Raw genomic sequence first — 54,224 nt, 5'->3', positions numbered from 1 at the left:
CTGAATACCTTTCCCCTCAGATGAGAAACAAGGCAAGTATGCCAACTTTCACCACTCCTATTCAACATTGTACTGGAAAGTTCTAGCCAATGCAATAAGGCAAGGAAAATAAATAAAAGGCATACAGTTTGTAAAGAGGGAAATAAAACTGTTTCTATTTGCAGATGACATAGTTATGTACATAGAAAATCCCAAGGAATCACACACACACAAAAAACGTCATAGAACTAAAATAGGAAAGTATAAAGGTCACCGGATAAAGGATTTTTTTTTTTTGAGACAGAGTTTCGCTCTTGTTACCCAGGCTGGAGTGCAATGGTGCAATCTCAGCTCACTGCAACCTGTGTCTCTTGGGTTCAAGTGATTCTCCTGTCTCAGCCTCCTGAATAGCTGGGATGACAGGTGCCTGCCACTACACCTGGCTAATTTTTGGTATTTTTAGTAGAGACATTGTTTCACCATATTGGCCAGGCTGGTCTCGAACTCCTGATCTCAGGTGACCCACCCACCTTGGCCTCCCAAAGTGCTGGGATTACAGGCGTAAGCCATCGTGCCTGGCCTAGGATAAATGATTAAAATAAAAAAGTTATTTTTCTATATACTAGAAATTGTCAATTGAAAACTTCAATTTAAAACAATATCATGGCTGGGCATGGTGACCCATGCCTGTTATCCAGGACTTTGGGAGGCCAAAGTGGGTGGATCACTTGAGGTCAGGAGTTCAAGACCAGCCTGGCCAACATGGTGAAAGCCTGCCTCTACTAAAAATATAAAAATTAGCTGAGCATGATAGTGGGCACCTGTAATCCCAGCTACTTGGGAGGCTGAGGCAGGAGAATCACATGAATCCAGGAAGTGAAGGTTGCAGTGAGCCAAGATCACACCCCTGCACTCCAGCCTGGGCAATGGAGCGAGACTCCATTTCAAACAAACAAACAAACAAAAAAATCATTTATAGTGGCTCCCCCAAAATTAAATGTGAGGGCACTTGAAAAAGTGAAATTAAAAGATAAAAATAAAAATATATAAATTTTATTTATCAACACAAACTCCATCACCTTCAAGATAACTTTTGTAAATGATAATCATCAGTCACTAAGTACATTCCTAAAGAACTGAGGGTCCTGGGAACTTAACCATGTCAATGTAATATTTTTTTACAGCATTAACTGAAGAAAAATAGGTGTCCTTTAAATATTTTTTAAGATTGGGAAACAAAAAAGAAGTCAGAAGGAGCCAAATCAGGACTGGAAGGTAGATGCTTACTGATTTCCCATGGAAACTCTTGCAACATTGCCTTTGTTTGATTAGAGGAATGAGCAGGAGCATTGTTGTGGCAGAGAAGAACTCTCTGTTGAAGCTTTCCTGGGCGTTTTTCTGCTAAAGCTTTGACTTTCTCAAAACACTCTCATAATAAGCAGATGTTATCAAGGCAGGAGGACTGCTTGAGCCCAGGAGTTCAAGACCAGCCTGGGCAACATGGCAAGACTCTGTCTCTACAAAAAATTTTTTTAAAAAATTGGTCGGCTGTGATGGTACACATCTGTGGTCCCAGCTACTTGGGGACTGAGATGGGAGGATTGCTTGAGCCTGGGAGGCAGAGGTTGCAGTGAGCTGAGATTGTGCCACTGCACTTCAGCCCGGATGACAAAATGAGACCCTGTCTCAAAAAAGAAAAAAAAAAAAAAAACAGATGTTAAGAAGAAGAAAAAAAGCAGATGTTATCATTCTTTGGCCCTTCAGAAAGTCAACAAGCAAAATGTCCTGTCCATCCCAAAAAACTGTTGCCACGACCTTCGCTCTTGACCAGTTTATTTTGCTTTGATTGAACTCCTTCCACCTCTTGGTGGCCATCGCTTTGATTGTGCTTTGTCTTCAGGATCATAGTGGTAAAACCGTGTTTCATCCTCTGTTACAATTTGTTGAAAAAACGCTTCAAGATCTTGATTCTACTTTTTAAAAATTTCCATTGTAAGCTCTGCTCTTATCTGCAGATAACAACAGTTTTGGCACCCATTGACTGGAATGTTTGCTTGACTTTTATTTTTCAGTCAGAATTGTCTAAACTGAACCAGTTAAGACATTTATCGTGTTGGCTATTGCTTGTGCTCTTAGTCATTGGTCCTCTTCAATTAGGGCACAAACAAGATTAATTTTTCCTTGCAAACTGATGTGGATGGCCTGCTGCCATGGGCTTCATCTTCAACATCCTCTCATTTTGAAAACAAGTTATCCATTTGTAAACTACTGATTTTTTTAGGGCATTGTTCCCATAGGCTTTTCACAAAGCATCCATGATTTTACCATTCTCTCACCCCAGCTTCACCATTAATTTAAATTTTATTCTTGCTTCAATTTTAGCAGAATTCATGTTGCTTTGATAGGGACTCTTTACAAAATGATGTCTTATCCTTCTTAGTGTCTCAAAGTAGCTCCTGTTAAGATAGGTTATAAAAAGTTAGTATGAGTTTATTTTGGTGCAAAAAAGTTTTGAGGCCAGGCGCGTTGGCTTACACCTGTAATCCCAACACTTTGTGAAGCTGAGGCAGGAGGATCGCTTGAACCCAGAAGGTCCAGGCTGCAGTTAGCTGTGATTGCGCCATTGCACTCCAGCCTGGGTGACAGAGTGAGACTCTCTCTCATAAGTAATAATAATAAATTAATTAAAAAATGTTTGAAATCCATGCACAGTATTTTCATAATGCACATTGTCAGTGAACTTTTTTAAGACTTATGTATAAATTTATCAAAACATGTATATGATCAATATGCTTCAAACAGAAAGATACTGATGAAAGAAATTAAAGACCTAAATAAATGGAGAGGTATATTGTGTTCATGCTTTGGAAGGCTAAATGTAGTAATGATGTCAATTTTGCCTAAATTGATCTATAGATTTGTAACAAAATCCCAGCAGAATTTTTAAATTTTTAAACTTGATACATAATAGATGTTCATATTTTCAGGGCACATGTGATACTTTGATACAGTCATATAATGTGTAATGATCAAATCAGGATAATTGAGATATCCATCGCCTTAAACATTTATCTTTTCTTCATGCTGGGAACATTAAAATTATTCTCTAGATATTTTGAAATATGTAACAGATTACTGTTTATAAAGTCACCTTACTGCTTTATAGAACACTAGGTATTATTTCTTCTACCTAACTGTATTTTTTGCATCTATTACTCCACCTCTCTTCATCCCTTCTTGCCTTTCTGCTTCCTGGCCTCTGGTAACTACCAGTCTAGTCTCTCTCTCTCTTTCTGACATGGAGTCTTGTTGTGTTGTCCAGGCTGGAAAGGGGTGGCGTGATCTCAGCTCACTGCAACTTCTGCCTTCTGGGTTCAAGCAATTCTTGTGCCTCAGCTTCCCAAGTAGCTGGGATTACATGCATGTACCACCATGCCCGGCTAGTTTTTGTATTTTTAGCAGAGACAGGGTTTCACCATGTTACCTAAGCTGTCTCGAATTCCTAGCTTCAAGTGATCTGCCTGCCGTGGCCTCCCAAAGTGCTGGGACTACAGGCATGAGTCACTGCCTGGCCTACCGGACTACTCTTTATCTTCATGAGATCCATGAAGCTACTCCAAAAACTGTTTGGTAGTTTTTGTTTTTTTTGTTTTCTTTTTTTAGCTCCCATATATGAGTGAGAACAGCCAGCAGAATTTTTTCATGTACACAAGCTGATCCTAAAATTTATTTTGAAAGGCAAAGGAACTAGAATAGCTGAAACAATTTTGAAGAACAAAATGGAGAAATCTTATTATTCTACTTTAACATTCATGATAAAATTACAGTATTCAATACAGTGTGGTATTGGCAAAGGTACAAACAGCTAGGTTAATGGAAGAGAATAGAGTCCAGAAGTAGATTTATGCTAATATGGTCAGTTGATTTTTTTTTTTTCCCCCCACAAAAGTGCAAAAGCAATTCAATGGCAAGAGAACAGTCTTCAAAAAATGGTAGGGGACAATTGGGCATTCATATCTAAAATCTTTTTTATTTGTTATTATTTTTTGGAGACAGAATCTCTCTCCGTCACCCAGGTTGGAGTGCATTGGTGCAATCTTGGCTTACTGCAACCTCCGCTCCCCAGGTTCAAGTGATTCTCCTGCCTCAGTCTCCCGAGTAGCTGGGACTACAAGCATATGCCACCACGCCCGGCTAATTTTTGTATTTTTAGTAGAGAGGGTTCACCATGCTGGCCAGGCTGGTTTCGAACTCCTGACCTCAAGTGATCTGCCCACCTTGGCCTTGCAAAGTGCTGGGATTACAGGCATGAGCCACCAATCCTGGTCATAAAACCTTTTTTTAAAAACCCCGACCTAGGCCGGGTGCCGTGGCTAACGCCTGTAGTCCCAGCACTCTGGGAGGCTGAGGCGGTCAGATTACCTAAAACCAGGAGTTCAAGACCAGACTGGCCAACATGGTGAAACCCGTCTCTACTAAAAATACAAAAGTTAGCTGGGTGTGGTGGCGGGCACCTGTAATCCCAGCTACTCAGAGAGGCTGAGACAGAAGAATCGCCTGAGCCCGGGAAACAGAGTTTGCAATGAGTCAAAATTGCACCACTGCGTTCTAGCCTGGGTGACAGAACAAGACTCTGTCAAAAACAAAAACAAAAAAACACCCTGACGTAGTCCCAGCTACTCAGGAAGCTGAGGCAAAAGCAGCAATTGAGTCCAGGAGTTAAAGTCCATTGAGTCCAGGAGTTCAAGTCCAGCCTGGGTAACACAGAGAGACCTCCCATCTCTTAAAAAACAAAAATTGAGAAAAACTTTGACCTAAATCTCATGCCTTATACAAAAAAAAAAAAAAAAAAAACCCAAAAAACAAAAAACTCAAGCCATCTAAATACAAAACATAAAATTATAAACATATAAACATTTAGGAATCAATTTTTGTTGTTGTTGTTGTTGATACGGAGCCTCACTTTGTCGCCAGGCTGGAGTATAGTGGTGCTGTGTCCAAAATGTATTCCTTCCGGTGAGTTCTTGGTCTCCCTGACTTCAAGAATGAAGTCGCAGACCCTCACGGTGAGTGTTTACAGTTCTTGAAGATGGTGTGTCCTGAGTCTGTTCCTTCTGATGTTCAGATGTACCTTTAGTTTCTTCCTTCTGGTGGGTTCCTGGTCTCGCTGACTTCAGGAGTGAAGTTGCAGACCTTCGCAGTGACTGTCACAATTCTTAAAGGTGGCGCCTCCGGAGTTGTTTGCTCCTCCCCGTGGGTTCGTGGTCTCACTGACTTCACAGTCCCTGGCGGTGAGTGTTATACCTCATAAGGTAGTGTGGACCCAAACACCCAGCAGCAGCAAGATTTACTGTGAATACAAAAGAACAAAGCCTCCACAGCGTGGAAGCCTACTCGAACACGTTGCCACTGCTGGCTGTGGTGGGGAAGCCGGGGGGTGGGGGGGGGGTGGGGGGTGGGGGGGTGGGGGGGGTGGGGGGTGGGGGTGGGGGGTGCGGGGGGGCAGCTTTTATTCCCTTATTTGGCCCTGCCCACATCTTGCTGATTGGTTCATTTTACAGAGCGCTGATTGGTCCATTTTACTGAGTGCCGATTGGTGTGTTTTTACAGAGTGCTGATTGGTGCATTTACAATCCTTTAGCTGGACACGAAAGTTCTCCAAGTCCCCAACTGACCCAGAAGCCCAGCTGGCTTCACCTCTCAGTGTGATCAGGGCTCACTGCAACCTCCACCTCCCAGGTTCAGGTGATTCTCCTGCCTCAGCCTCCTGAGTAGCTAGGACTACAGGTGCTCACCACCTTGCCCAACTAATTTTTGTATTTTTAGTAGAGATGGGGTTTCATCATGTTGGCCAGGATGGTCTCGATCTCTTGACCTTGTGATCCGCCCACCTTGGCCTCCCAGGGGTAAAGAGTTTTTTAGACAGGATGCCAAAAGCATGATCTGTCAACATAAAAACTGGCAAATTAGAATTCACCAAATGACAGTGTTAGGAGAATTAATAGACACTATAGACCGGGAGGAAATATTTGTAAATCACATATCCAACAAAGGACTTGCATCCAGAATATAAAAAGAATTCTCAAAATTCAATAGTAAGAAACAACTCACATTAAAAATAGGCTAAATATTTGAACAAAGAAAATATATGAGTGAGAATTAGCTAGGTGTGGTGGCACATGCATGTAATCCCAGCTACTCAGGTGTCTGAGGCACGAGAATCACTAGAATCTGTGAGGTGGAGGTTGCCGTGAGCCAAGATTGCAGTACTGCACTCCAGCCTGGGCGACAGGGCGAGACTCTGTCTCCAAAAAATAACATAAAATAAAATAAACTCTGTGTGTGTGTGTGTGTGTGTGTGTGTGTGTGTGTGACAAATAAGCACAGTAAAGATGTTTAACGTTATCAGCCACTGGGGAAATGCATGTTAAAACCACAATGAGGTATCATGACATACCTTTTAGCATGGCCAAAAACAAAGTAAAACTAAACTGATAATACCAAGTTATGGAGAAGATACAAAACAATGGAGTACATTGTTGGTGAAAAACAGTGCAATGCAAAATGCTATAGCCACTCTGGAAAAAAGTTTGGTAGTTTCATATAAAGTTAAACATACATTTACACATAACCTAGAAATTCCATTTCTAGATGTTTACCCTAGAAATAAAAAACACATCCACACAAAAACCTATATAACAATGTTTATAGCAGTTCTACTCATTACAGCCAAAAAAAGAAAACAAACAAACAAAAAAAGAAACAACCTAAACGTACTTCTGTGGGTGAATGGATAAGCAAACTGTGATGGATCATATTTCCTGTGAGGGAGTACTACTCAGCAACAAAAAGGAGCAAACCACAAGCAACAGTACGGATGAATCTCAGAAACGTTATGCTGAGTAAGAGAAGCCAGACACAAACGACTACATACTATAAATTCCATTTATCTGAAATTCTAGAAAAAACACCTGATTTATAATGACTGAAAGCAGATCAAGTGGTTGCCTACAGATTGATTGCAAAAGGGCAGGAAGGGGCTCTTGTGAATGGTTGAAATGTTCTATATCTTGGTCGTGGTGGTGATTATATAGGTGTATATATTTGTCAAAGCTCAAAGTTGAAAATGTACACATCTTATGACTGAGGTGGCTCACTTTTAGGTATAGAGCAATGTTTATCAAGCTGCTGGTAGAGTCCTGCTATTAGTGAATCATCAAGTTAATTCCAGTGTGTCTACCTAGAGAGGTATTTATCCTGGAACTAATGAAGCTGAAGCTTCAGCCTCCCACCCTTACAAAACATCTTCCAAGCCCTGGTTACTAATTTTGTATTCAAAATTGTGTGTTTTTTCTTTTTCTTTTCTTTTTCTTTCTTTTTTTTTTTTAGATAGAGTCTCCCTCTGTCTCACAGGCTGTAGTGCAGTGCACCGTCTTGGCTCACTGCAACCTCTGCCTCCTGGGTTCAAGCAATTCTCCTGCCTTCAGAGTAGCTGGGATTACAGGTGTTCACCACCATGCCCCACTGATTTTTTAGACGGGGTTGCACGACGTTGGCCAGCCTGGTCTTGAACTCCTGGCCTCAAGCAATCCACCTGTCTCAGCCTCCCAAAGTGCTGGGATTACAGGCATGAGACACTGTGCCTGGGCAAAATTTTGTACTCTTTCTCAAGGGGGCCCTCTAATCGTATTAACTTTAGGCGCCACAAAACCTGGATCTGCCTCCGGGTGACCAGAATTTTTTTTAATGAAGTGGAATAGAAAATATGAGGGTGTTTTGCAAAACTTTATTCCAGTTTATATAATGGGTCAGGTTGTAAAATTTTATTTCTTACCAGGGTTTGTGGCTTAGTGCATGTGCGTGCACACACACCGCACACACACACAAAGTTGGAAATTCAGTGCTATGTAGAAATCTATGTACATGTGCACAAGGAGGTCTGTACAAATTTAGTGCAGCGCTGTTTGTAAGAGAGAATCTTTGGAAACAACCTAAATGCCCATCAATATGAGAATAAATAGACTGCAGTATGCCTATGTATGTAGTAGAATTCTATATAGTTAAAAGGAATTAACTAAAGCTACATGCATCAGGCTAGATGACTCTTATAAACACAATATTAAGTAAAAAAGTGAGTTGAAGAAGGTTACCTAAAGCATGATACCATTTAGATAAAGTTTAAAGCAATTTGAAAAACAATACTATGTCTGATGAGTTTCTAGGTATTGCTCCTAGATATAGTTATATACATAGAAAAAGTAGTAAATCATGCATGAGACTGACCAAAAAAACAAATTCAGGATTGGATAATGAATATTTCTGGGGAGGAAGGAGGGAGGGAATGACATGAGATGATACACAGGGCTTCAATTTTATGCATTTTTTTTCTTTTTCAAAGAATAGGTTTAAGGATAATAATGGATTTGAGGCAAAAAAGAGTTAAAGATTAACAAGGCTGGTTGATGCGCAAGTGGATTTTTGTTGTGTTATTCTGATTCTTTTCTTATTGTGTTGTATTCTGTGTGCATATTGTTGAAGACATTGGTAATATGTATGTTTTTGTGTTTTGTAGTATGGCATTCACACACATCACACTATTTAATTTTTATGACGGCCTCGTGAAGTGAGTGGAACATAAATTATTATCCCTATTCCATAGAACAGGAACCCAAGATGGTAGAACAATTTAAAAGGCGGAGGGACCGGGCTAAGCTGTTCCTTGCTTAGTCTAGATTTGCATGCAAATCCACTGGAGAAGTTTCCCTCAAGTCCGTGTGGCCTGATCCAGCCCGAGCTGACTTCCTCATCTCTTCTCTCTCTAAATCCCAAGGCTTTGGGAAGGCACTTACTCAACGGGGAAACAACTTGTATGCATAACAGCCAAATGTTTGTTCAAAAAGCATTCATTCTGACATGCGGGGTGGAGCAGTGGGGGGGACCCGCAAGAATGACTTGGATGAGATGGATACGTATTTACAAGCCAATGCAGAGGAATTTGTCCTTGGACAAATCACTTAACCTTTTACTACTTATATTTATGCTCTAGTAAACCGAGTGTAGAATATTCTCGACTGCTCACGCCTGACGAATGCTTTTCGAAAGTTAGAGACCGAGTTACAGTCATCAAAATGCAACAACGTCAACCCCTCCTCTCCCCTTCCCTTCCCTTCTCTTCCCTTCCTGTTCTTTTTCTTTCTAGCTCTTTCTTTCTTCTCTCTCTCTCTCCTTCTGTCTGTCTTTTTTCATTTTTCTTTTTTTCTTTTGTTTTTTGACACAGTTTTGCTCTGTTGCCCAGGCTGGAGTGCAATGGTGCAATCTCGGCTCACTGCAACCTCCGCCTCCCGGGTTCAAGTAATTCTCGTGCCTCACACTCCCGAATAGCTACAAGTACAGGCGCGTGCCACCACGGCCCCGGCTAATTTTTGTATTTTTAGTAGAGACAGGGTTTGACCATGTTGGCCAGGTTGGTCTCGAACTCCTGGCTTCTTTTGATCCACCCGCCTCCGCCTCCCAAAGTGCTGGGATTACAGGCTTGAGCCACCGCGCCCGGCCAGACGTCAACCTTTCAGTAGCTTTCAATATGTTCTTTGCACCCCATTCCTCAAAGGCCTTTTTTCACTCTCATTTAAATGGTAATGACCATTTTAAAGGAGATTAAGTTTATACTTGATAAGATTAATAACTTTTTTTTTTTTTTTGAGACAGAGTCTCAGACTGTTGCCAGGTCTGGAATGTAGTGGCGCGATCTCAGCTCACTGCAACCTCCACCTCCCGGATTCAAGCTATTCTCCTGCCTCAGCCTCCTGAGTAGCTGGGATCACAGGCGCACACCACCACACCCGGCTAATTTTTTGTATTTTTAGTAGAGACGAGGTTTCACTATGTTGGCCAGACTGGTCTGGAACTCCTGACCTCGTGATCTTCCGGCCTCGGCCTCCCAAAGGTCTGGGATTACAGGCGTGAGCCACCGCGCCCGGCCAATAATTTTTAAATCGCTAACATACAAATGTCTTTTGTTGATTAAAAAAAAAAAAAAAAAAGATACCTAGCTGGACAGGATTAAAAATCAGCAGCTTACATTCTATCGCCCTTTTGTCGGTACTGACGGTTTGTTAACCGTGAGACTTAGAACCTTGTTTCACAGCCCTGATCGTGCCTCATGAGAGTCTTTTACATTCTGGGTATTCTGGTATGGAAGAGGAGAAAATCCGGCGCAATCCAGGAAAATAGGGAAGGATAAACCTGGAGCCCGTGCGTTCAGGCGCGCCCGGCTAGGTTTTCCGACGGCCGCGGTGTCTCGGTGGGGACCGGTCCCGGAGGCTTCGGCAAGGACCCGGAGCCCCCCCGCGGCAGAACTAACCACGGAGGCCGCAGGTCCCTTTAAGGTGCCCGGCAAGCGGAGAAAGGGAGCAGAGGGGGCGGGAGGAGGGTTCGGGAGCGTACGCCACGTGACTCGGCGGCCAAGTTCGCTGCGAGTTTGACAGAAGTTTGAATCCGACTCGGGGGCTTTCTGCTGCCGGCGGGGCACCGCGGCGGCCGCAGCCTCGGAGAGCACGAACAGCAGCGCCCCTGCGACCCAGCCAAGACTCCGGCCCACCGACGGCCGCTCGCGCTCCGGCCCCGCTCGCCTGCTCTGCCCCCGACCCGCAGCTCCCCGCTCCCACGCAGTGTCCACAGCCTGCCGGCCAGGGAGCCAAGCCCCCACGCCGCGCCCCGCGCCCGCCGCGCCCCGCGCCCGCCGCGCCAGCATGTCCTCGACCGAGAGCGCCGGCCGCACGGCGGACAAGTCGCCGCGCCAGCAGGTAGTCCCTGCGCGCCTCGGACTCTCTCACCCGCCCCTCTCCACCTAGATGTCGGGCTGGACCCTTATCCCACCCCTGGACCGCGTGTGAGTGGGGCAAGGGGACCAGCGCCTTCCCAGGGCTCCCCACCGCCCTGATCCCCCGGCTGGCTGTGTCTCCGCAGGTGGACCGCCTGCTCGTGGGGCTGCGCTGGCGGCGACTGGAGGAGCCGTTGGGCTTCATCAAAGTTCTCCAGTGGGTGAGTCGCTGTCCCGGCCCCGGGCTATTTCGGGAGCCTGGGCTGTGACGCTGACCCGAAGCAATGGAGCCAGGGTGGGGGCTGGGGAGGTGCTGCGGCCCGGCCACGGCGGAAGGGTGGGGGGCGGCGACAGGTGGGCGGGGGAGGGGCGGGCTGGGGCTGCTTCTCCGGACTTGGTGGCAGGAGGGTGAAGAGCAAGGCATGCGGAGTCCCGGATTCGGTCCTTCTATGTGCAAGGAGCCTTTGCCCAGGGCGCTCACATTTCACCCGGGCGAGAGGACCCGAGTGTAACCTTTCCAGAACTCTGATCCTGCACATACCACTCCTTGGTGACGGGAGGAGGGAGAAGGACGAGGGGGACGAGGTCCGCTCTTCACCAAGAGGGAAGCCGTGGAGGGCAAAGGAGGGAAGGAAGCAGGCGATGGAAACCATCCTGCCCCCAAAACCACCAGGGTCTAGGTGATCCTGCAGGTACTGGGCTCAAGGGACAGGCTCTCGGCTCGCCGTTCCCTGTTGAATTCGCTGGAGTAATCTGAGTTCCTGTAAATAAGTGAGGGAGTGGATGAATGAATGAACGGAGCTTATGGCTCTATGATTAAACAAAAGAAAAAAATAAGACAGAATTAAAAATCACAGCATGGCTAAAATGTGGCATGTAGAATAAGATGGAACACTGATCTGAGAAGCTGGGGCCCTGGGATCCAGACCTAGACTGGCCTTTTCCAGCTATGTCACCTTGGGCAATTCATTTCTCTGGACTTCAATTTCCAACACTAGTCAGATGTTGATCAGAACCTTCCTAGGGTCTCCTTATGCTCTAAATAGGTTGGTGTGCTAGAATATGGCCCTAAGTTAGACTTACTCTGTGACCTTGAAAAAGTCACTTACTCAGGTCCTCAGTTTCCCCTGTTATAGTCTAGTGGAAATACTATCTTGCTTCACTAGGCCAGTGCCCAAGGCCTCCTGGGTATAAATTAGGAATGTGGACAGGTGCAGTCACTTTCTCAAATCATAAAGACTTGTAGGGGGCATTTAGTGCACTATTGCAGAAGAGATTTTAAGTTAGACAATCCACATACCAAATGGTGTGTGAATAACTTAATTAATGTGCTCTCAGTACAGAATTCAGCTAGGGAATAAGTTACCATTAATACTGAGGAGGATTGAGTTCTACAGGGCTTTGGAGACAAGAATTAGCACTGTGACACCAATTCTTAAATCATGGTTTGCATGAGAATAATCAAATCTGGAACCCAGGGGCAAGAGTGCACTTGGGATTATCGGGCCAGCCTGGGAACTCCCAAGTGCAAACTCTGGGACCTGGTGGGGACTTTCCACCTTTCTTGCTGCTGCAAGAGTGGTTGGACCAATTGCTGATTGAGCTCTTTTGCCTTTGGCCCCTTCCCTGTTCTGATCCACCACTCAAGTGCCAGAGGGAGCCATTTAAGAATGGTATTAAGGCGCTGAGAGATTGGCATCCAGAACTGGAAGAACCATTATAAGCAATCCAGAGGAGTGGAACCTGAAATGTAAGAGAACAATTTTACCATTCAATTAGGCAAATGGATCCAACAGAATTTGAGACAGACTGTCAAAGGATAAGGGAGACAATGAGGGAGACCATGGACTCCTTTCCCTTGGAGGGATTCTAAAAAGTTTCCTTCTTCAATCCTGCCATCCTTCCCTTCACCCAGCACCCCAAATACCCACAACATTTCTGTAAAGGCTGTACAAAGCAAAGCCTAGGGAAACGATCCAGTCTTGAGGTCAGCATTAACGCCCTAGGAATTAAGATCTGATAGACTTTTATGATCTTCAAGTACTTAGAAAGGGAGTTGTGCAAAACAGAGACCCTTTTCTCTCAGAATGCTAAAGCCTGGGCCCTGAGCTAGACTCTGAATTCCGACTTCATTCACAGGGTAGCATCACAAAGAAACGTGCTTTGCTTTTATTGCCATCCCAGGTAGCCTGAATTCAGGGCGCCAGTTTCACTTGCTTTGAAGCTCTGCAGATGAGGTAACATAAAAAGTACGCAGGCACCAGCACCAGAAATGACAATGGAAATGTCATTTGAGTTTTTCACTTATTTCCTGTTTGGAGGGATCAAATGCTCCTGAGTGGAGAAGGAAAAAAGAAAACACAAAGCTTGCAGTTATTGTAATGGTAATTGAGAATTTTGGTGTCATTATTACCAAAAAACAGAGATTTTACTGGAATCTTTGTGAAAAGAAATTAATGTTATTCCTTTATTTGTTAGGAGCTTATCTTAGAGTGTTTTTTTTCTTTTCTTTTTTTTTTTTTTTTTTGAGACGGAGTCTCGCTCTGTAGCCCAGGCTGGAGTGCAGTGGCCAGATTTCAGCTCACTGCAAGCTCCGCCTCCCGGGTTCACGCCATTCTCCGGCCTCAGCCTCCCGAGTAGCTGGGACTGCAGGCGCCCGCCACCTCGCCCGGCTAGTTTTTTGTATTTCTTAGTAGAGACGGGGTTTCACCATGTTAGCCAGGATGGTCTCGATCTCCTGACCTCGTGATCCACCCGTCTCGGCCTCCCAAAGTGCTGGGATTACAGGCTTGAGCCACCGCGCCCGGCCGCAGAGTGTTTTTTTTCAATTGAGAAATCGATTAATCTCACCTCAATTCCAATTCTGGAGTCTCACTAAGTCTATACTAAGCTAGCAAAAATAACCTGGACATAGACCAATTATTGGAGAACTTGTTTTTTTAAAAAAAGAAAAGGACATCAAATCATGGGAGTTCAAGATAAAAAAGAAAAGAAAATAAGTATCTTATTTTTTTTTTTCTTTTAAAGAAAAAGACATACTTAGGGAGGTTGAGGTGGGACGATTGCTTGAGCCCAGGAGTTTGACACAAGCCTGGGCAATAAGGCGAGATCTCATTTCTATAAAAAAATAAAATCAGCTGGGTGTGATGACACATGTTTGTGGTCCCAGCTCCTTGGGAAGCTGAGGCTGGAGGATCATTGAGCCCAGGAGGTAGAGGCTGCAGTGAGCTGTGCACTCACTCCAGCCTGGATGACAGAACTAGACCTTGTCTCAAAAAAAAAAAAAAAAGAAAAGAAAGAAAGAAAGAAAGAGAGAGAGAGAGAGAGAGAGAGAAAGAAAGAAAAGAAAGAAAAAGAAAGAAAGAAAGAAAAGGAAAGAAAGAAAAAGAAAAGAAAAGAAAAGAAAGAATGAGACAGATTTTTGAGGTCAGATAGGCATTGGCTTAAATTGAGTCTCCTCTGCTTTCTTGCTTTCTAGCTCTGGAACCTGGAGTAAGTAAATACCAAATCTTTTTTTTTTTTTTTTTTTTTTTTTTAAGACAGGCTCTAAGATGGAGACTAAGATAGAGACTGGCTCTGTCACCGAGGCTGGAGTGCAGTGGTAAGAACACATCTCACTGCAGCCTCAACTTTCCAAGCTCAGGCAATCCTCCCACCTCAGCCTCTCAAGTATCTGGGACCAAAGGCACATGCCACCATGCCCAGCTAAGTTGTAAAAAATTTTTGTAAAAATCGGGTCTCACTATGCTGCCCCACCTGGCTTTGAGTTCCTGGGCTCAGGCGATATTCCCACCTCGGCCTCCAAAAGTGCTGAGATTACAGACATGAGCCACCTCACCTAAACAAAACAAAACAAAAAACAATGAGATAAGTGTGGGAGTAGGACCTGAGGAGAGAATTTGTCTTCCTTGTGCTGTGAGCTAACTGGTGATGTTAGTGTCCTCAGGACTGTCACAGGATTATCACCAGCGAGCATGTCAGTACCAAAGGGGAGCCTCATCCTTAAACTGGAAAGGTTATTCTGACATCGTGGCAAAAGAGATGCAGAAGGAGGAGGAGGTAGAGGGCAGAAAATGACCAGCGCTGTCCCAGCAATGGAGGTACAAGAGGAGAAAGGCTGGTTGGCACCAGAATGCTAGACTTCCCCCTTGTCTCAGGGCCTCTACTTGTCCTTGGCTGCTCTTTATAACCAGTTTGCTCATCTCAGGGCCTTGTGCTTGGTGACAGGGGTGGTTTCAGTTCTTTCCCTCTCTTCTCTGTGTCTCAGTCACTTGGCACAGTTAGGGAAGAAAGCAAACCTGAAGTGGAAAGATGGAGGATTAGGAGACATGGAGGGGGTTGGGAGAAGGTGTCTTTCTGAGCTTCTGCACCCCAAGGCACAGAGCTACTCTTTCCCTCCTTGTAATCCTCAACACACATGGTAGAGATCTCTTCTTTAGCCTTAACAACTCTGGGATGCAGTGTTTGTTTTTATTATTTTTGTTTGTTTGTTTTAATATGACACTCCTTTCTTGATGTGAATTCTCAAGAGCAGGATCTAGGTCTTATTCGTCTTCGCATCTCCAGCGCCTGGCACAAGGTAGATGCTCAATCAGTGTTGAGTTAATGAGCAAATGAAATGGAAAGAGCACTGGGCAGGGAATCAGGAGATGTGAATTCTAAGCCTGGCTTTCACATCAACTAAATGTGACTTTGGGAAAGTGACTTAATCTTTTGGGGCTTCAGATTCCACCTCTGTGAAATAAGATGATTGGGCATGAGCATCTTTGAGGTCCCTTTTGTTCTGCTGCTCTGTGAACCTGTGATTCCCCTCAGATGTTCTCATTTTGCTCTGGTACCATCCGACTGTATAGTGTTCAGATTTAAACATACATTTTGGTAAATAAAAAATTATCATGTAAGATCCCTGACTTGAAAAGAATCAGAATACAATAAATACTGAAGTTATTGTGGGTGTATTTTGCCCTCTGAAGAATCTGAAAGCAGGATTCAGGATTGTCAGAACCTCGGGACAGTCATTTAGACACAGCAGAACTTTTGGTAATAATGGAAAACTTTAAGAATCTGTGTTCTCTGAGACAGTATCTGCTAGCCACATGAGGCTATTAGCACTTGAAATGTGCCTAGTGTGACTGAACTGAATTTTTTTTTTTTTGTATTTTAGTAGAGACGGCATTTTGCCATGTTGGCCAGGCTGGTCTCGAACTCCTGACCTCAAGTGATTCACCCGCCTTGGCCTCCTAAAGTGCTGAGATTACAGGCATGAGCCCCCACACCTGGCCGGAATTTTTTTGTTGTTGTTGGATCCAGTCTCACTCTGTCACCCAGGCTGTAGTGCAGTGGCATGATCATAGCTCATTGCAGCCTTGAACCCCTGGGCTCAAATGATCCACACACTTCAGCAGCTGGGACCACAGGCATGTGCCACCATGCCCAACTTTTTTTTTTTTTTTTTTTTTTTTGGTAGAGATGGGGTCTTGCTATGATACCCAGGCTGGTCTTGAACTCTTGGCCTCAAGTGATCCTCCCACCTTGCTCCCCAAAGTGTTGGGATTACAGGTATGAGACCCTGCACCCGGCTTGAATTTTCTATTTAATTTAATTTTGATTAACTTAAATAATCAAGCTTGGCTAGTGGCTACTGTTCTGGATAGTGCAGCTCTAGAGTATGAGTCCATGAGGGCAGAGATTTTGATTTTCTTTTTCTTTTTTTGAGATAGGGTCTCACTCTGTCACACAGTCTGGTGTCCAGTGGTGCGGTCATGTAGCTTTGACCTCCTGGACTCAAGAGATCTTCCCACATCAGCCTCCAGAGTAGCTGGGACCACAGATGTGCACCACCACACCTGGCTAATTTTTCTTGGCTAAATAAAAAGTTGGCTAATCTCAAACTCCTGGGCTCAAGTGATCCTCCCACCTCAGCCTCCCAGAGTACTGGGATTACAGGCATGAACCACCATGCTTGGCCTTTTTTCTTTTTTGTTCACTACTAGATAATAGTGCCTAGAACCGTGCATAGTAGATACTGTACATGCTAGGCATAGTACATGCTCTTAAATTTTATCTTTCTGTAGATGCTCAGGAGTGCCTTTCAGGAGAGTGCTGGTGAAGAGAAGTCTCCATAACTGACCATTCACTGCCCCCAAGTTTTGAGTACCTACTTTCTCTTTACGATTTTTTTTTTCTTTTTTTGAAATGGGATCTTGTTCTGTTGCCCAGCCTGGAGTGCAGTGGCATGATCATAGCTCACTGTAGCCTTGAACTCTTGGGCTCAAATGATTCCTCCGCATCAGTCTCCTGAGTAGCTGGGACTATTAGCAGGCACCACCATGCCTGGCTAATTTTTTGTTTGTAGTTTCTGTAGGCCAGGGTCTTGCTATGTTGCCTATACGTTGCTGGTCTCAAATTCCTGGGCTCAAGCCATTCTCCTGCTTGGCCTCCCAAACTGCTGGGACTACAGCTGTGAGCCACCATGCCCGGCCCCTGCTTTCTTAAGGAATTTATAAGGAGCCATTCACTGACTAACTGCCAATAGGTAAAAATATTTCCAACTGTGCTGCCCTTCCTATAATGTGACACCCTAATCATGTCCAGTACTGGGCACCAGAAGCTAAGAGGAATAAAGAAACTTCTAAGAGGAATCAGATGCCCACAGAACTGACAAAAGGTTAGATAATTCCTATGAGGAAGAGCTAGAGAAGTTCCACTATTACAATGGTGAGGCCACTTTGAGTAAGTAAAGGGTAACGATGCAGAGGCTTTGAGCGACTCTTCTCTACCTCTGTGAAGAAGGTGGGCAGACAGGGCCCTACTGCAGTCTCCATCATTTAATTCAGGAGAGGTTATTTAGGCATTGGAGGGAGGTTTTACTGTCTTCTTTCCCAGATATCTTTAACATGGAGACAATTCTCATTTGTCTGGAATAAACTTCCTGGAAACAGAGAGGTGCCCATTATGACCTTTGGAGAGAGGTCAATGGCTCCAGCATGGAGATCTGCAAGGCCAGGCGCTGCAAGCCGGGGGCAGTGGTACTGGACACCTCCCAGGGGCAGAGCACAGCTGTTGGCAAGCCCAGCCAAGAGTACACTGACAATGTTACTCTCAGAGAGAGAGAGTTCTGGGACTGGAAAGGGCCTCTAGATTATCTACTCCAAACCCCTCCATTTAAGATGAGGAAACAGGTCGGGCACGATGGCTCATGCCTGTAATCACAGCACTTTGGGAAGCCAAGGCAGGTGGATCATGAGGTCAGGAGATCGAGACCATCCTGGCTAACACAGTGAAACTCCATCCCTACTAAAAAAATGCAAAAAATTAGCTGGGCATGGTGGCAGGCGCCTGTAGTCCCAGCTACTTGGGAGGCTGAGGCAGGAGAATGGCGTGAACCCAGGAGGTAGAGCTTGCAGTGAGCCGAGATCGCGCCACTGCACTCCAGCCTGGGCAACGGAGCAAGACTGTCTAAAAAAAAAAAAAAAGATGAGGAAACAGACTCAGAGAGCAGAGTGACTTATCAGAGCTCACCTGGCTAATTAGTGACAGGACCAGGTCTGGAACCTAGGTTTCCATACTCCTAGTTCAGTTCTTCTTTCACTCTATAATGCTAACAAGCATTAGCAAAATAAAATGCATATAGCTTCTATTCTAGACTCTGGATGCTGGGCTGACATATCGATCAGCTGTCTTCCAAGTGTTTAATGTCCAAGACACTGAGTCTCAAAGAAACATACAGAAAGTGAACAATTAAGAGAATAAGCTCATTGCTTAACAAGAACGTGATATGGGGTACAAGTCAAAGGTAAGTGCACAGGAAACCTAGTCTGAGCAGATGATGTGGAGGACAAGACATTTCAATTTCTCGCCTCCTTTTCTTTTCTTTTCTTTTTTTTGGAGTGGGGGGCAGGGGGAAGAAGGTCTCACTCAGTCACCCAAGCTGGAGTGCAGTGGCACGATCTTGGCTTGCCCCAATCTCCACCTCCCGGGTTCAAGTGATTCTCCTGCCTCAGCCGCCCAAGTAGCTGGGATTACAGGCATGCGACACTCTACCGCCAGGCTGATTTTTGTATTTATAGTAGATATGGGATTTTACCATGTTGGCCAGGCTGGTCTCAAACTCCTGACCTCAAATGATTCACCCGCCTCAGCCTCCCATAGTGCTGGGATTACAGGTGTAAGCCACCGCACCTGGCTTCTCACCTCCTTTTCTAACCAAAGTGTGTTTCCCAGAAAGAAATTGGAAAATCATAGGATGAGGAAATTTTATTTCCCTCGAGAGAGAAGGTGTAGTAAAATGTGAGGAAAGGTAAAGAAAACAATTCGAGTGACCTGAGACACCTCTGGATCTTAACACTGAGAAATAGCAGCATCAACAGATGACAAAGGGAAACACCAGTGGGGAAACGGTGGAGACTGATAAGGCAAGTGGAGGGTACTTTTCTCTGGGCTTGAGCCAAGATTGTCACATTGGCCCAGCCAGCGCTATTGCTAGAAGGCCATGTGCCTTTTGGGGAAGAGGAATTAGGCTGTCAGTACTATGGGACAGCAGTATGGCCCATCTGGGGTGGCTTGGTAGAAGCCGGCCCCTCCAGCTATACCTCCACCAAGGCAGGAAGCCACTGGAAGTTAGCAACTAGGAAATAAGATTAGATGACTAGTTCAAAGGAGAAAAGAAAAGCATTCTAGGCATGTCTGATCTAGGTTGATGCAGGGGAGTCTTTCTGAGTGTGTCTCTCCCTTGGGAAGGAAATTCAAGTCTATCTGTAAGCTAGAAGTTTCCTAAAGCCTGAATTGCAGAGGTTTTGTGTTAGTCATATTAAGGAGGCTACCTATGGTCCCCAAGTCATGCCCAATGGAGAGATCTGGCAACTGTCCATTTCCTGCCTCTTCATCTCCCTCGCAGACACCATTCAGTCAACATTATTCATTTGGCTATTTGGTCCAGCAGCCTGAGGCTGGAAGACAAATGGAAGCCATGGGTTTCTGCCTAGGAAGTACTTGATTAAAGGGTATCCTCACTGTCCCCCACTCCCGCACTTAATGTCGGCATCTGTGGGGAGTCGCGGTTAGCTGTTGACTTTGGCCAGTTGAGGCCTTCTGACTCTCAAAGAGGCTTCACTCTCTCTCTCAGCTCTTTGCTATTTTTGCCTTCGGGTCCTGTGGCTCCTACAGTGGGGAGACAGGAGCAATGGTTCGCTGCAACAACGAAGCCAAGGACGTGAGCTCCATCATCGTTGCATTTGGCTATCCCTTCAGGTGAGCAAGAATTGGTTCCAACCCAGAACATTGTCTCTCACTTGATTGGCAGGACCTGCTTGGTCTCTTCCTCCTCCAGAAACCTATAAACCATTCGTTGTGTGCCACTCCAGATTCAAATAGAATGATAAGACTTAGATCATTTCTGCGCTTTAGCAATTTCAGACACACTGACCAGAGCAAAACGTAAGGGAAACACAGATTGATCACTGTTATAATAATGTTCCAGTCCATGGACAACCCATGGCAGGTCACACTAGCTCATACAGAAAGAGCCAATGCAGTTTGGGATGGAGGCTTACAGGAACCTTGTCAAGGTGGACAGGTCTCTCTGACCCTCAGCAGCCTCCTCTCTGCCTTGAAAGTAGGGAAGCTTATTAGTACTTATATCCTAAAGAGTTGATGTGGGATCCTCAGCCAGTACCACCAGGATACAAGTGGGCACACCTTGACAGGGAGGTAGAAGTGAACTCTTCTCTGGGTATTTGGGAGCTAAGGAAGTAGGGGGAGCTCAAATGTTCAGAGGAGAATGGGAATGGGGCTCACCTTTTCAGAAATTTCTAGTATCAGCACCCAAGTTATATTAACTGTCTCATATATAATTGGCTGTGTTTTTCTCTTTAATTTGTCCACTGCCTCATTGGAAAGCCCAATAAAGCCCGAAAATGGGTGATTCCAATCTTATCTTGGCCACTCTGGGCCTGTACTTTCCAGAGGCAGAGTGAAGCTGATCTGCCTAGTGGTTTGGCTACCAGAAATAGAAGAACTACATACATTGCAGTTGTGACCTAAAGGGCCCTGGAGACACTTGGGAATACATGGTCACCATGTCTGGGCAGGGTACATGAGTGGGATGGGGGGCAGCTGAGAGGAAGATAGAGTTTTACTGGAAATTTTGGGGAAGTTCTCATTTTGACTGCAAGGTTCCTTCCAGAAACTTTCCTCCCTACATGACCCCTTTGTTGGCTCTGTAAGAGTTCCCTGCTGAGAACTAGCACAGGACTACTTCTGGGCCAGGGAGAGAGAGGATTGCTTGAGCTCAGGATGGCCTCCCCTGCCACCTGCAGGTTGCACCGGATCCAATATGAGATGCCCCTCTGTGATGAAGAGTCCAGCTCCAAGACCATGCACCTCATGGGGGACTTCTCTGCACCCGCCGAGTTCTTCGTGACCCTTGGCATCTTTTCCTTCTTCTATACTATGGCTGCCCTAGTTATCTACCTGCGCTTCCACAACCTCTACACAGAGAACAAACGCTTCCCGCTGGTGGTGAGTCAGCATAGGCCAGAAGGAATGGGGTGGAGAAACTGAGATGTTTGTGAGGGGGCTGAGGTCAGAACTGGAGCAGAGGACAAACATAGCGGCTTCCACCCCCATGGTGGAACCTCTGCCTCCATCAACCTCCCGTTGCTTGCTCCTGTTCACAGGAGGCACAATAGCACCATACACAAGCAGGCTCTGGAGTTAAGACTGCCTGGGTTCAGATCCCAGCATGGTCCCTTACTTGCTGTGTGATCTTGGACAAGTTAAATAACCTCTCTAAATTGCAGTTTCCTTAACTATAAAATGGGGATAAAATAATAACTGCCTCATAGTTTTGTGTGTGTGTATGTGAAAAAATGAGAATGTATGTATTTAGTATATAGTTAGTCTCAATAAGCATTAGTGATTATTAATATTATTCCTCTTTACTCTCTTCCTATCCCAGGGCATGCAAGGTGGAAGGGGTGCCTTAAGGGACCCCATTTGCCTCCTGCGGTCTACCACTTGTAGCTGAGCAATGGTGATCAAAGGAAAAGCTGGGAGGGAAGAGTGGGGAGTTTAGGCTCCACTTGGGATGAGTGGGTTTTGAGGTGAGGCTGACCAACAGATGCCTTGGTACATTGTAGCCAGATCTTAGATGTGAGGGCATTAGCAGGGGCAGCCTGAGTGGCAGGACTCCTTTGGGGGCAGTGAACAGATACCTCAGGACCACCTGGGTTCTAGGTGTTGGGTAGGATGGGAAGAGGCAGCTGTCCTGGTACCCGGGGATTGCCAGCATCATGGCAAGAGGAAAAGAAGCAAGGGAATAATGGGGCCTTTCTGAGTGTATTTCCTATCCCTCTGCTCCTCCCAGGACTTCTGTGTGACTGTCTCCTTCACCTTCTTCTGGCTGGTAGCTGCAGCTGCCTGGGGCAAGGGCCTGACTGATGTCAAGGGGGCCACACGACCATCCAGCCTGACAGCAGCCATGTCCGTGTGCCATGGAGAGGAAGCAGTGTGCAGTGCCGGGGCCACGCCCTCCATGGGCCTGGCCAACATCTCCGTGGTGAGACCTGTGGCCACTGTGGGAAGCAGCACCAGCCCTGCTGCCCAGGCCTGTCCCAGCTAGCAGGTCCTGAAAGGAAAGAGAGGGTGTCCAAGAGCTGGTGTCCCCTGCATCTGGAGCTGGTGCCCTCACTGTGCTTCATGCTGGCTGCTCGCTCCTGGCTGACCCTGAGAGGACATTTTGGGATGAGGGGAACCCGAGAGCCACTTAGCCTTCTGTTCTTTCCTCCTTCCGCACTCTGCCTCCATCCAATTCCCTTCTCGTGTCCCCACCTCTAGGCATACTCTCTGTGATGTCTCCCCTCCTCCTGCCTGTTCTACACAATGTGTGTGAGCACATAAAGGGGAGCCTGGGGCTGTGGCTGAGTTTGAAGCTGGGAGCAGACCCAGCATGAGTGGGAAGGGGCTTACTGTCACTCAGCCCTCAGCCTGGAAAGGGGCTTTGGAGCAGTGGTGGATCAGCTGGATGCATATAGATTTGGCCATCCCAGTTGTTAGAATGTTGAAATATGTCCATATCCATTGGTAAAGAGCTGAGGTCTTGAGCTTCTCAAATGCTGCCCGTCATCCCAGCCACCTCAGCCTTGCTCTGAAAATGACTTGTTCCCACAGCTGAAATGTTTAACAGCTGGCAGACCAGGAACACACTTCTGGAACTTGCTGGAACCCTGCTGAAGTTTCCCCCCACCCAAATTTTGTTGTAAAAATTTTCACAGATACAACAAAGTTGAAAAAATTTTACAGTGAACACCCACACACTCACCACCTAGACTGTGCCATTAACTTTTTACTAGACTTGCTTTATCACATATTTATTCACTTCTTCATCCATCAATCCATCTTGTTTTTAGTGCATTTCAAAGATTTGAGACATCAGTACACTTCCCTCTAAGTGCTTCCTGCTGTGAGGTTTTAAAAATATTTTGAATAACTATTTGAATATAGCCCTGGCTGGGTGCCTGATCATAGGGAAGGAGCACCTTGGACAGCTCCTGCCACACCTACCTGGCAGAAGGTACTCCAAACAGGGCCTCACGTGTGCTGTGGGAGGCACCACAGGGCTGACTCTTGGCTCCTTGCTATGCTTTGCACAATGCTCCTCTAAAGGGCCAGATTCTGCTAGTGACCAAGCTACATCTTGGGTGCATGCTGTGGACAGAATTAGACACTTTCACCTGGGATTCCCTAAACAGGTGATGGGCCTGAGCCCTGCCTCTATACCAAGCTCTCTGTCTTAATTTAGTCTTTTTGGCCCTCTGTGCTTCTTCCCTGCACAACCCCCCACCCCCACTGCAATAGGAACTCCCCCTCCCTGTTCCCACAATGACCCCCTGACTATTCTCACAAATTCCCTTGATGTCTTTGCAGCTCTTCGGCTTTATCAACTTCTTCCTGTGGGCCGGGAACTGTTGGTTTGTGTTCAAGGAGACCCCGTGGCATGGACAGGGCCAGGGCCAGGGCCAGGACCAGGACCAGGGCCAGGGTCCCAGCCAGGAGAGCGCAGCTGAGCAGGGAGCAGTGGAGAAACAGTAAGCAGCCCCCGACCTGGCTACTCCCGAACTGGACAGCACCTCTTCAACCACCTCCGGCTTCCAGGACCTTTCTCTTCCTCCTCCTCCAATTCCCCTCCCCCATCATTCTGGTCTTTGAGCTTTGAGACAATGGGCAGGCATCAGCTGTTGGAAACCTGGGCAGCCCTCCCAGCGGCTTCCTATCCTCCTCCTTGCTGGAGCCATGAATGGTAGGAGCTCAGTGCTTCTTGTCCAGTGCCTGGACCCAGGCATCTTACTTCAGGTGTTACTTGTACCCTTACAGTCTCTGAGAACCAGCTTCTGCTGCAGGTGAGGGTTGGGGGCAGGAAACCAGTGCCCTGAGACTGGTTCCTAGCAGCCACCTTTCTGTCAACCTGTCCAGCTTCAACAATATTAGGGGGAAGGGAAATCAGCTAGTAGCCTTCCCTTCTGGTCCCTTGTGTGGAAGCCCCAACAGTGGTTTGATGACCCCTCCTCAGTGGCTGCCATCTAGTCCCTGTGTCTGATCTCCAGTCAGTCCACGACTCAGTGCGCCTTCCACTGTCTTCTCTGGCCTCTGCCTGCCCACAGAGTCCACCACGTGTGAACCAGAGAGGTCCACCAGCCTAGAAAACAGCCCTTCAGAGGGTCCTGATGAGGCCTGGACTCAGCTGGGAGCAGGATAAATTTCAATTGAGTTGCAGATTCAAGAAAGTAAAGCCAGTAAACTTGCCGGCAGAATCAGCTTCTTCTATCCCCTCAATCCTCCCACCCACCAGGCTGGGGCACTTTCCACCAACACTCTAAATTCTGCTTTAGAAATGCCCTGACTTCTTCCCTGTCCACCTTCTTGGTCTCACACTTGGGACTCAAAAATGTGGAGTCTAGGACCTGCCCCCTAATCCCCTTACTTCTCTGTCCATCTCCCTTCCCCAGCCTTGTGCATCTGAGGCATTTGAGATCCTTTTTGAAGTCTGTCCAGCCCTTCCTTTTATTCCTGTGGGGCCAGATAAGGGCTTAGGAAGGGCCAAAGGACCATCATGAGGCTAAGTTGCCCCAGAGCCCCAGGATGGATGGGCCCATTTTTTCCTTATTCCCTGCTCAGTTTTCCCCCTGCTCCTTCTCTAGTCCTTCTTTCATATTTCTCCTTCTCATCTTGAAAACAGGATGTTCCCACTCCCCTTGCTCTCCCATTTCTCCCCTGTGTCCTTATTTCTCCATCTCTATCCCCTCCCAAGTCCAGGGCAGGCCGATGCTATTGGTGCTTCTTCACTTTGGGACCCAGTTCCATATTTGTCTTTAGTGTATATCCTCTTCCGGATACCTCCTTCAGTCCCTCTCTGGGCCCCAAGGCTGAGAATCAGTGCTAACTGGGTAAGGATCACTTGCTTTCCACCCAGCTCAATCTGCCCTGGCCATAGGGCTTCCCAGGGAAGGAATAAGAGGGAAGAACCCAACCACTTTCCAGTCCAGTGCCAATTGGCCAACCAAGCATCCCAAAGGTGACTGTGCCCTGTGCCAATCTCTCCTCAGGACTGAGTCAACCCCCTTCAACCTCCTCACCTCTCTAAACACCATCCATAGTAACATGTGCATTATTGGGGTACCTAGGAGTCAGGACTTTTGACTTCAGGCCAGTCATTTTCTCCTGATGGGGAAAAGGTAAGATTTACATCCCCAAAGGCTCGAGTCCCTCAGTGAAAGAATTAGTTTTTGTTTGTTTGTTTAAGATTTTGGGGAAGAGATCTGAGGAGGAAAGAAAGGAGATGGGGTGAGAGGGTTTCTAAGTCGGAAACTCTCTCCGTCGTGAGCTGTCCCCAGGTTACTCAAGGACAAGGGGGGACAGTTTTGCCTACAGCTCCAGAGACACCGAGAACAAAGGGGCGACCTTCATTTTTCTTCAAGCTGGCCTCTGTGGGGGTCTGTGAGCAGCTTCTACTGGATCTTTGTTTGGATTCTGTGTCTGTATTTATAATTTATTTGAAATGTGCTGGGTAGTGTTCTCATTTGGGGGCTGAAGTTAGCAACTGGGCCTTCAGCTAGGGAAAGCAGTTTCGGGCGGGGGGTGGGGGAAGATTATATTCACTCCTGCCAAGGACTCCCAGCCCAGAACTCTCTTTAGAGCAAGGAAGGCTCGTTCTCTTTCTTCTCAGGGGGCTCTCTTGTTCTCCGTCAGGAGAGCCTTGATTTAGGCTATGGCCTCACTCTCCATGGCCACCCCAAGAGGAAAGGCTACTTCACCTCATTACCTCGGGAGGGCTGGGCAGGGCCAAGTGCCTCATCGGACTCATGTTCTCTCCAACCAGAGCTGGCATCGCTGCTTTGCAAAGTGGGGCCTGAGGTAGAAGAAGGTGTCTGGTTTCTCCACCTGCTGTAGGAGGCTAATGGGCAGGGCACTTGCCCTTTGTCCCACTAGATTCTAACCCAGCGCCAGGGTGCCCACCTAGGACCTTTCCTGGACATGAGTTTCCTTCACTCTCATGGCCATCAGTCTCCTACTTCTGGGATTGCAGATCAGGGGTGGGGGGAGAATGTTGCATGTTGTTTTCTGGTGCTTGTTATTATACATTTGAATAAACAGTGCTGCAAGTACTTGCCATGAAGGATCTGAGACTGGAGTCCTTCTGGGGATTTATTTTTTCTTCCTCTCCCTTGCTTTAAGTTCTTGGTCAAATATCAGGACTTTCACCAAGGTGCTTTCCACTCTGTACCCCAAGCAACAAAGTCATACTCTGTTGCTTGGGGTGCAGAGAGGAGAGCAGTTATTTCTAGCAGGCTCTCGTCTAGTGACATCTCCTCTTTTGGTGGCACCCAATTAGACCAAAGTAACTGGGACTCATTAGCAATTCTGGAGCAAACTCAAAAGGTGAGAGATAGTGGCTTCCACAAAGCTGTTTCCATTTGCTCTCCTACCATCTGTGACCCAAACACGCTTCCTGTCAGGAGTTAAGGGCCATATGCTTCGCTTTCTTAACTATCAGCTTCTTGTTGAACAAACTTGCACCTCTATCCCCCTTCAGAGAGTCACACACTACATTTACATCCCCTAGAAAAATACACTTGGGTACAACTGAACATTTAATTTTTAGCAGATTCCTGGATGCCCTAGGGATCATCTGTGGATCTCAGGTTGAGATTCCCTGCCCTCAGAGATTATTCTTGAAGTACTTATACCTTCCCTGGATGAAAAGAAGAAAATCTAAGGTCTTGCTCCCAAACTTGTTTTTCCCTTAGCTAAAGGGTCAAGAGTAGGGGGTGAGGTGTGAGACGTTGAGGAGGAAAAAGGATTAGTATTTCTTTTTTAATGTGATGGGGGGTTGGGTGGGAAATGGAGGAGGCAGACTTTTGTCTCTTGATTGTGTGAGGGTGGGAAGAAATGTTATCAGCTGAGAAGATGAAATAAATGGATGATTAAGGTACTTTCCAGACCTTAGCAAGGAAGATGACAGCTCTGATGAGAAATCTCTCTATGCCGAGGCTTCAGAAGCAGCCCTTCCAGCAGAGAAAGTATTCATTAGAAAAAGAAGGCAAAGTGATGGATGGAGTCAGGGTCCAGCCAGGGTTTGGGAAGAGGCGGTACAGGGTATCGATCGCAGTTCTCAGGAGAAGAGAGACGGATCAGCAGAGATGCTGCAAACACCAGCCGCCTCGGGGCCACCCCAGTTCCAGGGCTGGCTCTGGCTCGGAGACAGCCTTCTGTCATCGTGACAGGTGATTTTGGTCAGCTTGGCCAGGTCCTCTCAAATCCAGACAACGCCACTCCAACCCTCTGCTCTGTATCAGGGCAGTGTGGGTTTCCCACAGAGGAGGCACGACACGGGAGCCGAGGCCCTCCCCCACACCACCCCGGTGTCCTTCAGCACATCCTACAGACTCCCTCCCCTTGCCCTTCTGATTCACAGCGCCCACCTCCCTGCACCTACCCTATTCGATCTACAGGGGAGCGGAGTCGCTTCGTGGCCGCCAGCCCGGGAAGGGGCGCCAGCCAGCTGGCGGACGCACGGCTTAGGGGGTGTCTGGGCAGAGATAGGTTTGCGGCTGGGGAGAGGTGCAGTGAGCTTGGGAGAGTGGACTGGTAGCACAAATAATGTGTGCATAAGGATTAGAAGAGGAGATCCTGGAGCTTTGGTCTTCTTTTTTCCCCCTGTAATTGTGCATTTCGGAGGCACTCTTGCTGCAAGCTCGGTAGGCAATAGCATCCGCTCCAAGACTACACTTCCCAGAAAGCTGTGCGGGAGGGAGAAGGGCCGGGAACAGGCAACCTGTGCTGCGCTTGCGCAAAGACTAAGCTGGAAAGGCAGGTGGGGGGGAGAGGGGAGGCGTGCCCGCGACGGGGCGAGGGGGAGGGGGCCGCGCGGCGGCGGCGCCAGGGCGGGCGCGCGTCCGCGGCGGTGATGGCGGTGCGTGAACGCGCGGCGGCAGCAATGGCCGCTCTGGAGCGGCGGGTGCCGAGTCTCGATGACTTCGCGGGACAGAGCTGGAGCTCGTGGGTGGAGCGGGCCGACCTGCCCGCGACTGACGGTGAGTGAAGCCATCCTAAAGTCCGGGGACCCCATCACTATCTCCCCTCCCCCCTTCCGGGCCCCCGCCAGCTGAGGGGAGCCGCCGACTGGAGCCGCCGTCCGGCTCCCCGGCCCCCCAAACAAAGGACCCGCCGGGTCCTAGTGCCCGCCCGCTCCGTCACCTTCGCGCCTCCGGGTCCTAGCGCCGGCCCACCGCTCGCAGCCCACCCTGCCCGTCTCTGCCTCTGCCAGTCCCCAATACCTGCCCCCCACATAGGCTTGCCTTTATCTTTCTCCTTGCCTGCTGTCCCCCAGCTCGCGCCCCTCCTGCACCTGCCTCCGGCTTTCCCTGCCCGCAACAGTCTTCTCCACGTGTTTCCCACGCACCCCACTTCTGTGCCCCCTTCCTCACCCTCCTTGTTCCTTCGCCTTTTGCCCCACACCTCCTGCTCCTTTTCGGCATTTGCCTGCAGCTGCAGTGCTTTTAGACCCCCGCCCCCTCCGCGTTAGTTCGTCCGTCCATCCATCTATCCTCCCTCCCTCCCTCCATCCTTCGGTCCATCCATCCATGCCTCTAACCCACTGTCCTTTCCCAGGCCTCTTGCCCTGCCTCTTGGCTCTCTCCTCTGACTCTCACCTTCTCTAGGCCCCTGAGTGTCTTAGTGAGCGGGCCTACAGCCCCTTCTTCTGATCTTTGTCTTCTGGGCCCCAGGGAGCACCTGGCCTCGTGGCCTTTCGGGGTGACAGCAGGCATCACGCCCCTGAAGAAGTTTGCAAGTGAGAAGAGGTGGAGGAGGAGACTGCATGGAGGGGTCTCTAATGACACTTGTTCTCCTCTGAGACATACGACTCCCAGTTTCGTTCTGTCCATCATTCCCCGCACTTGCATTTCACAGACTTAAGAGTGGGAGCTGCCCCTTGTCTCTTGCGTGCCTAACCCACCACCCCTCATAATCTGGATATTATATAAGATTGTCAACAATCTTCTCATCCTAGAAAGGAGCATATCTGTTAATGGGCATCAGAGATCAGACCTGAGCGGGAGCCCAGGCCACCCTGGGACTGCCCCATGCTGGGTGGGCAAGGATGGGGCCATTGTCAGGGTCTGGGTGCATTGAGAACCGGAAATGGAGTCAGACGGGTTTGGTGACTCAGAATTGATTTTTTTTTTTTCCAAGGGACAGGGAGGGGGCGTAGAGGAGGGAGGGGGGAGGAGAGAGGTAGGGGGATGGGGAAAAAGCTGCTTTGCACAGCTAAGATGTTTTTGTCATTAACCCAGAAACTGAGGTACAAGGGCAACCCCTGCCCAAAGCCCCTCTAAGAAGGGGAGGGACTTGCATAGCTGACCAAGGAGACTTTGAAGATGCTCAAGGACCAAAGACAGCAGTTTTTCTGCTCTGTGACCATCCTATCAGTGCAGGACCTGAGAAGCTGGGTGTAACTTTGACAATGCTATGGTAACCCAGGTGGAGCAAAATTGAATTCATGGGGGTGGGGACCTGGGAGAGTATCTATTTGGGATGCCACATAGTAGCAGAAAGGACCCATCTGAGAAATCTCAAGAAGAGACTCAGGGATAGAAAACTTCGTTAAGGACTGTTTCCCCTTTAAATGGGGAAGCAGGCCCAGAAAAGAGATGATATTTACCCACAGTCACCCAACTAGTTAGCAGTGGAGCCCTGAACTGCACCTTGAGGTGAAGGGTCTTATAAGAAAGGCAGATGGATTCTTCTTAGTGGGACCGTCTTAGTCCAGATGCAGCAGGTGAAGGAAGATGGGCATCTGAGAATGACCCACTGAAAGGTTCCCCAAGTGGTCCTCACACCAGGCGCTTGTCATGGAGTGTGGGCTTCATACTGTTGAGCTGCAGGCCCTGCTTGGGGCTTCTGGAAAGGGGACAACATCTGGGTTGTCTTCTGGGAAGAACAGTCTCTGGTAAGGGGAGGCTGGAGACTCCCTAAAACTGGCCCTGAACCTTCTGAGCTGTGTTTCTCCTCTAGGGGCTGAGCTGGAGGAGAGTAGCAAAAACATGAAGAAGTTGGATGCCATGACCCTCATTAAAGAAGGTGGGAGTCGACACACATTAGGGCTGGGACCCAGGGCAGACAGGACCACACTCCACTTTTCCACCACACTACAGAAGGAGGTGGCTGCTTGAAGCAGCTGTCTGGGGACCCTCATTTTGATAGGTCTGAGTCGGCCGGTTGCTCTGGCTCCTGTGACCTGCTGTTGGAGATCCTAATCATAGGTGATTGCCCACTCACCTGAAAGCGCACACCCTTTGGGACTGCTTAGATTGAACTCTAGAAGCTGGGAGCATTCAGCATGGAGCTTGTTATGTCAGCGGGGAGGTGAAGTACCCTCTGAGTGGTGGGATGGGAGTGTTCTCCGATCTTCCAGGGAAACCCTGGGATCCTCAGCCCCAGTGACATGGGCTTCTGTCATTGCAGACATGTCCATCTTCGGGCACTGCCCTGCCCATGATGACTTCTATTTGGTTGTGTGTAACCACTGCAGCCAAGTGGTGAAGCCTCAAGCTTTCCAGAAGCACTGCGGTGAGGGGAGCCCTAGGGAGGAGATAAAGGGACAGGGGAAGGTGGAGCATGGAACTCTGAGGACGGGGTCAGTCAGGAGGTCTCGTGGGGTAATGGAGGGTGGTGTTGAGGATAGGAAGGTCCTGGGGGTGGCTTCAGAGCATTGTGGGGAGTTGGATTATTGTTTGAACAAAATTCTAGCATCCAGTGGAGTTAAGGGAGGAGTTAAGAAGTTCAGGAAGCTAGGTCTTGAATTTTGAGTCTTAAAGGCTCAGATTCAAATGGGAAGGAGGCATGTTTACAATCTAATTTATGGAAACTCAGATTCTCTCATGTGAGTCTATGGACAGGGTTAGGTTGGGGAAGGAAGTGGTGATACCACTCACCTCGATTATTCTTTCCACCTCCTGGTGACAGAAAGAAGACATGGGCCCCTCAGCAAGCTTTATGCCCGGGCCCCACCCCCACCTCCAGCCCCTGCCAGCTCTCAGAAATGCCATGTAGTGAATGGGCAGGGCCCAGCTTGTAGGGCACCAGGTTCCACGAAAACCTCCTCCAGGGAGAAGGGCCAGGGGTCCCGGAGCCGTGGCCATCAGCCTCCTGAGAAGACCCAGAAGGACAACCTCTGGTAAGGAGAGGCTGGAGACTTTCTAAGAGTGGCCCTGACCCTGACCCATGAATGGGTTGACATCAATACAGGCAGCTCTGGGTCGAGGCGTACTCCTCACAGCAGGAGGCAGCCACCCTGTCTGCGGCTTCCTTCCATATATTCCAGGGAAGACGGGGTCTCCTCTTCCCATGTTTCACACCCCTGCTGGAGCCCACCCAAATTCCAGGGCTGGGAAAGAGATGGCTCTGGGGCTACAGTCCAGGCCCCAGGCCTCCCCTCCCCTCCCCCAGCCAACCCCCTCTCTCTATATGTAGCCTTTTCGTGCCTGTGGTGAATCTGGAGAAGATGTCCAGTCTTCCGAAGCCCGATGGACATGGAATCAGGGTGGCCCCACCCTCTGCTTTTCTCAGCCAGCCAGGGGGTCTCACCAAGGACTCCCCTGGAAAACCTCCCATGGCTCCGCCTTCTAAAGAACCTCCTGGCAGAGAGAACATGGAGATCATCCCCAGTGAGGGGTCCAGTCACTGGGCTGAAGGCACCCCTCCTGAAAAGGAGCCCAGTGGGACCAGGCTGCCCCCTAAAACCCACCGAAAGATGGCTCGTGAGTAGTTGTGGTCTTGGGGGTCCGGAATGTAGAGTGGGGACTCCTTTGGGCTGCTTTGTCCTTGGGCCAGATGAGGAGGAGGTCAGGTTTATGGGCCTGGCCATCACAGGTTGTAGGGTACAGGAGCCCTGTCACCTCTTGACCTGCTTGCTTCCCGGGAAGCTTCTCTCCATCCTCTGTCTCCTGATCAAGGCTGAGGGAGCCCATGCCCAGGAGGTGAAGTTCTTTCTCTCTTTTCTCACCTAGATCCAGGGCACATCTCACAGCTGGCTTCTCTGGCATCCCAGATGCCCATGGCTGCTTTTGTTTCTTGATATGTGTTGCCCTGCTTTGGGCTTGAAGTCCCAAAAGATGCATCTGAGATTGGGATAGGGATGGTTCTCACACCCAGCAAAGAGATGTCGATGCCCAGAGTTTCTCTGGAAGGTAGAGCCCCAGGCTGAGGGCTATAGGCTCTTCTGCCTTAGTACCAGTTCTTCTCAGGCCCTTGACAGGAAGCAGCCAGATCCTCCTGTGAACTCCTGGAAATGGTCTTGAGGTTCATTGGAACTGCTTTCCCCACAGGGAAGGAGTGCGACCTCAACAGGCAGTGTGGGGTAATAAATCCAGAGACCAAAAAGATCTGTACCCGCCTGCTGACCTGCAAGGTAACCCCCTTCCCACTGCACAATGAGGGAGGACAGCACAGGGCTTGCCCACTCCTTCCCTGGGCAAGGAGAGGAATGTCGATGTTACTGAAGATCCAGCTTAAGGGAAGGCGGTTAGGCCCACCCAAGGGAAGGGGAGATGGGGATGCCCCTCCTGGGCCGAAGGTGGGAACAGTGGGAAGGAGGGAGTTTCCAGATTCCTCCATCCCAAAGGAGGGTTTTTGCCTCATGGGGGAGTGAAACAAAGACACATGAACACAGCTGCAAATATGCCCACATCTCTCCCCACCCCCAAGCTTGCCCAGGCCAAAGCACCCTGCCGTCCCTCACTCCTGCTCAGTTCATACCTACTCCCCAGCTCTCCACCCTGCTGTATTCCAGATCCACTCAGTACACCAGCGCCGGGAAGTCCAGGGCCGGGCCAAGGACTTTGACGTGCTGGTGGCAGAGCTGAAGGCCAGCTCCCGCAAAGGAGAGTCTCCCAAGGAGAAGAGCCCAGGGCGCAAGGAGCAAGTTCTCGAGCGCCCCTCCCAGGAGCTCCCCTCTTCAGTCCAGGTTGTGGCAGCGGTGGCTGCTCCCAGCAGCACCTTCTCTGTTCGTGCCAAGCAGACTTACCCATACTGTGCACTGCCCAGGTACGTCTAGAATCCAACCCCTACCTCACCTGGGGGTATTTGGCCCCTAAGGCATCAGGGGCCCCTGGAAACAGGCTCAGGGAGTGTCCTGGAAGATGCACTCACTCAGCCCTGAGTGTGGGGGGATTCCTGGGGCTCCTGACAGTGGTGTGGAAGCAGGAGACTCCCCTGTTCCCAACCAAGCATACCACAGCACCCCAGCCCCTCGGCAGCGTGCCAGATCCAACACTTGGGATATGAACATTTTCCGAGCTGCCTCCAACAGGCCGAAACTTGTCACTGGGGAGCCAAAAGGCCAAAAGGGTCACAGTCCCGGGCAAGGCAGCCCTGTGTGTATTCACTCACTTGCCCCTTCGTGTGCAGAGGCTACGCCGGACCCCAGGGAGAGCCTGACTTGCTGAAGGACACATACATGCATCTCTGCCTGTCACACAAGGGGCAGACACGAAACATAGGCTCAGCTCACAGACAGGCTTAGCTCACAGACAGGCTCACAGGAATATGTAATGCAAGAAGGGGGTTGAGCAAGTTGACTGGGCTGACCAGAGCTGGGTACAGTTTAATTGCGAAGATTTTCTGGAGGCGGCGGATCTGCAGCAGATTATCCCCTGAGGAGGAAGGGGCTGGGAGGTGAAGGGGCGGAGGAGAGAATCCCTTGGGAGCGGTCTCTCTGTCTTTTACTCTGTGAGCTCTGTTGTTCCCTCCTGTCCTTCCCTTCCTTCTGTCCTCTTTTGATTGCCCTGCAGGGTGTCTGCACCAGTGCCCTGCTCTTTGAGCTTGGTGGGTTCAAGGATGCCCCTACTCTGACCCCACAATAGTCACATTCCCCTCACATCTCTTTTGGCCCTTACAGGTCCCGGGCCTCCTCCGAGAGTGAATTGGATGATGAAGGCCCCTGTGGTGGTGATGGGGACCCAGGCCTGTTCCCCTTCCCCATGCCCCGGGGTGGGGCCCAGGCATCCAGCGAGGAGAGTGAGGAGGAGGGGACATCTGATGACCTCCACCTACCCCCTGACTGCCATTATGCAACCCGGCCCCCACGGCCACAAGCGGTAAGGACCTGGGACAGGGTCCTAGGGAGGGGGTGGCCCAGCACTCCTGGCCCACAATACGGGGAAAAGAGGCCAGATCCTGTGTGCAGATGCCCTCCATGCACCCCAGACCCTGCCAACTATGCACCGTCCTTCTGCCTTTAGTTCTGCACCTTTGGGAGCCGGCTGGTGAGCCCAGGATGCTATGTGTTTAGCCGCCGGCTGGACCGGTTCTGCTCAGCACTCAGCTCCATGCTGGAACGGCACCTCAGCTCACACATGTGGAAGTAAGTCTCTTGGGCCCAGAATGGAAGTTCTAGAATGGAAATTCCCAGGCTCCAGACATACCTGGACTTCAGAAGCCCTGATCTTTCCTGTATACCCATAGGTGTGCCTTGGCTGTTTGCCAGCAGAACCCTAGATTGGGAGTGGCATGTAAAGGAGGTGGGAAAACTTGGCAGCCTAGAGCTTGGCTAAGGCAGGGCATGGAATGGTGGTCTGGTGTTGAATCTAGACTCTCATCCATCACTTCCAGTACCTTTTGGGTAACTAGGGATAGGGGATGCCCAAACCAAGATTTAAAATGAAGTTTCTAGTGGGCTACCTCCTAGTTCGTATGTACTAGTTAATTCGTCTCCACAGGCACACCCGTGTCTTCTTCCTAACCCTCAGTTCCAGCATCTTCCAGCAGATGGCAGCAACTCTGGGGCTCTGCTGGCCATTTCTAGGTGGGGCAGAGAGACTGGAGTGTGTCTTGTGTTGGGGGAAGCTCTCTTGTTTGCTTGGCAGTCACAGTGGGGCTTTCTTTTTGCTGCAGGAAGATCCCACCAGCAGCTGAACCTCCAGCTCACCTTGTCAACTCCCCGTTATCTGCTCCCCTGAGCCCATCCTCTACAGGCACCTGCCCCCGCCTTCCAGGTCCACCCCCGAGACCTGCCTGCCCAGCCTCCACGCCCCCCACCAAGGACAGCCTTGTCCCCAGCTACCCTGCAGGCTCCCCCAGTGTGGCGGCTGCCTGTAGCCAGGCGGAGTGCATGGGCGGGAGCCAGGCTATCACCTCACCACTGCCTGCCAACACGCCATCCCCGTCCTTCAGCAAGCTGCCGCCTTCCAAGGCCAGCAAGTCATCCAAAGGCAAGGATGGGGTGGAGGCGGAGGCCCCTTCTCGAAAGCGGAAGTTATCCCCTGGCCCCACCACTCTTAAACGGACCTGCATCCTGGAGCCCACTGGAAAAGGCAAACCCTCTGGCTGTCGGGGCCTCTCGGCCAAAACTAAAACAGCCCTGAGCATGGGGCTTAACGGGACAATGGGGCCAAGAGTGAAGCGGGCAGGGCCCCTGGACTGTCGTGGTTCCCCTCATCAGCTCCCTACACCAGTCAAAGCTTCTCAGCTGGAGAACCGGGGAGCAGCTGGACACCCAGCCAAGGCCCTGCCAACCAACTGCCTCTCTGAGGAGGAGGTGGCCAAGAAGCGGAAAAACCTGGCCACTTACTGCCGGCCAGTGAAGGCCAAGCACTGTCAGGCTGGTGCCCCTGCTGATGTGGCCTGCTCTGTGCGCCGCAAGAAGCCAGGCCCGGCCCTGGCCTTTGAGGAGAAGTGCTCTACACTGAAGGTACCAGCCAGGCTCCCTGAAGATTGATGAGGGTGGGGTACACGGCGGGTACCTGATACAGAGAAGATGCTACATTGGTGTTTGTGCAGGGAAAGGGAGGAAGGGGAAGTTGAGAGTGAGTTCCTGGACTGTTTTCTTTAGGAAGAGGTAGGTCAGTTCTTAGCAAAGTGACTCCAGTTTTTGCCTGGTGAACCTTCCCCTATCCCTAACCCTTTCCCTTGGGCTGAGGAGATGCGGCACCCCTCCACCCCTGCTTTTGCTGTAATCGAAGGGCTACTTCTTTCTGAATTGGCTGTGACCCTCATTCCAGGTACTGGAGCTACCTCTGTTCCCTGAAGGAAAGGGAGTTTGAGTCCCTGGGTCACAGCCTAACATGCCGAGCAGCAAGGTGGGTGGGCTGGCCTCACTGGATTTTCCTCTGGGCATCAGGGCCTCAGAGGGCAGGCACACAACCCCATGTCCACTTATGCACATGTGCCCACCTCTAGGTGTGCAGGTGACAGGCAAGTTCTCCAGGGTTTCCAGTAAAGCCTGCAGCCTGTTTTATTTGCCTCTTCTGGTGGGAGCCCTGGCGTAGTGTGCCATGTGCTCTCCATATGATCTCTGCCAGGAGGTGGGACGGGGGTGCTCTCCTGGGTTAGATGTGGGCCTAATCATAAACCCTGTGTATTCTCCAGCTTCACTACCCAGGCTGCCCACTACTTGCTCAGTTTTACTCACCGGGCCAGCAGAAGGAAACCAAGCTTTAGCCCTTGTAGTCCACACAGTTCACTGGGTAGGACAGCTGGTAGGCCCCCACCCTGACCCTTTCTCTTGCCTTTTGTCTTCCTGCAGTCAAAAACCCATTAACGAGAAAGTGCCTGCCCACTGCAACGGAGCCGCCAGCACCTCCTCCCCTCCAGATCCGGGCCCCAGGCTGCTGCCGCTTTTTATAACTTTATATTATTTTTTTTAAGAAAAAAAGCTCTTTAAAATACCTCAAGACTGTCTCCCTGTTCTGTTGCTGCTATGAAAATATAAAAACAGAAACATAGAAAAGGAAGGAAAAAAATAACAAAATGAGTGTCCTTACTGTCCCCAGCCCTACCCTGGGAGGCTGAGATGATAGGCAGCAAGACTCCAGCTCCCATAGCTTGCCTGCAAAAGTCTCTCATGCTCATTATTATTATTATTGTCATCTTCTCACTTTCAATAGTGTGAAAAATGTGTGGGGTTTGTGTCACTGGGGGAGTCTCTCCAGACAGGATGATGAGGCGTGTGGCTCTGAATGAGCAAGGCTTCCTGAGTCTTGACCCCAGAGACGACTATGGTCCCATTGGGAAGAGAAACTTGAGAAGGCAAGCTGCACTCTGGCTCTTCTCTAGGATCCTTGCCCTGAGGATCTGTGAATTGGCTTGTGACCCTTTTCTGGTCCTTCAGCAACCCTAGGCGTCCATCCCTCCCTGAATTATTGCCTGTTTTTCTTCAGCTGTTCCTGCTTTTCCCACCTCTTACCAGCAGCCTCATTTTCTCAGCCACTTAGGGAGCTTGAGCTGGGTTGGTCATTGCTGTTGGGATGTTCCTGTTTTCTATTGGACAGCCTTCCTTGCCGGCCTGTGGGTTTGCCTTTAAGGAAGGGGTAGAACCTTTCCCAGGGAGGCCTCGTTGGGTTGAACCACACCTTTTTTGGAGGCAGGAAGGGAAAAGGCATCAACACATGCAGAACTGGTGGTGTGGGAGGCCACCGGAGTGTGGGAGGCCTTGGTCCTTCAGGATCACCTGGCTCCTCAGGGCTGAGCAGCTTGTGAGGAGGCGGCAGGGCTGGGAGTGCCCTAGTTATTCCATTTATCTCGCTGGGAACCACTCCCGTGCAGATGCGAGATGAGACTTGCATCTCTCTCCTTTGGTCCACCAGGTTCGAGGCACTATATTTTGGCCATGTCCTTTCCTAGTCTCCTTGCCTTTAGGCAGGGAGGAAGCTTGTTCCCTGAACAACACAGAAGCAGGTGACAGGAGACAGTGCACAGCCAGGGAAATCCAGTACTACTAGAAATCGGCTCCAAACACTGGTTTCACGCTCTTGGTTCAGCGTACCAAGTGTGTGATTTGGGGTTTCACTGAAATCGTTTGCCACAAATGTATTTCCACAGGCTGCTTGGGATTTAGGCCCTTGTAGACAGACACACAGAAACAAATGAAGGTGGGCCGGGAACTGTTCGGTCCCCTTCTGCCTCCGGGCTCCCACGGGAGCGTGCCTCTCCGGGGCACTCGCGCTTCCCCCCCAGCCCCCAGAGGGCGCTGTGGGCCACTCCGTCGCACTGCCGGCGGCGTCCCGGGGGAGGAGCCTCTCCTGCAGCCGTCGCCGCCTCCGCGATCGCAAACCCGGAAGACGTGTTCGGGCAGCTGGAGTGTGCGAGCCCGCCGGCCACGGCCATGCAGCCCTTGGAGGTAGGTCTGGTTCCCGCTTCAGCTGGGGAGCCGAGACTGACCCGCTGGCTGCGGAGAGGCAGTGGGATCTTGGCGCACCTGGTAGCTTTGGGCTTCACCATCTTTCTGACAGCGCTGTCCCGTCCAGGAACCAGTGAGTGTGCGGGGCGGGGCTGCGGAAGGGGGCGGAGCGGAGATGCTGGCGGGGTAGCGCTTGGGAACGCCGGGAGACTTGGAGGAGGGACCCCAGCTGTAAAGGGGAGACAGAAACAGTGGAAGGATTTTGAGGGCCTGGTGGGGCGAGGTCCCAGGGATCCTGGAAGAATGGGGTTTGGGGTGCTGAGGGGGAAGGGCAGACGATTGAACAGACCGAACTACTTCCTCAGAAACAGGTCCCCTGATGGAGAATAGAAGTGAAGGAGGCCGGGCGCAGTGGGTCACGCCTGAAATCCCAGCACTTTGGGAGGCCGACGCGGGTGGATCACTTGAGGTCAGGAGTTCGAGACCAGCCTGGCCAACATGGTGAAACCCCGTCTCTACTAAAGAATACAAAAATTAGCCAGGCATGATGGCGCGCGCCTGTAGTTCCAGCTACTTGGGAGGCTGAGGGAGGAGAATCACTTGAACCCGGGAAGTGGAGGCTGCAGTGAGCCGAGATTGCGCCACTGCACTCCAGCCTGTGCGACAGAGCGAGACTTCGTCTCAAAAAAACAAAAAACAAACAAAAAATAAAGGCAGAGGACTGGGCTGCCAGCTAAGAGGTGCTGAACGGGGAACCCAGGCCAAACTGTTGTGTGTGGATAGGGAGGCCCTCTTGGTTGCTCACTGTGGGCCCCTTGGCTGCTCCACTTTGTCCTTAGTTCCTGTTCCCGATTAGGATTGGGGATGGTACTTTTCTCATATGGCTGGATTCTTTGGGTTCCACCTAGCTACAGGGGCAGGAACAATGGTACCAAGCCCTCAGCCTGTTCTCTTTGATTCTTAGGTCTTTTCTCCTGGCACCCTGTATTCATGTCCTTGGCGGTGAGTTTGGGCTTCTATCTGATTTGTTTGGGTATGCCTCACCTCATTCTGAAAGCACCCAGCTTTCAGAAAGCTCAGCCTTTCTAAGGTTAAGGCAGGTGGAGGAAACATCTAGGGCTCATTTTTCCCTGCAGCCCATGGGATTGGGAAACCTGGAGGACTGGGCCATAGGCAGATGTCAGGTGGTTGAAAAGGGTGGGAGAGCATGGAAGATCTTTCTTTCTCCACTGGGGCCTGAAAGGAGAAGCGGGGAGAGGTGTTACCCAGTCATTTCCAGACTTGTCCCCAAAGTTCAGGAAGAAGTTTAACATTTGCTGTTCCACTGGTCAAGAAATGGGAGTCATTGTAGAGGTTGGGACGGGGAGGTGTCAACCTGAACAAGGAGATGTGCACTCAAGTGCTGATTCCCAGTTGTTCCCAGAAATGTTGAGCTGTGAGACTGGTGGTCCTGGTGGAACTTATTTAACCCTTACCCTTTGTCCTCTTTGTTAGGATGTATGAGAGCACCTCCTTTTTCTCAGGCCTCCAAGCCAGACATGAGGCTTACTGGCTCTCTCCTATGTTCACAGTTCTGCCTCTGCATGGCTGAAGCCATCCTACTCTTCTCACCTGAACACTCCCCGTTCTTCTTCTGCTCCCGAAAAGCACGGATCCGGCTCCACTGGGCAGGGCAGACCCTAGCCATCCTCTGTGCAGCTCTGGGCCTGGGCTTCATCATCTCCAGCAGGACCCGCAGTGAGCTGCCTCATCTGGTGTCCTGGCACAGCTGGGTGGGAGCCCTGACACTGCTGGCCACCGGTGTCCAGGCACTGTGTGGGCTTTGCCTCCTTTGTCCCCGGGCAGCCAGGGTCTCGAGGGTGGCTCGCCTCAAGCTCTACCATCTGACGTGTGGACTGGTGGTCTACCTGATGGCTACAGTGACGGTGCTTCTGGGCATGTACTCAGTATGGTTCCAGGCCCAGATCAAAGGTGCAGCCTGGTACCTGTGCCTGGCACTGCCCGTCTATCCAGCCCTGGTGATCATGCACCAGATCTCCAGATCTTACTTGCCGAGGAAGAAAATGGAAATGTGAGTTCCTGCGAACTCTTAATCTGGGTGGGACACTTGCCTTGAACATCATGGTTCATTCGGCGATCTATAAGGGATCTATTTCAGAAGTGATCAGGTTTTTGCACTTCTTGGCTGGTTCAGGGACTGCAGAAACCAAAGCTGCTATTGTTGAGGAATAATTCAGTGGGTCAGAATGGGAAAATGTACAGGGTATGACTGGAAGGTGATGGAGAGCCTGATCCTGAAGCCTCTACTTGATGAGAGACAGAGTTTTGGGTGGTGATAGTGATGTCCTGGTGGTCATTTCTTGCTTGTGTGCCTGATGCAAAATTGGGTTCCCATAAGTAATGAATGGCATCCATGGATATTTGGGTTACTTTTAAGAAAGCAGTGTGATGTAGTGGAGAGAGCCCATGGGTCTTATTTATGGGATATGGTCCTCTTAGGCTCTGTTGTACAACCTTAGGTATGTTCCATATCTAAGGACCTCTGTTTCTTCATCTGTGAAATGTTTCTAAACAGTCTCTTAAGTTCCTTCCTTCTCTAATATTCAGCATCTGTCAGGTCGATGTCTCAGAACACCCTCCCAGCTGTGGACCATGTGGACCACTTAGCAGGCTTGGGGTAGTTCTTTACTCTCTCTTTACTCCCCTGGAGGGACAGCTCTGCACTTGAGGCCCTTCAGAAATTTGTGCTGATTTGGTCCCTGTGCCAGGGCACAGGGGGTCAGGCGCTGTGGAGAGAAGGGACTCAGGTGAGAGTCTTCTGGACTCTAAGACAGTAAATGCACTAAAGTCACTTTAAAGCTTTTGGAGAAGCAGGAGGGCATTGACTTAACCAAGCTGAAGGCTCCTGGCTGGGCTGCCTAGCCCAGCTAAGATCTCCCTTCAGCCCACCTCAGGATCTGGGCTTGAGGGCTGCAGGGCCTGCGTGTGCTCCCTCCTTGAAATCACTTCTTAGGGCAAAGGAGCCCTGGGCATCTCATGCTTTGCCCTTCTTAGGGCTCAGGTTCTTGCCTTAGCACATAGCTTCTGGGCACTTTTTGAAGCTTTTCATAAGGGCCAAGGAAGTGGGGCAGGGCTTTTCTGATCCAAAGAAAACAAAGTTTCTCTGGTTCCCCCTCTTCCCTTGTTATCTAAGTTTTCCTCACTTGTCATCTCTTGCCAGCTCTTAGGTCCAAGAGGGGGCTGAGTTTGGTGCCAGCTGGCAAATGAGGGCTGGGCTCTCTTCCCTACAGAGACCACCACCCTCCTTGCTGCAGCTGAAAGTAGTTCCCCAGACTGCCCTCGGTGGTGAGGACTGGATGCTAGACTGCTTAGTTGTGGTCTGGCTCCGTTGAGAAGATGGGACCTTCCTAGATCATGGCAAGGCCTGACAACAGCTGAGCCAGGAAAGTGCTGCTGAGGCAGGTAGACATAGCTCACAGGGAACTCTGGGAAGCCTGGGGTGTAGGCGCTGGAGCTCCAGTTCCCGGGAGCAGGGCCAGGTGTTCCTGTATGTTAGTGTTGTGGATGTCCTGGGTCTTTTGAAGATTCAGGTCCTCCTCTCCGGGTAGCTCAGAAGTAAGGAGGTTGGTTTGATTCAATAGTACAAGAATGGGGACAGCAAGGGCAGAAGTGTCCTCTTCATGTACCTCATTGTGCCCCTACTGGGGGAGATTGCCTCTCCCAGGACAAGCATCTAAAGGAGGCCCCTGCTGTGCAGAAGGGTATTGTCCCTGTCTCTTTCATTGTCCTCCCTCCTCTCAAACTCTCAGTGTGGTGTGAACTCGGCAGAAACGGTTACTGGGGCTGCATGGAGAATCTCACCTGCGTTGATTTTGATCCAGGGACTGCATCTCCTCTTTCCTCATCACAGTCAGCACTGAGGGGCTCACTCTACCTGCCGCAGGGTAGGAGGGCCAGGCAAAGTTCACCAGCTTGCTCTGAGAGCAAGCAGGCAGTGCCGTAAAGCCTGAGCCTGCCTGAGGTGCTGCCTCCTCCCAGGTGGTGCGGGGGTTGGTGGGCGGGCGGGCAGGCGTGCTGACAGCCGGCAGTTTGCGTGGGCTGTGCCATCTGATGTCTATTCCCAGCCCTGGGAGGAAGGGGGAGTCATTTATATTCTGCAGGAGGAAGGGGCCCCAGCTGTCGCCTTTCTGACCAGCAGGCCTGTAGGGCAGGGGCACAGAGCAGAGAGGAGGGCACAGGTGGTCTCCTGCTTAGCCTGGTCTGACTGCAGTGTAGGGAATAGGTCACCAGGAGGAGCCCTTCATCCTGGCAGGCCAGATTGCGGAGGGACTTCCCTCCCCCTTCTTTCCATTTCTCCCTCCATCACCACCTGCCCTCACATCCTGGGGCAGCAGCTGGACAGCCATTAGACCTCAGTGCCAGGGCACTCTTCTTCCAGCTGGGATCTCAGTGGCTCCCAGCTGCATGGCCTCCTGCTTGTGTGTTCCCTCCTCCACCATCCTCTGTTCCCCGCACCTCCCTTATTCTCATGTCTGGGGTATTCACTTGGCTCCTCAGCAAGGAAGGAAACGCCTTGGAGGAGAAGCACATGGTTGCCCTTTTGTCCTTGCTCCTTGGCTAAGGAAAGCTGCTAGTGGTCAGCCTGTTTTGCCTTTAAAAAAAAAAAAAAAAAAAGCCAGGGCAGCGTGCTTAGATTTAAAACATTTGAATGTCATTTGCACACATTTTCATATCAAGCTAAGTCCTGATTCCAAATTTGATTATATTCCAAATTTGATTATATTCCAAGTTTGATTATATTCAGATTCAACCTTGAGGACATTAGAAATATAGATGGCTTCTGTATCCAAATCTGAATGGAAATGAGATTACCCTTCTGGGTTCAGATACTCCTCCCAAGCCTGCGTCTTTCCTGTAACCACCCCTCCTCTGAGCCCCATCATGGCTGGGGTTGGTGTGGAATGGGAGGAGCTCTGTGTCTGGGGAAGTCCTCCAACCTCACCTTCTTGGCTCTTAAGTGGTAGGCTGTTACCACTTGCCATTCTGGGCCTCCTCTCTCCCCACCCTTTCACAAGGCAGGCTGCCCTTCGCACTCACTGGCCCATCCCTTCTTTCTCATCGTCCCACCCTTCCACCCCCGTGCATGGCTGCTGTAGGTCTGGTTTTTTTTTTTTTAAGATGGAGTCACACTCTGCCGCCAGGCTGGAGTGCAATGGCACGATCTTGGCTCACTGCAACCTCTGCCTCCCAGGTTCAAGCGATTCTCCTGCCTCAGCGTCCCGAGTAGCTGGGACTACAAGTGCACACCACCACAACCAGCTACTTTTTGTATTTTTAGTAGAGACGGGATTTCACTATGTTGGCCAGGATGGTCTTGATCTCTTGACCTCATGATCTGCCCACATCAGCCTTCCAAACTGCTGAGATTACAAGCATGAGCCACTGTGCCTAGCCAGGTCTTGTTTTTAAAACCTCACTGTGGGAGATTTAGGCATCCTCCCTGAGCCAGCTGGCTGCTGTGCCAAAGCGTGTTCAGAGTTAATAATAATCATTAGCTGAATGGTGCTGGAGCCTTTCAGCTTCAGATCTCTAAGCACTTGCAGGCTGAGTCAGTCAGCCCTCACCTTCCCCCCTTCCTGGGCTGCAGAGTGTAACAGAATGGGGAGGCACTGTGGAAGGATGTCAGGAATCTTGCTACTAGCCACGCCTTGCACTGTCATCTGGGAGTGGGCACTGTGTCCTCTCAGTGAACTAATAAGATTTGCACCTGACAAAGGTCAAGATATGTAGGGAACACAGTATATGCTAGGCTGAGACCTATGGTGGTGGCAGGGATGGCTGCTGAGCCTAACTTCTAGTACTCCTGGCCTTCCTTCTGTTTACCTGTCTTGGCCTCCAGGGGGCACCCCTGGTCTTGATGCCTCAAACCCAGCATTTCTGGGTCCCCTCTGCAAGCTTAGAGAGCAGGGAGGCTTCTGGTAGTGCTCCTGATGCTCCTGTGTCTGGTTGGCACAAAGACCCTGTGTAACATGAAATGAAAGGTGCATTGGCTTGGGGGCTGGGAAACCTGCAGTATGGGTTTACTCCGTCCCTATCACTAGTGTGGCTGTGGGCAAACCACTTATTGCCTGACCTACCTCACAGGGATGTTGTGAGGATTTGATGAGACAATGAATGTTAATATTCAAAGCATTAAACACATGTAAACAGGTGGTATTATTATGTTCTTGTCCTTCTCTTTCACTGAGCCAGGCTTTGGGCTTTATGCTTCTTAGGCAATAAACAGTTATGGATAATGACAGTTAGGGGATCTAAATCTCAGAGACTTGTTCTGGCCGTCATAAGAAAACATGGACACATTTCTTCCTTCCAGATGCAAGGTCAGCTCTTACCAGCTCCTGCCAGAAATGCCACCAAGGCCATGACTAGTGAAGTTTGCCGTAAGTGCTGCCTACCTGGTGTTCTCAAATCACAGGGCAGACTGCAGATCTCGGAGTCAATATAGTTGCTCCCTAGGTCCAGTCTGAAGTTCCTGGAGCTGGTCTTCGTCAGGAGCTGTAGGTCCCAAGTCTATCTAAATCTCTCCTAATTCTGACCTTCTGAGGGAAAAGTGGGGTGGACAAGCTAGGAAGGGAGGAGCAACTGGAACAAACAGCATCACCAAAGACCCTGTTTCCCGAAGCCACAGAATGAGCAACACTTGCCTCAGGCATTGGAGATGCAGAGCAGGGACCCTTGGCTTCTGGGGGTCCACAGCCTGGTTTCCCTTTCCCCCATTTCAGGCTCTTGGAGTAGGATCAGTCCCCTCCTCCTCCAAGTGCTTTATTGGCATTCACACACCCGCACACACACACACTGAAAGCAGTTCTGTTTAAATTTTAAATTGGGGAAGGATACTTTTCATTCCATTTGTCTGAGAGCAGCCAGCAGTCTGCCTGGAGTGGATGCAAAGAAGCACGAACAACAGCAGTGCAGAGGCTTGAATATTCGTTTTTTATCTTAATTGTTTTTTCTGTCCTGGGATCCAGGAATGAAATACTAGCCAGGCATTGTGTGCAGAGCCTCAGCAGTTCTCACCAGCACTGCACAGAGAAGACAAACTGAAAAGAACTGCCCTGGAGGGTGGTTTGAAGTAGCCCATCTCCAGCATGGTGCTGGGCTTAACCCCTTCATATAGGCAGAAATTACCTCCAGTGAGGGGACCTTCCCCCTACCCACCCTCTCAGGAGACTTGACTAGTCACCAGATGCATCACAGAATAACAATCTCAGTTTATAATCCACCTGCTATTGTTAGGATTTCCCAGATGAGTTTTTAACCTCTGTTGGAAGCAGATTAAGGAACGACTTCAGGCTATTCAATGGTATCTGAGGAGTCAACTCTGTCTCACTGAATATACATGAGTGGACCCCTAGCATCCCTATCTTTAAAGCAGATACCCAGTTATCTCATGGTGCTTTCTAAGGATGCTCAGTTCTGCTCAGGCCCCACAAAAGCAAACTACGACCAAGTGAGGGAGCAGTGGGAGGTGAGGGAAATGCAGCACAAAGTACAATCCAACTGCAGTACTCGCCAACCTGTATTTTTGCACACATGGACACACACACTGGCCTTGGCGTTAGTGACTCCTGCCTAATGTATGCCAGTCTCACCTAATGTATGCCAGTGCCGAAGGGCATCCAGAAGTCCCACCGCAGGGCTCCACATCCTGGCTCACTGCAGGTTGGTTCTCTCAGGCCATGGTTCCAACCAGGGAGAGGAAACAAGCTGACTAGATTGGAGGCCTCAGGGCAGGTCTAGGTGTCTTCACTATTTTGCATTTTCCACCTGAGAGTGTAGAAGCCTGATGAAGGGGTTTGACTGGCAGCTGCTTTAGCCTTCCTCTCTCAAGCCCCAGGAGAGGAAGCATCCAGCACAGGCTAACTGTGGCTAGACCAGAAAAGCCAACCATCCCACTGCAGGGGCCTGAGCCTTTTCTGCTATGTGGGTGGGGAAAGTGAAGCTTCCCCACTGGTTTCCTGGGAGACACAAGATAAGTGGTGCAAGAAGTGCAAGTGCAGAAAGGGAAGGAGTTGAGAGATTGTGGGGAAGAGAGGCCAGGCTAACCAATGCACTGAACTCGTATCTATTCTCAAAGAAAACTGTCATATTAGCCTCCTCCCTCCCCACAAGTGCTACCTAAGAGTAGCCAGGGTAAGTGCTGCAAGGCATGGCAGACAAAATTGCACATCTTGGCCAGAATCTAAGGAACTTCTTGTGGCTTAGGGGAGGTGATGGGGAGGTGGTGAGGATGTGGGTGGTGGGTGGGTGGGGGGTGTTGAAGAGATGCAGCCATGGACTTCCTTGGGCTTGGCACAGGCCAAAACAGAAGAGAGAACTCCAAGTAGTTCTCATCAGACTTGCTCTCCTTATCAGCTTCATCCTGTTGGCCAGACTGTCAGCCACAGAAAAACTGCTTTGCAGATGAAAAACTATATAAATGCAGAGTCTGGGAGTGCTCTGACATCCACAGCTGTCATTTCACTGACTGCCAAAGTTGACTTGTCTGATGTGGCTGGTTGTGCAGTAGCTCCACCCCTCATCACCTTGGTTGTTCCTCCTGAAGTGAAAAACAACTTTCCAAATAGAGGAGGGCTGCCCTTCGGTCAAGACTTTAGGTAAGTATTCAAATTCGGATTATTTCAATTTTTTTCCTTGTATCATTTCCTTTCCCCCCTTGGAATCTGCCATGACAACCCTCTTCTAGAATCACCAAGAGAGTAGCCAAAGAATCAGCATGGTTAAGAGTTGAGAATCCAGTCCAACTTCTGGTAGGCTGAATCTGCACCAAAACGTAGGGACTGCATTTTTCCGTTCCACGCAATGCCTAGGACACACTAAACCTGTCAAGGAAGATTAACCTGCCCATTAGGTGAATATACTTTTAGCCTAAGATGGCTACCATTTACAACATGAAAATATTGACAATAAAAAATTCTGTGAAAGTGAGCTGCTCCCCACCATTTTTAAAAACCCAATCCAAGCATTTTTTCCATGGTACGGTCAGTAGGCTTGATCCAGACTTTTAAGAGAACTCTGCAAGGGTGGCAACCCTCTGCCCTAGGGATCCAGGAAGGCTTCATTACCTACAAGCCTCAGCGAGCATCAAGTCATGGGATTTCTAAACTCTAAAGCTTCAGTGACATTTGAGAATCTTATCTTAGGGGTCAGCAAACTATGGTCTGTTGGTCAAACCAGCCCATTGCCTGGTTTTATGTGGCCTGTGAGCTAATAATAGTTTATGTATTTTTTAATGGTTGGAAAAACTCAAAAGGCATGTTAAAATTATATGAAATTCAAGTTTCAATGTCCATAAGTCAAATCTTTTTTGGACCAGAGCCACAGTCATTCATTTTTGTCCTGTCTGTGACTACACTCAGGCTATAGCAGCACAGTTGAGTTGTAACAGAGACTGTGTGGTCTGCAGAGCCTCAAATATTTACTATCTGGCTCGTTAGAGAAAATGTTTGCTGACCCCTGGTCCATCTTAATGCCTAGATGTGTATTTCACCCATGTCCGTGCAATAGCACTTAAAAGATTTTCTTCCTAGATAGGCCACACCCTTCTGAGGTACAGTGAACCCCACCCACAGGCTGAAAAAATAAACCAGTCAGATTGTGCCAGAACAGAGACTCAAGCCAGGTTTAATGATCATTGTCTAGTTTTCAGAGCCCAGAGGCTCCAAGATTTGCCAGCCTAGGTGTACACAAGTGGGAGGAATGGGGTCTTGGACATGGGAGGCCTGCTTGCTTTGTCAGCAAAGCTACGAGGAAGTACAGAGGTAAGAACACACAGAAAACTGGATCCATCTGCTTTGCTCTCCCCAGCTAGGGTGTACCTTCTCCTGGCCCCTTCCTTGGGCCCCATAAATACAAAAAAAAAAAAAAAAAAAAAAATCACAAATAATTACACAGACAGATTGTAGAGCCCTGTCATACTCTGTCTCCAGGGACACCTGCTTCCTGGGAGACATGTCTGGTTTATGGGTGCGGGGTAGGGTGAGAGGAGGTGATCTCTCGGCCTTTTCTTATACCCACACCTGGCAGTTTTCAACACAGGGTTCTAGTGAGCTTACATATGGTGATTACTCAATTCTCCAATTAAAAAGCTACCTTTGGGTTCTATCACCTGAAACCACGGGAAGAAGCTAATCGAATCTCTTGGTAGGGCAGCCAGGTACATCTACCAGGTGTCTCAAACTCAAGGCCCAACTAGTGAATATAGTCAGGAGACAAGAGCCACAGGGCCTTTTCTCATTTCCTAAACTGGGTAGGAATTATGAAGAAAACAGCCCTCCTAGTCCTCAGGAGCTCCATCACGATGCCCCAGAAGGCCTGCTTCATTTAACGCTCACTTTAAAGATCTTCAGATCCCTAGATGGTGCCAAGTGGGGAGACTGCAGCATGGAGATGAGATTTTCACATATTTCCTGATGAGTCTGAGGAGGGAGTCCTGGTTCCTATAGCTCCAGTAACAAAAGGAGTCTCTGGAATAAATCAAGACAACTTTTCTCTCCTAAGGACAGTTAACAGGAAGAGCAGCTCACAGCTGCTTAGCCCCTTGCCAGTTTCCTTCTGAGTCCTTCAATGACCTAGTTCTATCTTAATTGCTCATATATTGCTCATATATATAGTCTTTAAGGGAGGTTTCTGAGGAGTCTCCTGAGACTCAGGAGTTCTTCCTGAGAAGAACCAGGTAGCTCCTCACCACCTCTTCTTCCAAGGTCTTCAACCCATGGTTCTTCTAACTCCAGCCTGGGCAGAAAAGTGATTCAGTGCCATGGAAATGTGGGTGAAGCTTCAGGGAGTTCAGAAATTAAAATACAGGAGTGTGTATTTGAAGAGCCTGGCATGGTCACTGTCTCTTCTAAAGGGGAATACAATTGTGTGCATGAAGTTGTGCACATTGGTGGAGACCATTCTGAGAGTGGCGTTAATGGGGACTACAGATTCACTGTCCTGGTGGAAGTCAAGGTGCTGGTGTGCATGCATACCTATAAGCATGCATACCTATGAGCATGCAGGTACTTGAGGGAAATGCTGCACCTCTCTCTCAGCAAAACTAGGTTACTAATAAAGGATGGACAGCAGTCTTGAGTTCCCAGGACCCAGACAAGGGGAAGATGTTGAGTCCCCTTCCCCAATCTTAATGGGAAGCTTAATAGGCCCTCCAAGCCCCTTACCCACAGGTAAATGACACCTCTTAGAACGTAAAAAGAGGTCAGAAATCTAGAGGATCTGGAGAACTTCCAATGGACCGGAAACGTGGGAGAGAAGAGACACTAAGAAAAACCAACATCAGAGAACATTTTTCACCTTCGCCCTGCTCATCCCCCGCCAAAGCTCAGAGCAGCCACTCCCAGGGCATGCAGTATAGTCAAAGGGAAAAGTTAAAGGGATCAGTCATCTCCATACTCAAAGTATTCTGCAACCTTGGATGGAATGGAATGTTGAGCTCATTCTTCTTAAGTTCCTCTGGCCTGACAACCACAACTGCAAAGACCTCTTGATGGAGGAATGGGGTGGCAGAACTCCCCTTCTGAAAGTTTAGTACTCCTGATTATCTCTGCTTCAGGATTGCCTGGAATCTGTGGAGAGGGCAGAACTCTAAGCTGCACTCCAAATTGCCATTCTGGGGTAGAGACTACCCAATTCCAGCCCTTCCGATGTCAAAACCCCATGCTTTGACTTTGTAGCAGAGGTGATATCTCTGAGAGGAGCAAGACAACCTTGTCCACATAGAGGAGATATATACTGGATTTTCTCTATCGCCAAGCCTACTCTTAGCCAGCTGGGGCCAGGCTTTCCTGGACTCCTCCCCTTACAGAGCAGCATATTAGGGAAAATTCAGAATCCCACCTGAGCTTGATAAGGAGACTGGATGAAGAGATGGCATACATTGAGAATCAGGTCCAGCTAGATGCTACATAATAGAGGCTGATTTACCTTCATCCTTCTAGCGTGAAGTGGGCCCATGTACCATGTCTGTGGCAGGCATCCATAAAAGCTCTACCTTCAGCAGCCCCCACTCTGGCCTGACACACAGATGCTGGGAATCAAATACTAACCAAGGGTTTCACCAACCAGGGAATTAGCCTATCTGGAGTTCACCCCCCATCTACAAGTTTCGTGCCGGCACCGATGCTGTGACATGGACCCTTCAGTTCATGCTGTACCCCTCTGTGCTACTGGTCCCAGGACGAGGCACAGATAGCACATCCCACACTGCTGTCATAACTAACAGGCAGCAGGCCAGGCTCCTGCAAAGATCCATCCACCCCCAGGGCTCATCAGGAAAGAGGAAGGCTTTAATGGAAAGTCTTACAACAGCTTTGGGGAAGTGTTACCGATTGAGGTCTCAGCCTTTTCCTGACTCGTTTTCCAAAGGTTTTCAATTTCCCCAGCTGTGAAGTTTGACTTCCTAAACAAAGAAGATACTACAGCTTTTCCCCAGTGTGGCTCCTGTGGAAGCTCCCCCAACACACACAACATCACAGGTGTGGGTGGGCAGAGATAGAAAAAAATTTTTTTTCTGAATGTTTTTCTCTTAAGGAGCTAAGGATGACCTCATGAAAGTTTAGGGAATCTGCTCTTCCCCTCACTCCTTCCTCAGTCCCATCCAACTCAGACATGCTTCTCTTCCTCTACCACACTGAGAATTGGCAGGGCTTTGGGTACGGGTGTAGCATTTGCCTGAGGATTAATATACCCCCATTTGAAAATCATGGCAGCCACACCCTGTTTGGGGTCTTGCTCTCTGTTGTACCTGGGACCAATTCCCTTGAGGTCAGGAGGAACCCATTCCCTTGGGCAGCCAGCCCTCTCTTCCATCCCCTCATATCCTTCAGGGGTGCATTACCTCTCCTGGGGCAGAATCTCCCCACCAACCCATCCTGCTCACACCACAATGGGCGTATCAGAGAAGACCGAGCTGACTGATTCCGGATCCGACATCCTCCGTTGGCCCTTGCCTGTGGCCTCAGGCACTGGCAGGGTGTTGCCTGGCTTGAGCTTGCCGTTTTGACCCTGCCCAGGTCCAGCAGGTTCCAGGAAAGCCACCCGCCGGTCAAAACCATCATCTTTGTCCCCACCAGCCATAGGATCATGGTTGGGTGTGGTACTAAGCATGGAAGAGCTGAGGCTGTCTCCTTGATGGCTGGAAGGCTTCTCTACACCCCGGCACCAGCAGCGGCAAGGGGTGAGGTATAGGTATATGAGGACCAGGACCACACTAAGGATACAGCCCACTAGGGTGGTATAGGCTGTGTTGAGGGTGTCATGGTGTCCGTGCAAGGTGAAATTGTGCACTTTCAATTCCACAGACAGTGTCTCATTGAAAGTCTCTCCCATGGCATAGCAGGTATACACACCACCGTCCTCGACCTGCACCTGCTGGAAAAGAAGACTGCCATCCTTAGACACACTCACCGTGCCATTGGTCACCTCATCTAGCACCCGTTCATTACTTGGTGTCACCCACACCTTGGTCATCCCTTGCTGCTTGGTGTCACACTTGATGATCAAGGTGTCACCCAGGTGGGCCTCCCAGGCACGCTCCTTGTACTCGCCACAGTTGAGGAAACTCAGGTTGAAGACATTGTGCAGCTTCTTGGAGTTCATGCAGTACAGATCCTCTTGAAAGTCCATCACGGAGCTCAGCTGCCGATACTGCCAGTGTGAAAAAAGCTGGTAGAGCTCACAGTCGCAGTTCAGGGGGTTGTTATGTAGGTACAGCCCATTCTTGATCCAGGCCGGCAGCTTCTGCAGGTCAGGCAGTGGCAAGTTCTTCAGCTTGTTAGAAGAGAGATCCAGGAGCGTCAGTTTGGGTAGCTTGGCTCCTTCCTTGACCAGTTCCAGAGGGAAGCGAGAGATCTGGTTCTGGCTCAAGTAGAGTTTCTGCAGCTGGGCCATGTCATCGAAGGCGCACCGGTCCACCGCCATGATGTGGTTATTGTAGAGCAGCAGCACCTCCAGTACTTGCAGGTCACTGAACAGGAACTCATCCAGTGTACGCAGCTGGTTGGAGGAGAGGTCCAGGTAGCGCAGGTTGGGTACGGGGGAAAAGGCCTCAGAGGAGATGAAGTTCAGGTGGTTGTGGCTCAGCAGCAGGGAGTGCAGTTGAGTCAGGCGCGTGGGGGTCCACTCGGCCCGCAGGCGGCTCAGGTTGTTGTGGCTGAGGTCCAGCAGTGCTGTGTAACTGGGCAAGGAATGGGGCACATTGGGCAGCTGCTGCTTGGAGCAGCTGAGGATGTTGCTGGCGCACAAGCAGGCGGCAGGACAGCTAACCACGGCTCGGCCAGCTCTGGCCACCTCAAAAAGCAGCAGGGACAAGGACGGCAGCAGGAGCCAGAGGCCTCTTGGGTCACGGTGCGGGTGCATAGTGTCACTGGAGGGGGCGAGGAAGGCCACAAGGAAGATCTGGGAGGTCACCCGGGCATGTTCTGGTGGGGTACAGAAGGGTCACTTGAGAGAAAGAGGATGGGTTTGTGGTCACCAAGGACTTCAGAGGAAAGGACACCCTCTCCCACTTGCCCTCCCACCCTTACCTCCACCCACTTTGGGCTAGGAAAGAGATGCTGGGTAGTTTCCAGGCACTGTGCAGGCAGTGGGATGTAAATATCGGCCAAAGAGGAGGTGGCCCGAGGGCCTACTGGGCTGGGGTGACAGGGGTGCAGGCTGCAGGTATGTACAGGATGGAAGGGACTGCTGGGAGTCACAGGGATGGCACGGGCAGGGTTTGGAGGTGGGGTCGGCGTGCCTTTTGGGAGGAGCTGAGGGAAGGTCAACAGGGCACCGGGCTGGGTAGGACGCGTCCGGTCGGGGTTGAGGGTCCCCGGGCCTGTAGGGGCGGGCTCCCCCCGGGATCTCCGGTCACTGCACCTGCTCGGCGAGGACGTGTCTCAGCCCATGGCCGGTCCGGGAGCTCCGTCGCGGCCTCCCCCGGCGGCGCCTCACCGGCCGGCCTGTCACTGCGCCCGCCTTACGCAGGGGCCCGCGCCCGGCACCGTCGCCTCCCGGGGACTTGCGGGGCCCCGCTCCGCTCCGCTCACCCCGCCACCGCCTCGTCCACTGAGCCCGCCGGAGCCCACTGACCGCGGCCGCTGTCTCCAGGTCCGCAGGCCTAGCGCGGATCGGTGCGGGGAGCTGGAGGCGCAGCGATCCGAGCGGAGGGAGCGGCGTGGGGGCAGCGAGCACCGCGCGCGCGCCCGTCGCCGCCGCCGGAGCCTCGGGGCGCGTGCGCGCGGCGGGGGCGGGGCGCACGTGCGTGTGTTTGTGTCGGAGTCGGCCGGGCGGACGCGCGCGGGGTCCTTCCCTCAGAAAGAGAGCTTGGGACGCTGAACTAAAGACGAAAATTGGCAGGAAGTGCGGCAGTGTCCCCTTAGGATCAGCTATAACTTCCTCCATCCCCATTCTCCCATCCCCCATTCCCCAGCACCCTTCTCGCTACACAGACCCGCTCTCAGGAAAAGTCTGAAATGAATCGCTGCACCTACTCGGGCAAGAGGCGTCACATGTCTTTTAATTTCGCAAATTAAAGAAATCTGGCTCAGCTCCCGCCTGCCAATGTTGGCGGGAAATTCATTAGTCACATTCTGAGGTTCCCCCCCTTCTCTCCGTAGTGGTGGGGTCTCAAAAATTGGGGGAAGTGTTCCCCCCTACCCACCCCGTCTTGATGCTGCTAGTTCATGACCCTTGAGGAACCACTGAAGGGCACAG

At 50.0% G+C, this 54,224-nt stretch overlaps 4 protein-coding genes across 13 annotated transcripts; 3 read left to right on the top strand and 1 right to left on the bottom strand.

The window, feature by feature from the left end:
- Positions 1–10,429: 10,429 nt before the first annotated feature.
- On the top strand, positions 10,430–27,110 carry SYPL2 (synaptophysin like 2). Its single transcript, XM_007977695.3, has 6 exons — positions 10,430–10,781; positions 10,945–11,019; positions 19,923–20,047; positions 21,115–21,316; positions 22,164–22,355; positions 23,723–27,110. The coding sequence occupies exons 1-6, from the start codon at positions 10,728–10,730 to the stop codon at positions 23,885–23,887; spliced, it is 813 nt and encodes a 270-aa protein (XP_007975886.1). The 5' UTR covers positions 10,430–10,727; the 3' UTR covers positions 23,888–27,110.
- Positions 27,111–28,210: 1,100 nt separating this feature from the next.
- Positions 28,211–37,023, top strand: ATXN7L2 (ataxin 7 like 2). 4 transcript variants are annotated; one of them, XM_037998167.2, is made up of 12 exons: positions 28,211–28,386; positions 30,368–30,433; positions 30,818–30,922; positions 31,319–31,529; positions 31,826–32,112; positions 32,680–32,762; positions 33,144–33,397; positions 34,251–34,449; positions 34,594–34,715; positions 35,246–36,041; positions 36,352–36,429; positions 36,876–37,023. In XM_037998167.2, exons 1-11 carry the CDS (start codon positions 28,260–28,262, stop codon positions 36,391–36,393), a joined length of 2,292 nt encoding a protein of 763 aa, XP_037854095.1. In that variant the 5' UTR covers positions 28,211–28,259; the 3' UTR covers positions 36,394–36,429; positions 36,876–37,023. The 4 variants fall into 4 exon arrangements, with proteins under 4 accessions (XP_037854095.1, XP_007975888.2, XP_072864611.1 ...); XM_073008510.1 differs by having other exon boundaries at positions 28,328–28,386; positions 29,647–30,433; XM_073008511.1 differs by having other exon boundaries at positions 28,328–28,386; positions 29,647–30,433; positions 30,557–30,922.
- A 113-nt stretch (positions 37,024–37,136) lies between these two features.
- Positions 37,137–44,684, top strand: CYB561D1 (cytochrome b561 family member D1). 6 transcript variants are annotated; one of them, XM_007977692.3, is made up of 4 exons: positions 37,137–38,601; positions 38,834–38,937; positions 39,433–39,470; positions 40,040–44,684. In XM_007977692.3, exons 3-4 carry the CDS (start codon positions 39,459–39,461, stop codon positions 40,541–40,543), a joined length of 516 nt encoding a protein of 171 aa, XP_007975883.2. In that variant the 5' UTR covers positions 37,137–38,601; positions 38,834–38,937; positions 39,433–39,458; the 3' UTR covers positions 40,544–44,684. The 6 variants fall into 6 exon arrangements, with proteins under 6 accessions (XP_007975883.2, XP_007975882.1, XP_007975878.1 ...); XM_007977691.3 differs by lacking the exon at positions 38,834–38,937 and having other exon boundaries at positions 37,137–38,468; XM_007977687.3 differs by lacking the exon at positions 38,834–38,937.
- Positions 44,685–48,123: 3,439 nt separating this feature from the next.
- On the bottom strand, positions 48,124–53,701 carry AMIGO1 (adhesion molecule with Ig like domain 1). Of its 2 annotated transcripts, none has more exons than XM_007977684.3 (2): positions 53,388–53,701; positions 48,124–52,970 (listed from the first exon to the last, which is right to left on the bottom strand). In XM_007977684.3, exon 2 carries the CDS (start codon positions 52,884–52,886, stop codon positions 51,405–51,407), a length of 1,482 nt encoding a protein of 493 aa, XP_007975875.1. In that variant the 5' UTR covers positions 52,887–52,970; positions 53,388–53,701; the 3' UTR covers positions 48,124–51,404. The 2 variants fall into 2 exon arrangements, with proteins under 2 accessions (XP_007975875.1, XP_007975876.1); XM_007977685.3 differs by having other exon boundaries at positions 48,124–52,948; positions 53,388–53,684.
- Between the last annotated feature and the right edge of the window lie 523 nt (positions 53,702–54,224).

Source organism: Chlorocebus sabaeus, chromosome 20, assembly GCF_047675955.1.
Source record: "Chlorocebus sabaeus isolate Y175 chromosome 20, mChlSab1.0.hap1, whole genome shotgun sequence".
NCBI classification, from domain to species: Eukaryota; Metazoa; Chordata; class Mammalia; order Primates; family Cercopithecidae; genus Chlorocebus; species Chlorocebus sabaeus.
This window is presented reverse-complemented; position numbering and strand designations above follow the sequence as displayed.

Bases quoted from the DNA above. Each gene is read 5' to 3' on its own strand.
- SYPL2 (XM_007977695.3), top strand. From the start codon at position 10,728: ATGTCCTCGACCGAGAGCGCCGGCCGCACGGCGGACAAGTCGCCGCGC. The intron at 20,048-21,114 runs GTGAGCAAGAAT...TGCCACCTGCAG, and splicing joins GCATTTGGCTATCCCTTCAG to GTTGCACCGGATCCAATATG. The intron at 22,356-23,722 runs GTGAGACCTGTG...ATGTCTTTGCAG, and splicing joins GCCTGGCCAACATCTCCGTG to CTCTTCGGCTTTATCAACTT.
- ATXN7L2 (XM_037998167.2), top strand. From the start codon at position 28,260: ATGGCGGTGCGTGAACGCGCGGCGGCAGCAATGGCCGCTCTGGAGCGG. The intron at 28,387-30,367 runs GTGAGTGAAGCC...TTTCTCCTCTAG, and splicing joins CGACCTGCCCGCGACTGACG to GGGCTGAGCTGGAGGAGAGT. The intron at 33,398-34,250 runs GTACGTCTAGAA...TGGCCCTTACAG, and splicing joins CCATACTGTGCACTGCCCAG to GTCCCGGGCCTCCTCCGAGA.
- CYB561D1 (XM_007977694.3), top strand. From the start codon at position 38,454: ATGCAGCCCTTGGAGGTAGGTCTGGTTCCCGCTTCAGCTGGGGAGCCG. The intron at 38,602-38,833 runs GTGAGTGTGCGG...CTACTTCCTCAG, and splicing joins GCTGTCCCGTCCAGGAACCA to AAACAGGTCCCCTGATGGAG. The intron at 38,938-40,039 runs GTCAGGAGTTCG...CTATGTTCACAG, and splicing joins ACGCGGGTGGATCACTTGAG to TTCTGCCTCTGCATGGCTGA.
- AMIGO1 (XM_007977684.3), bottom strand. From the start codon at position 52,886: ATGCACCCGCACCGTGACCCAAGAGGCCTCTGGCTCCTGCTGCCGTCC.